Source organism: Chrysemys picta, chromosome 1, assembly GCF_011386835.1.
Source record: "Chrysemys picta bellii isolate R12L10 chromosome 1, ASM1138683v2, whole genome shotgun sequence".
Taxonomy (NCBI): domain Eukaryota; kingdom Metazoa; phylum Chordata; order Testudines; family Emydidae; genus Chrysemys; species Chrysemys picta.
The window spans coordinates 206,490,218-206,562,306 of record NC_088791.1 but is presented as its reverse complement, the minus strand read 5'-3'; the positions used below and the strand labels follow the sequence as shown (position 1 = coordinate 206,562,306).

The window sequence follows — 72,089 nt, the reverse complement described above, 5'->3', positions numbered from 1 at the left end:
GTGGATCTAATTTACCTTGATTTCAGTAAGGCATTTGATACGATTCCATGTGGTGAATTATTAGTTAAATTGGAAAAGATGGGGATCAATATGAAAATTGAAAGGTGGATAAGGAACTGGTTAAAGGCAGGGCCGGCTCCAGGCACCAGCCCACCAAGCTTGTGCTTGGGGCGGCACCCGGAGGCTGGGCTCTCCGGCCTCCCCCCGGCACTCTGGCCACCGGGGAGAGCGGAGCCCCGGCTGGGCTCTCCGGCCTCCCCCTGGCGCTCTGGCCGCCGGGGAGAGCGGAGCTGCGGCGGGCTCTCCGCCCTCCACTCGGCGCTCTGGCCGCCACTCCGCCCTCCCCCCGGCACTCTGGCAACGGGGGAGAGCGGAGCCGCGGCGGGCTCTCCGCCCTCCTCCTGGCGCTCTGGCCGCCGGGGAGAGCGGAGCCGCGGCGGGCTCACCGCCCTCCCCCCGGCGCTCTGGCCGCCACTCTCCCCTCCCCCCGGCGCTCTGGTCACCGGGGAGAGCGGAGCCGCGGCGGGCTCTCCGCCCTCCCTCTGGCACTCTGGCCGCCGGGGAGAGCGGAGCCGCGGCGGGCTCACCACCCTCTTCCCGGCGCTCTGGCTGGTCGGGGAGAGCGGCCTGCGGCTGGGCTCGGTGCCCTCCCCTGCCGCACTGAGGGGGGGGGCAGCGGGAGGCTTTTTTGCCTGGGGCAGCAAAAAAGCCAGAGCCGGCCCTGGTTAAAGGGAAGACTGCAACAGGTTATACTGAAAGGTGAACAGTCAGGCTGGAGGGAGGTTACTAGTGGAGTTCCTCAGGGATCGGTTTTGGGACCAATCTTATTTAATCTCTTAATTACTGACCTTGGCACAAAAAGTGGGAGTGTGTTAATAAAGTTTGAGGATGACACAAAGCTGGGACGTATCGCAAATACAGAGAAGGACTGGGATATCATACAGGAAGATCTGGATAACCTTGTAAACTGGAGTAATAGCAATAGGATGAAACTTAATAGTGAAACGTGCAAGGTCATGCATTTAGGGATGAATAACAAGAATTTTTGCTATAAGCTGGGGACTCATCAGTTAGAAGTAACAGAGGAGGAGAAGGACCTCAGAGTATTGGTTGATCACAGGATGATTATGAGCCGCCAATGTGATATGGCCGTGAAAAAATCTAATGCGGTCTTGGGATGCATTAGGCGAGGTATTTCCAGTAGAGATAAGGAGTTATTAGTACCGTTATACAAGGCACTGGTGAGACCTCATCTGGAATATTGTGTGCAGTTCTGGTCTCCCATGTTTAAGAAGGATGAATTCAAACTGGAACAAGTACAGAGAAGGGCTACTACGATGATCTGAGGAATGGAAAACTTGTCTTATGAAAGGAGACTCAAAGAGCTCGGCTTGTTTAGCCAACCAAAAGAAGGCTGAAGGGAGATATGCTTGCTCTTTATAAATATATCAGAGGGATAAATACCAGGGAGGGAGAGGAATTATTTAAACCCAGTACCAATGTGGACACAAGAACAAATGGATATAAACTGGCCATCAGGAAGTTTAGACTTGAAATTAGATGAAGGTTTCTAACCATCAGAGGAGTGAAATTCTGGAACAGCCTTCCAAGGGGAGCAATGCGGGTAAAAGACATATCTGGCTTCAAGACTAAGCTTGATATATTTATGGAGGGGATGGTATGATGGGATAGCCTAATTTCGGCAATTAATTGATCTTGGACTATTAGTGGTAAATATGCCCAATGGCCTGTGATTGTATGTTAGATGGGGTGGGAATCTGACTTACTACAGAGAATTCTTTCCTGGGTGTTTGGCTGGTGAGTCTTGCCCACATGCTCAGGGTTTATCTGATTGCCATATTTGGGGTTGGGAAGGAATTTTCCTCCAGGGCAGATTGGCAAAGGCCCTGGGGGTTTTTCGCCTTCCTCTGCAGTGTGGGGCATGGGTCACTTGCCCGAGGATTCTCTGCACCTTGAAGTCTTTAAAGCATGATTTGAGGACTTCAACGGCTCAGACATAGGTTAGGAGTTTGTTGCAGGAGTGGGTGGGTGAGATTCTGCGGCCTGCGTTTTGCAGAAGGTCAGACTAGACCAGGGGTTGGCAACATTCGGCAAGCAGCTCCCAGGGTAAGCACCCTAGCGGGCCGAGCCAGTTTATTTACCTGCTGACACGGCAGGTTCGGCCGATTGCGGCCCCCACTCGCTGCGGTTTGCCGTCCCGGGCCAATGGGGGCGGCAGGAAGCGGCGCGGGCCGAGGGATGTGCTGGTCGCGGCTTCCCGCCGCCTCCATTGGCCCGGGATGGTGAACCATGGCAGGTGGGGGCCGCGATCGGCCGAACCTGCCGTGTCAGCAGGTAAATAAACTGGCCCGGCGATCTGCGTGCCGAACGTTGCTGACCCCTGGACTAGATGATCATATTGGTCCCTTCTGACCTTAAAGTCTATGACTCTAATTATCCAGACTTCTTTTAAAAATCTTCCTTATTTATATGGATAACAGAAGACTGCATATGCTTAATAGTGAACACTAACAAAAATAATATTGGAAGACAGTGTTTATGTTTCAGGGTTTAAGCCAATCTGTAACTATGAGGGATAGGTTAAAGCTATATAGGGTGACCAGACGTCCCGATAAAATCGGGACCATCCCGATTTTTAGCTGTTTGTCCCGCGTTCCAACTGATGCAATTTGTCCCAATATTTGGGTGGCGGTACTCTGCTTTTTTTTTTTTTGTCCTCCCCCCGGTGTCCCGATATTTTCTTCATCTCATCTGGTCACCCTAGGTAAAGCCTTCATGATAGGCAGGCAGATGTGAGATAATCTATTGTGGGGTTTTTAGAACCTTCCTCTGTAGCAACTGGAGCTGGCCTCTATTGGAAACAGAAGACTGGACTATATGGACCATAGGTCTGATCAAATGTGGCAATTCTTATTTTCCTGGATATTTGGAAGTGAAGAAGTCACTTTTGAGTTTGTTCTTGAAGTGAGTGGGGATGTCACCAAAGGTATCTGGGCATAGGGTCATGTGGATGTACTCAGTATGTGTAAGAAGACAGGAAGCAATACTTTGTGAAAGCTAGAATCTAGAGACATGAGATTTGAATAGCAAAAAGGGGGATTTGTGTCAGTCCAAATAAATGATAAGGTACTCCGGAAGCAGAATGGAGGCAGGGGCAACAGTGTTGCACAGATGGTGATAGATACATTTATAGACCTAGGAGATGTGGCAGGAGAAGGTCAGTTCAGAGTCATGGATGGAAATACAACCATCAAAGGAGACTAAGTCTTTTAAATAATAATTTGTCTTCATTTGTATACTGCAAACTGTATTTATTTTATTCTCTCCCCTCCCCCCGTCATTTGTACCATGATTCCCCCACCTCCCTGAGCTTTATCTCATACAATTTTCCCATGATGACAGTAAGCATTGATGGTACTTCAGTCTGAGAGCAAATGAGGCACAAAACTCTATTTTAACTTTGACCCTGGCCTCCCCCTCTGCCCACGATTCTCACATTTCAGTTTTAGGAACCTAGGGAAGATGTTTTAAGCTTATGCAGAAAGTGTCAGAACTGCCCCAGGCAAGCAAGTGAAAATTTCCTACCATTAATCTAAACAGCAAAGAAAATTATTTTGCCAGTTTAATTTTAAGTATAAAATCTTTCATATACCTCCAGAGAGGCTTTCTAATGGCACTACAGTAATATGGAGATGTTAATGTGTCAAATCAAAATGTCAATTCCCTCCTCCTCTCTTTATAAACAGTTTCATTGTTCTCCCTCTCTCCAGCTGCCTCCCTCTGCGTTGTCTAACTTTTATCTATAGTTGGACTTCAGATATAATAATTCACAAGCTCTAGGCACGTGCTTAAAGCACTGTGTATAATTGTTATTCTGGAAAGATTCATACCTTACATTGATCTCCTATTTTTCCACTCTAGCTCAGCAGCATGTATTATTTTTTTTAAGACAGGGAAAATGATTTGTTTCCTGTGCAGTCTTGATTTACTGTCTATGTGTGCAGCTGTTAGAACTCATGTCTTCCACTACCAACACAGTGGTAGTGCATGTAGAGTAAATATATGTATAGATTGATTGGTTAGAGTTGACAGCATATGGAACAGAGTGAGGTTGAGAATGCAAGTCTGCTGCAATGTAGACTGGTTTGAAAAGCTAGGTTTTATCTATGAAAAATAACTCTGTGCACACAAAATGTAGGTCCTGGTGCAATAGTTGTAATGATGGGACCACCCATTGTGTCACAGAATAGATCAGCATTTCCCATGCAAAACACCTATTTTTTACAAGATTTATAATTTGTTATAGCAAATTTGGACTAGGCAGATATTTGCTATACAAATATCATATGGAACTGATTTATTTGTTGGTTTTCTAGAGCTGTTCTTAAAATGCATTGGCTAGAAATGCAAAAATAAAAAGTTTGTAGCTCCTTAAGATTATGCCCCTGTTACTCAAAAACCAATTTACTTTTAAAAAAAAGTCAAAATAAAATAGCACCTTTTAATATTTATTTACTGGTATTTTGTCTAAATCTGAAAGGACAATGGAGTTGCACCAGGGTTGAATGTAGCCCAGTGAGTTTATTTTTAATTATTGTCCCAATTCTGAGAAATTCTCAATTCTTCAGCTTCCATTGATTTAACTGGGAATTGAAGATGCTCAGTTTCCTTGTAGGATTTGACTTCTATTTCTTTTTCATCTACGTAGAAAGTAGTTAATTGGTTAATAGTAAATAGCCCAGCAGTTCTAAAGATTTTCATGGAATTTAGCCATGAATCTTATTGTCTGTGGAAGTTGTAAATCTTACAAAAACCTAAAAAATTAGGGAAACATTTTTAAAGACAAACTTTCATTAGTGTGGCATACACTCAAAAGTCTGACATTTGATTGAGAGCTTGACAAATCTACTTCACTAACAAATGTAATCCTGCAAATAAAAAATGGCCACCATTTACAGTAGTATCTCAAAACTTTCCAATATGTTGAGAGGAAATACCATTCTACTTGAAATTACATCTCAAAATGATTCTGTAAACAAAGATTGAACTTTCAGATCTCAAGGAATGTAAAATTAAAGTGTCTGTTCCATCCTTACCTTTCTGTAATTAGGGATAAAATGCACCTGTGAAGCTTTAACCCCAGGAATAACATCAAACCCCGGAATCTGTGCCACTTTAATGTAAGTTTGTGTCTTTAAAAATAACGGGTTACAGCAGCTCATGCGTCTGACGAAGTGGGCATTCACCCACGAAAGCTTATGCTCCAATACATCTGTTAGTCTTAAAGGTGCCTCAGGACCTCTGTTGCTTTTAGCAGCTCATAATTTATGCTACTGAACATGACTTTATATTCATCTCATAGCCAGTATCCGTGCTCAATTGTGCAAGTTTAAGGCCCTGTCTACACTACGAGCTAGGGGTACGATCCCCTTGCTTGTGTACTTGTGCTAGCTCTCATTGAGCTGCTATTTAGACTCATGGTAGTGTAGCCATGGTAGCAGGGGGAGTGGCTGTGGCTACAAGCTATTTTGACTCATGCTAGCTCAGTAACACCTATTTCAAGAAGGAAAAGCAACTTTAAAGATACCAGCTTTTATAATTTTTAAGCAAGAAGCTTAATGTTTTCCCGTTAACACGACTTCTGCATTAATATAAAAACATACATACTGCTGACCATCAAATATTTTCTCATGTTAACTGGGAAATTGTAAGGCCACAGTAAACTAAATGAAAATAATGGAGATTCTATAACTAAACAAAACCTTTGTGATTTTAACCATGTTTGCATTGCATTTGAGCTTTACAGAAGTGAGATTGGATATATACCGGTAATAGGTAACACATGATTACTGCTATTATCCAGAATTATTCTAAAGTTTAAGGATGATTATACTATATAGGCACTTTGAAAGTTTCCTGCCAATTATCTAGGGAACATGTCAAAGAAATGTACTTTCAATTTATTAACTGATTTACTGTGATGAGAAAACACAGGTTGACCCAAAGGTTCATATTTAATGTAGTGTTTTGTTACCAAAACACAATGGCTTTGGGAAAGAACTAATACAAGTTTTGTTGTAATCCTAGTACTGCAAACTTAAATGACATAAAAATGGAGAACGTCTGAAGCTTTCCAATGCAAATATGAATCAAGGGATGTTTTGTATATGACAGGTGCCAGTTTCTACTATTAAAGTAAGAGGGAGATGGAGAAGGCTTGAAACATTAAACTAAGTTTTTTCCAAAATTTCCAACATCAGTACATGAAGCATTTAAACATTAAAGCACTGCAACTCATTTTAACTGATGTTCATACAACATCAGTGTCCATACAACATCAGTGTCCATATTTACAAAAGATTAATGCATGAAAGGTCTCAAAAAATCTTTTTTTTTCATGTAATCTGGTACAAGGTTATATGATCCAAGAGGCTAAATTTCACAGTTGATATAACAGTGACCAGCTCAGATGAAAAATCTTTTTTCTTTGTTCACAAACAGTACTGGCATCCAGCATGACACTCTCGGAGATTTGTTCTACTGTGAGATTTGACCAGTTAGTCTATAGATACAAAAGACATCCATTATTATTGCTTTATTAGAGCTCATTGTCTCTAGTCTCCTTCAGCATTGTGCACTTAAAATCCTTTTCCTGATCATGCCATCAATGGCATAATTCTATAAATTATTGTGTAACTTGGCATTTGTATTCACACAGATTCTACTGTATGGACCTCTGAACCCAGAAATGTTATCTCATTAAATTCTACAGATTTTCTAGGTATATTGCTAATCCTCTACCTCCATGACTTAATTGCCCTTTTCCCTGTTTCCATGACTTAAATCAGTCCTTCCTGCATGGTTTATAGGCAGATACTATAGCAACAGCTTGAGTCTTGTCATTCCATCATGTTTCTGTAATTGCTGTCATGTCAAGAACCTATTCCATTGCCAGGCATTTTAGTTGTACCTGTTTGTTTATTTTTTTATTTTAAGTTTCTCGGAATGCCACACAAACATCTATAGTTCATTTCTGGCCAGGTGCCTACTTTATTTAACTCCTTTGTGAGACACTTTCTTACATTTCCAGAATTTATTCTGAGAACCACATTAGGAAGGAAATTACAGAAACACAAAATAACCTTTCACACATTATTGTCCAAACCAGTTTGAGAAACAAATTTCAAAGCCCTGCCTTTATTTTTCAGCTTTTGAGAGCTTTGATTCTTTTCAAGTAATTGGGAGAAATGAAGCAGAAAAAACTCCATAAGCCAGAAGCACCCCGTGGCGTGAACATTGACTTTCCTAGAATCCATCAAAATAATTAAAAGAAAGAATCCTAATGTGATGAGGAAGTATCATTGAACTACAGTGCAAGTCTCAGAAAGTGAGATGACCATGCAGATTCACTAAAAATAATTAACAAAACTGAGGTGCATTAGCAGAACCATGTACAGAAGCTGGAACACCAACTGCCTGCATTAGACCTGACTCAACTCAGATGTTCTTCCATCCACACTTTAAGGACTCAATTCACTTACTATTATTCTTTAAAAATTAATTAAAAACGCTAAGAAAGTTGCATTTATAAAAGCAATACAATTTGCACAATAACAAATAGTTTACAGGCAGTATGGCATCCACAGGCAGTGCTTGTAAAGATATGTTTGTAGATCAGGAGTCGGTAACCTTTGGCACGCAGCTCGCCAGGGTAAGTACCCTGGTGGGCCGGGCCGGTTTGTTTACCTGCCGTGTCCGCAGGTTCGGCCGATTGTGGCTCCCACTGGCCGCGGTTCACCGCTTCAGCCCAATGGGGGCTGCGGGAAGCGACGCGGGCCGAGGGATGTGCTGGTTGCCGCTTCCCGCCACCCCCATTGGCCTGGGACGGCGAAATGCGGCCAGTGGGAGCCGTGATCGGCCGAACCTGTGGACGTGGCAGGTAAACAAACTGGCCCAGCCCACCAAGGTGCTTACCCTGGCGAGCTGCGTGTCAAAGGTTGCCGACCTCTGTTGTAGACAATTATAATTAGAGACGTTCCTTCATAAGGGAAAGTATTATGAACATAGGAATTTGGAGATGTGCCCTGGAGGTTGGGGTCGGAGCACCACATGGCTGTGTGCAGCAATTCACCACAACATCCTTCTAGTGTGTTTTAATAAAAAGTTTATTCCTTTCTCATTAATTTGGTTTGCTGTTTAATGATCCTTAAGATCATTACAGTGTGGCCTGCTAGATAGTGCATGGGCTTGGACTCAGAAGACCTGGGTTCTACTTCCAGTTGTGTTCCTGAGCTCCTGAGTGACCTTAGGTCCCCCACTTCCCCCCTTCTGTACCTCAATTTTCACTTCTCTAAAATGGAGATAATGATACTGCTTCTTTTGTAAAGCCCTTTGAGAGCTAGAGATGAAAAGCACTACGTAAGAGCTAGATATTAATGGGTATATTATTAAAATGCCTAAACTGGCTCCTCATGGCCATGGGATAGTACAAATACAGTTTCACTTCCCCAAACATGGGGAAAAACACAAGCCAGGTTCTGTTGCAAAGTCCTCCAATTAAAAAAAAACAGGTTTGCTGGAAAAATGCAAGAGTTACTATAATATATACACACACACGTATCAGAGGGGTAGCCCTGTAAGTCTGGATCTGTAAAAAGCAACAGAGAGTCCTGTGGCACCTTTAAGACTAACATAGGTATTGGGTAGTGGGTATTCACCCATGAAAGCTTATGCTCCAATGCATCTGTTAGCCTTAAAGGTGCCACAGGACTCTCTGTTGCTTATTATATATACATATAATACATTGTGCATAAATGTATTGCACATGCTTAAGAAATATTTAACAGTATTGGGAATATATTTAAAACACCGTATAACACATCTGGAGAATTTTCCTAATCTTTAAATGAGTAAGCTAATCATACCTTATATATTGTGAATGCCACAGGTCTCTATTTAGAAACCATCTTTTATTAATAAGGCCTCTAATTTACTTGTCATATTTTCATCAGCACATAGAAGTTGCACCTTTATCACATACCTTTTACTAGGCAAGCTGCAGGTGAGAGTAGAACTTAGTATAGACATCACTCTCAGTTCAAACTAGGGTGACCAGATGTCCCGATTTTATAAAGACAGTCCCGATTTTTTAGTCTTTTTCTTATGTAAGCAGAGTCAGGATGAGCTCTACCCTGACATCTGGTGGTGAATTATGGCAAGTGTGGAAAAGAACTCCAGGGGCTGATCTTGTTTGCATAGGCACACCCACTCGCCTGGCATGAAACAACAGCAACTCAAAGTGGTTACTTTGGCTGGTGTGGGATCCCCAGTTTCTTTGTTATTGGGGCAGGAAGAATAAAGTTTTGTTACCCTGATTCTGTGAATCAAGGGCAGTGAACCTGTTGTATGACAGAAGGACTGAGTGAGTCCATCACCATTACCTAAATAGCACTTGCTTGACAAGGGGCATGGGTTACAAAACCCAGTGAAGGGAGAGAGGATGGGGACAGGTATTTGTACCTGATGGCATGGCCCCCTCCCCGAGGGGTTGAAACACCAATTGCACTACCTCCTCTCTCCACTGTTGAATGTCAGAGCTAACTTTGATTCCATTAGAAGTCTAATTACAGACTGCTGAGCTGAATTCACTTTGGGCGAATGGTGCACTAGCACTGGGGCTCCCCTACTATGAGCTGAAATCACAAAAGAGCTGAGATCACTGAGGCTGTGTTAACTAGTGGGGGAGCCTGAAGCTATATTGCTAAGCGACTGGCAAAGCAGCTAGCAGAGTGGAGCCTCACGGGGACGGTTGGAGCGGAGCTGAGCGACTCACAGGTCGGTGAGCAGGGCGGAGCGGCTGGAGCAGCAGTGAGCAGAGCGGAGCCTTGTGGGAGCGGCCCAAGGGACGGCTAAAGTGGAGCAGAGCTGAGTGGCTCACAGGTCGGTGAGCAGAGCGGAGCGGCTGCCAGAGCAGTTCGTGGGACAGCTGGTGGAGTGGAGCGGCTCGTGGAGAAGGCTGCGGCGGAACCCCACGGAGAGGCAGCCGGTCGGCCTTGGATCACGTAAGGTGCCCCTTAACACCCTGCGTGCCTTCCCCCCCCCCCCCCCCCCGCTTGAACTCTGGGGCTGCACTGACCAGGGACAGAGACTTTGGGGGGTTGTTGGACTTTGGGGACTTTGGTGATCCTTGGGTTGCAGGACCCAAGAGACTTTGGGGGGTTGTTGGACTTTTGGGACTTTGGCGATCCTTGGGTTGCTGGTTTCAAGAACCAAAGGGAAAGGACACAGCCCAATTTGCTGGGGTGAGTTTTTGCTCATGAAGCCTGTTTGTGGTGTTTTTCCAATTTAACGCTGATGTCGTTTACCTCATGTTATTAAACATTTTCTGTTACACTCAGACTCTGTGCTTGCGAGAGGGGAAGTATTGCCTCTTAGAGGCGCCCAGGGGGTGGTATATAATTGTCCCAGGTCACTGGGTGGGGGCTCGAGCCGGTTTTGCACTGTGTTATTGAAACGGAACCCCTAGATACAGAACCCGGCCCTTGTTGTTGCCAACTTAGATGGGCAGAAGGGTTACACTTATATAGGCTCCTATTACCCCCATCCCGTCCTGATTTTTCACATTTCCTGTCTGGTCACCTAGTTCAAACCATCCATGTTTTCAATGTGTAGGGGGATACATTGAAACTTAATAGAAGCTGCAGTAATATATATACTAAATTTTGCTCTGAGGACAACCTGCAATCAAATTGATAATCTGATTTCTTAATCAACCTCTTTAATGTATCCTCAAGTTTTCTAGTACACTTTTGTTTAGGACTTTACAGACCAGTTCTACTAAGCAACTGACTTTTGCTGGTGTGGTAAGATATTAACATATTTCTCGCAATATATTTCCACATGCTGTTCTATTCTATGCTTTACAGGTTCTTTTACCTTCATAGTCAGTGTCTGTCACTGAAGTATCACAGTATCTATAAAATATAAGCTAGTTACAAATACATAGTCACTAAGATAAATACAATGAAAAGGTATTATTCTTTGCTGAAGTTATGCAAGGCTCTCGCTATATAGTCACAGTGATCTATGGACTTTAGCAACTACTTAACTCTAAACACATTCAGCATGAAAGTTAGAAGACCTTGAACATCTGATCTACTCTGTCAAACAAAAGAAAAAGTACAGTCTGTTTGCTGCCTTGCTGAATCTGAAGTTTTACAAGTTCAATACCCATGGGCAAAACAAAAATGTAAAAGCTAGCTGCATCCTTAGTATGCTTAGTGAAGCTGAGATACTCTGTTAGTTTTCCACAAAGACAGGCATTTTGTCTGGATTCATGTACAAGTAGGAGTGTGCATTAAAGTGGGTAGAAGTAAAGCATGCATGTCATTAGATAGGCTAGACCACATTCTCTCATCGTTACAACAATTGAAGCTACAAGTCAGTTAAAAGAAACAAAAAATAAAACTCTGACAAGTAGGAAAGTGTTCCTAAAGCACAGGTTCTATGGAATGTGACCTCAGCAGCCAGGAATACTACTCTCAGTGGCTGAACACTAAGTGCCATATTAGATGTTGGCTGATGAGATGTGCCAAGCTGGGGGTCAGTTGTTTGTTTTAGGGAGTGGAGGCTGGCAAGCACAGCTGAAAGTAGCACAACTGAAGGAGGATGAAGCAATTCAAACACTTTTGTGAATTCAGCTTGTGAGGTTATTTATAGGCAGTTACAGGTCGGGACTGTTTGCTTTTCCATTGTCTTAAATCAAACAACATACATCTTTGGCCTCAAGGTAAGAAAAATAAGTCCTTGGCAATTCTCGCTTGTAACAATAGCTTTATCTGAAGAGCTCTGTTTTGTTGTTAAAGATAGGAGGCTTTGGGCTCATTTCTACCTGCCAGAAAAAACACAAACCACAAATGCAGCTCTTCCTAAGGGTATGTCTTCACTGCACAGTTAACCCAGGCTCTTCAGTTTTGGCCAACAGCCTCCCTCCCTCCCACAGACAAACCTTTAACCTAGGTTTGAAGATGCTTGAAGCCCTAGCTAGCTTACCCAGCTGCAGGGTACATGTTAGATCCTGGGTTCTGCTTTCATTTGGGCTGGAACCCACTCACTCATCCTACTGAGAGGACACAGGCACATTCCTCCCCTCCCCCAAGGACAGACATGTTATCCTGCAATTGGTACAATTGACTAGTAAAGAATCCTAAGGCATCTCAGCACCGAGTACCATGGGATATGCCCCCAGACACACGCAGGTCAGGTAAGAGAGTGAGGATCCAGTAATGCAGGTAGGGATTTGCTGTGGAGAAGCTCAAAGCCATGTTAAGCTACTCCAGGTGTTGATCACCTGGGTTAACTATGCAGTGAAAACATATACTACAAGGGGACAAAATATAAAGCAGTACATGTAAGCTAATGAGCACAACATCAACAAAACACTGCAAAAGGCAAAAAGAGGGTCCCGGCTCCAAGTCTAGAGCTCCTAGACACTACAGTACCCTAGTAATACAATAATAAATAACACACAATCACAAATGTCTCTATTGTAATAATTTCTGTTACTAAATGCAGCCTCACTCTATTCGTTCAAAAGACTAAATAGCCTTATAGTTATGTGCAATAAACACACCAACAGATTTCCTCAGTCAGTGCCAATGGATCTGGGATATTTGGTCTGTGGCTTTAAAAGCACCTACAGCTCTTCAGGGTTCTGCATGCAGCCCTCGTGGAGTCTGTTGTATGTCTGATCCAAGGTTCTCTGACTACATCTGGGACTAAAATAGAGGCACTAGAGAAGCTAGCATTGAAGCATACATTGTGCAGGCAGGCATTCTCGGGACTTGTGCGAGGACAATGATGAGCAATCAGATGAATTGCTGGAATTCCTCCAAACAGAAAGTGGAGGATGGCAAGGGAGAGAGAAGAAAACCTTGATTTCCCCAGCTGCTACGAAGAAAAAAAAAAAAGGATGGAAACAGAAGAAAAACCTGCCTCCCTGTTTGTGCATGCCAAGGAAGAGTTAAGAAGAGGATTGATATTGTATTGAATAGTGTCACGATGTGTGACAATCTGACATTATTTCGCAATGGTTTTCATTTCACTTTCAGTCAGGCCCTTAGGAGTCTGTGGCCAAGTCTATACTGCACGGTTAAGTCACTGCAAGGCAGGTTATGTCGACGTGGCTGTTTATGCATCTACACTTAAATTTCACTTCCACTGACGTAACTGCTCCATTATGCCAACGTAATAACACCACCTCCCCCCAGCAGCATAGAGTCAAAGTCAATGCAGTTAGGTCAACGCAGTGTCAGTGTAGACACTGTGTTACTTCTATGGACTGTTAGTGGCCTCCAGGAGGTGTCCCACAGTACCTCATCCTGACCACTCGGATTAGCATTGTGAACTCTGCTGCCTAGTGCCACCCACTCTCCTTCCTCTTTAAAGCCCTGTGAAATTTTGAAATTCCATTTCTTGGCTGCCCAGCGTGGAGAGCTCACCTAGCCACTACCCATCTGACTATGTTGGTTGCACATGGCAGATGTGCTTATACCTGGAGTAGACAGGAGTGCAGGGGTTCTGGAACAATTTTATATAGTGGGGGTGCTGAGATCCAAACCAAACTGTAAATCCTGTGTATAATGGAAACTACGTCAAGCCAGGGGGTGCTGCAACACCCCCCACATCCCTAGTTCCAGCACCTATGCAGGAGTATGTCTGTAGGAGGTGGTGGATATCCTGGGTCTCTGGAGAGAAGAGGCTGTGCAGGCATAACTCTGATCCAGCCAGAGCAACATCAGTTTGTACGAGTAGATCATGCAGCAGGAGATGCTAGTGCTTCTCAGACAGCAAACAGACATGCTGCTGACTCTGGTGGACTGGCAGGTTCAACAATCCCAAGTTCGCCTCCCTCTGCAGCCCCAGAGATCTGCACTTTAGGACCTCCCTACACCCCCCTCAACATTGGGTGTGGCATCAGGAGACTCTGCACTACCCCTACCACTCCACTCCGGGGGACATTACAGTCAATCACAGCCACACATACACCAACCGTGTCTTTCATAGCTCAGTGTATGTGTATCTGAAATGGAAATTACTGTTCTTTCCCCCAAGTTTATTAAGTTTGATGTTTAAAATGGTTTTCTATTTGCACTGCTATAGAATAAAAATCTGTTTTTGGAACAATAATTCATCTTTATTAGTTCACAACGTATGCTGGGTAGTGCTGACATTCACAGACAGTATTAATAGGTGCATTGGCAATGTGATATTACTGCACTCACAGCACACAAAAAGTTCATGGAAGGCTGAAAAAGAGGAGGGCCAGGTACAGCACACTACAAGAACACACAGTGCTCTGGCTCTCTAATAAAATGGTCTTTCAAAGCCTCCCTGAGCCATATAACTCTACACTGAGCTCTTCTTATAGTCCTGATATCCAGCTATCAAATCAGCAGACAGCCCCTCCACCTCCATCCACTACCCTGGTGGAAACTTTCCCCCCTTTGTTTCATGGATATTATGCAGGATGCAGCAGGCAGCTATAACCATTGGGATATTTTTTTCCCTGAGGTCCAGCCTAGTGAGTAGACAATGCCAGCAGCCTTTCAAACGGCCAAAGGCACATTCAGCTGTCATTCTGCATCTACTCAGCCTGTAGCTGAAGTGCTAGTGGGTGCTGTTGTGGTGGCTGGTGTATGGCTTCATGAGCCCTGGGAGTAAGGGGTAGGCTGGGTCTCCCAGGATCACTATTGGCATTTCAACACCCACGATGGTAATCTGCCATTTGAGAAAGAAAGTCCCTGCCTGAAGCTTTCTGAATACTCCAGTGTTCTTAAATGTGTGTGTCACACACCTCCCCTGAGCAGCCCACAATGATGTCAATAAAATGTCTGTGGTGATCCACCAGCACTTGCATTACCATAGAAAATTACCCTTTCTGTTGATGTACCCTGTAGCAAGGTGGTCTGGTGCCAAAATGGGGATATTCGTGTCATTTATTGCCCCACCACATTTTGGGAACCCCATTGCTGCAGAATCATCCACTATGTCCTGCACATTGCCCAGAGTCACAGTCCTTTGTAGCCGGAGGCAATTAATGGCCTTGTACACTTGTATCACATCAGCCCTCATGGTGGATTTCCCAACCCAAAATTGATTCCTGACTGACCAGTAGCAATCTGGCATTGCAAGTTTCCACAGTGCGATCGCCACTCGCTTCTCCACTATCAGTGCAGATCTCATTTTGGTGTCCCCGGCTGGAGAGCTGGGGCGAGCTCTGCACACAGATCCAGGAACGTGGTCTTGTACATTCAAAAGTTCTGCAGCCATGGCTCGTCATCCCAAACCTGCATGAGAACGCGATCCCATCATTCAGTGCTTGTTTTTTGGGCCCAGAACTGGTGCTCCGCCCTTTGAAGCTGCTCCATGAGTGCCAAAAACTTGAATTGTTTCTTTCTATGTCCCACAGCAATCTAACCTCCAAGGAATCGCCATGTTCCCCAAGCTCCTCTGGTAGCTCTGCAAATATTGCAGGATCAGGTGGGTCATGCTCGCAGTGTTCATCACAATAGTGTAGAGCTGCACATGTTCTATGCTTCTGTCACAGATGACGCACAGTGAGAAGGGACATCTGGGTTTGGATGTGTGATTTTGAAAAGAGGCACAAAACATTATGGGATGCAGATGAAATTATGGGATGGAGAACACTGCAGTATGGGAAGTTGAGATCATGCTCCCAGTCACCCCTGCACAACTCGTTTCGGCCCCATGAGGCACTGCAAACCCTTCTCAAAACACCCTGTGCTAGATGGTGGCAAATTGCACAGTGGGGTAGCTACCCACATTACACTGTTTTCTGCATCTCTTAGGATGTGCGCTGCCCCCGACACAAGGAGTAATAACTGTGGTGGCTGTATGCGAACAAACTTAGGATGACATAATTTTGTAGTGTAGATATGGCCTGAGTCATTTTTGAAAATGGGACTTAGGCATTCTTGAAAATTTTACTGCTAGAGTGTTGCCTGTCTATAAAGCACCATGGTGCTACAGAAATAACAAATAATAATATAATACAACAAAAGACCTAAAATAATTTTAACAACATCTAAAAATATCTGTTGGTTATTTAATCACAATGCTTGTACCAGTTTAGCAATGTGTGTCCTTTCCAGTTAGGTGAATCACTGAAGGTTCAAAATTGGTTTGCACCACAAACAGGTTCCTTGGCCTAGATCATGTCCAAAGACTGCTTAGAATTCTTGGCACTCTCAAGTGTATGGGAGAAATTCCCACACTGAAGCATCAGCAATCACTTATGTGGGGAGCTGGAATTTTATTTTGAATGGAGCCAGCTACATACTCAAGCTGGCAGGAACAGCTGCAGAAGCAGTTTAGACAGTGACCTTCAACACTGATGATAGAACATTCTTTATTCCTGCTACTTGATTGCTTGCTCTAACCTTTCCCTCTGTTCTTTCATGTCAGCCACTCCAATCCCCTCCATTCCATCCCTTCATCCCCTTTCCTCCCTTCCTGTATTTTTCCTTTCAGCTAATTATTTTCTGTCTTCTCATCTCCTCTACTCTTGACCAATTATAAAAAAATTAAATACACAAAACCACACTCAACTAGTATAGCACTTGCACTCCATAACTCTCTTTATGATATACTCCTTCCACCCCCCACCCCACCCCCATCCTTTGTCTGTCTTATCTAGTTAGAATGTACGCTCTTTCAGGCCAGGACCATCTTGTACTCTAACACAATAAGGCCCTAATCTCAGTTGGAGTCTCGATCGGCTACAATAATACAAATAAACAATATATCTCAGAGCCTTTCCAAAAGTCAAGAAGACAGAACCAGTGAAAATAGTTTTGTTAAAGTAAGTTGAAATTAAACACAGTAAATTAAGTCATACATTCAGGGCTAGTGAGTGGAAAAAGGAGTCTAATGATGCCCTCTTTCGACAATGCAGATATTTTCTCTGACTGTATCCCTACTCTATGGGGAATTGGCATAGGAACTATTTCATCCACCAAATCCTTATATACAAGCCACTGGCCCTAACCCACCCAAAACAGCCTGTGTTGTGGAGCACATTGCTTTTCTCTGAAAATTTTCTTCTATTCACCTTGATACATTTAGGGAGCTAGCTATCATTTGCTAATTAAACCATCTCCTGGCCAGCCATTGGTTCTGACTGCCTTTTAGCGTCAACGTAAGACCCCAAGCCTTTGGCACTCCAAAACAGAAAACTACATAAAACCCAAAACCAATTTATAAGGCTGCTTGGGCCAAATTCTTGTTCATCTGAAGTCAATAACAGTCAATGACTTTGATGAGACCAACATTTTGCCTTATGTGCAGTGCAGAAGCTCCAGAAAAACAGACTTCAGGCCAATGGTAAAGCCAGCCATGACAAATGCAGCCATCAAGAGAAAGGAAAAGAATTGGTGCAGGAGCCTTTTTTTACTGAGGCAGATACATAAGACTCACTCTTCCTTTTGAAATGTTTAAAGAATTTAAGAATGCAGACACTTTAGAATTCACTATTCTTCCCAAAGTACATCCCTTGTTGTGTGCATCCCTTGTTGTGGTTTGCCTCGTGTTGCAAAAACTGTGGAGTTGTGCTAATCTAGGATATTACAGCAGGCAGTAGACCAACTGGTCATATTTGGTACATAGTGAATAAGGTATAGCAGCTATTGCTTAACTTCTTAACTTTCAGTTTTTCCTAACAGTTTCTGACATGCCTGATCAATCCTTGCGATAGTGTAACTATGAAAAGCAAAAAACTCAGCTTGTGCTGTAAATTAGATATTTAAGACACTATGGTACTTGGTACAGAATGCGCGAATAAATGAGAGCTAGTGAACTGAAAACAGTCTCACCAGCCCTGGCAAATACCTTGTGCCATTATATATGCTGTTATAGGCCAGCTGCACCTAGATTAGAGGCTCAGCATTGTACGTACCTTCTTTTAACAACATTTGCCAGCTGATCCTTCAGGGTACAGTTCAAAGTACTCCTCAATACTATCCTCTAGAGTACAGTAAGGAGAGTCTGATTTACTGTAATGCTAGGAGATGGCACAATTATTGATCAAACTCCATTTCATATAGAAATTTCTGATACTGACTAGCAGAAAGAGATACAGGGAGATCATGGCCATGCATACATTTTCCAAACAGACTGCAAGCAAATGTAGGGTGGTCAACTCATCCAGACTTGGAGGGAGACATGACACCTACCTGCTCACTCTCCTAAGCACACATCTGCATTTGCACAGTGTGCAGTGCTCTCCTTCCCCACCCCCTATCTCAAAGAGGCTGCTAGGAGGAAAGGGCTGAAAAGGAAAATGGACTGAGAGGGTAAGAGAATGCAGTGAGAGGACCATTAGTGGTGGATAGAAACAAACACTGGAATGGGGGAGGGGGAAAAAAGGAGATAGAGGGAGAAAGTTAAAATAGGTTTGAGGTTACTGTTTTGCATTGCTTGGGGTGAGCATGTTGACAGAATTTAGTGCTGTTTATCAGCAGTAGCACATGCTTACTGTGAATACCTAGAAATCCAATATGGTGTCCATATTACCATGTGTAGTTACCATTTCTCAGTTTATTAGCACCAAAAAATGCAGCATGTAACCAGAATCAGAGGCTTAGGGGTATTTGAGTTGATTACCTGTCCACTGATCACAAAAGAAAAAAAAAAAAAACTTATCTGACCATAGACCAATTACAGGAAAATGCTTGTATCTTTGCTACCAGCCTCCCCAGCCATTACTCTCTAGTAGCAATTTAGAAATTTATTATGTCATTATTATTACAACAGTTCATTCTGCATACTCCAGTAACCCACAACACATTATGGTCGTTATAAATACACTTCTGTCTCTATGTATGCACAAACATATCCTGCAAATTCCATTACAAATTGCACACATTCAGAGGTGCTTAAACTTCTGTAACACCCATAAGTTTACTAGAACTACATTATAATTAAAAAAAAAGAATGTTAGAAACCAGAAAGTGAAGACAATAAGCATTCTTCTCCTTTTATTTACATATAACCCTCCGTGCAACAATTTTCTTTTTAATCTATTGCCTTCCCTCCCCCAAAATCAGGACATTCTATAGTTGGAAAATATAATATGTATTGTTGAAAACAGAAATTCTGACAACCACAAATCCAGCAGTCAACGTACTATCTTGTAGATATGGAATATTTAAATCCTCTCAGAGAGAAGCACTGAGGTATTGACTGTTCTCATGTAGGTTCTATTCTGCCATTTTTCCTGTTCGTTGTATGCATGAAACCCCTAGCAGCACTATAGTATTTAGACTGGTCTGTAGTGCCAGCAGGAATCTGATGTCACTCAAATCTACATTAGTGCTGTCAGTCCCATGACATAGTTCTCATGTGCCCACATCTGGTGGAGAGTGGCACTTGTAATCAAATATTCTTAGCCAGACATTAGGAAGAAAATAGGAGCTTCTCTGTGAGATGGATGAAACTGGTGTAGTGCTGAGTGACTGCTGATTATGCCTAATCCAAATACAAGAGTACTGGTGGTTGGAAAGAGTGACCAGAACAGATATCTGTCCCTTTCATTCAGGGAATGTGCCTCTCACTTGTTATCAGACTTTAAAAGCTAGTAATCCTTTTGCTCCCTTCCAAGAAGAATATTGTTTCTCTGAATAGTTTTGTTCTAACAACAAACATTGGCTTAAAGTGATTAGTTTAATCCAGCAGAGACATATTTATTTCAGACTTCACTGTATTTGAAGATGTACCTAACCAACACTATCAGGTAAAATGAAAATATGCATTTTTATTAAGCTCCTGTAAAATAGGACTAATGAAACCCAAAATGTGCCCTATCCCATTCAGTTTAGGACATTTCCATCAATCAAATCAACCTGCTCAATCCATTTCCCCTGAAAAAGCCTGTGGTGGGGGGGAAAAAAAAGATGATTTGCAGGGTGAACTGTAGGCCAACTCATCTGGGCTCTAGTGGACCAGCAGCAAGAAAGCAAATTTCAGAATGTATCACCCTTCCCCCAAAAGAGGATGTCTCAGCTGGACTAGGAAGCTGTTACCTGAGTGCCTCAGCTGCCTGTAATTGTTATGGTACCACCCCAGGTGAGTGCTGATTTCTTACATCTCCAGGATTTAAAACAATTTAGGTTGTTCCAGACCACCACACATCCTAGATACGACCATTGGAGGGGCTGGAGTGTCATCAACATTGGTTGTTAACTGTTCTGTTGATTAATATCTAGTCAAGGGAAATTTGATTTACTCCACCACATTCTACTCTATGATTCTACCATACCACAGCACAGAAGTTAGCATCCATAGCCATACTTAAGGCATCATTTGAATTAGTAGAAAATGGTGGCCCAACTGCAAGAACAATTTCTCTCAGCAATGACCTCCATCTCTCTGACTCATAAATGGGGCTTACGGTGACTGCTTCCAGGCTTTTCTGAAAGGTGAACTGATTTGCCTGCATACTTTATTCTCCTCAGCAGATATATGTCTGAGACTACTAAATAGGGGAAAAGAAGTTTGTGCTATACAAAAATCAAAACTATACGGTGACAGGGGGAGGAGATGTAGGGAATCTACCAGATGTGCTATAAGAATGGTAACTACGGGACAAACACTGATCGCCCTCCTCTGCCCCTCCCACCAACCCCAGTCACCACAGGCCTAGAGAACCTGCCCCAAAGTTAACAGGTGCTATTTACTCTGTAGGGAATAGGCAGGATTTGAGGACCCCATGCAAAGGGAGCTTATCATGTATACCACAGAACCCAGTTCTCTGCAAGATCGGCATACCTCTTTGTGGGGAGGATTCTGCATGCCTCTGCTCTGTGTGTGTGTGTGTGTGGGGAGGGTGGAGGTGAGGGTATACTGCAGAAGATATGGGGTACAGAGACAGATTAACTGGCCATTGCCTCTGTTTAGGGTGTTGGGGAGTGCCAGGGCTATGGAAGCAATGCAATATAGAGGCTTCAGGTTGGAAAGGATTCCTTCACCCCCCAGGACTCTCCATTTATGCTCTGGGCAAAGATTTGGGCCTATCAACAGGTTGCACACACAAAAAATGAGCATCAGGCAGCATGTGTACACGAAGATTCTCAATTATAATTTATTCTCTTAAGATCAACACACCAAACATACTTTAATACTAAACAAATACATTCATACAAATTATTACAGATGTAATAACTCTGCATCCCAAAGTAATTCTAAAATAATCACAGTAAAACATACATCATTAAAAAAAACATGATGCAAGTCAGGACAAAATACTAATAAATAGATAGCTATCACTGATATATGCATTGGTCAATCAAGTTCCAATGACAGAGATTAAGCGCCTCATTAAACTTTAAGAGGCATCATACATAATTCTGATTCTAAACAATATTAAATCTGTGGTGTAGTTACCTCTGCCCACAAACAGGCACTGACATACTAAAAAAATTCAAACAGAGTATATTTGCAATTTAATAACTTGTTTTCTTTAAACACCCTGATGTACATCTCTTAATTAATAAAAACATATTAGGTAATCCTTTAGCACACTCTATCTACCTTTCCAGGAAGAAACTACAAAATGTTTTTTTCTTTACCTAGTATGTTTCTGGTTACTGTGATAGGCATCCGGAAACAGCTAAATGGAATGATCTGCTGCTAGACTGACAAACTGACAAACAAGCGTCTTACTGTCAAGTTTTGCTTTCTTTTTATATCTTCCCCTTCAAATGAGATCTGGATTCTATTTATTAAGAACGTGGTTTAAGTGAAACCAAAATTACTCGTGTCCATTTTCAGTCAAGTAGAAAGTGCTTGGTTTGGAAGTACTAGTCGATACATTCTTCGAAAGTTTTCCTTTTATGCGGGTGTGTAAAATTCAGTATAAATTGTAGCTGTTATAAGTTTCACACAGTGTACCCTGTATTGTTTTGGATGGGTTGGTGTAATATTCTTTTCTTTATAGTAGTAATCCCAAATTTCAAAATACATTCAAAGGGCAAGCTGAGCAGAAAACAGAGGTTCATAAACTGCATTTCTTGCAGTAGCATCACTATTACTCACCCCTGTTCATATAGAATCTATATTATGCCATGCTCAGCGTGATGTATAGGAGATGGTTGGTTAACTCCAATAACTCAGTATACTCCAATCTTGTCAGTCTTCCCAAATCTTCACTTAGAAGAGGGCCACAAGCCTCATCTCTTGCTTAGAGGTCAGTAACTCAACTACTTCCCCAGAAAGCTGTAGGGTGTATTTATAATATAGTTGCTTCTCACATTGGTACAATCCATGCTAAATCATTTTAAAGTACATTATATGTGGAAGGCCCCATTAAAAGCCCAATACTTGACACTTTGTGAGGATTGTAATACCACAATCTCTTAGTCTAAGTGCAGGAAGCAATCACAGTTATTTAGCTGTTGGGGGTGAATATTGAGTTTGTAATACCGCCAACTCTATTTACATTTACTGGAGATTCATTACAATATGAAAAAAGTTGATAGTAGTTTGCATATGCATGTTGGCAAAGTGCTAACTGTAAAGTTATAGTTTGCTTTGTCCACTGCTCATTTCATAATGTCCACTTCACTATATGATTAGTAAACAGAATTCAGAATTATTGATTAAAACAAAAATCAACCCTCTCCCAAAAATCAAATCCCACCTGGCTTAGGTAAAATGGAAAACTTGGGGTCACCTGGGAGTGCAGCTTACCACCACTCTATTGTCACTAGAGCAAATTTTGAATGTAGTTTTAGCCTATTTTACCCCTCCTTCCAAAGACTTTTCTGCAGAAGATACAAAACAGGCACTTTCCAGGATGGCATTTTATTTTTATATATGCTCCCAAGAGGAGTGACCTATCAGCTTCCTTGAAATAAATGCTAGATTGACTATTGCATGAGTGTGAAAGAAAGCATAATTTGGCCCTCTGTGTATTGTCATTTTCCACAGCATTTTTCACATCTCCAGTCACCTTTATAACACATTGTTAAGTGCAAAGGTTTTTATTCACCAAATAGTTTTTCTTTTCACTTTAAAACTGGAAATGTTCATTTCAATTGTAACATAATTCTATCATCATTACATCTGGCTTGCTGACAAAACCCCATTTCTACTAACCCAGAGAGGTTTGAAGTCCTCATCTCCTATTTTAAATCTGACACAGAAGACAGAGAAACAGTTTGCAGATTATGAAAGCGAGTGTCATACACTTTTCTCCTTCCAATTTATCAGAAAAATATACTAGATGTTATGATTCATATAGTGAAATGCAATTTATTTAAGCTCAAATGGAAAAATACAGCAACGCCTAACTTCCAGCAGAGCAGAACTAATGTAGACTTTGCATTTCTTCTTTCTATAGACATTGCCTTGATTGAGGCTACCCACCCATTTTTCTTGTTCATAAGAGTCTCAAAGATAGATAAATGATACATAATGGGCTGCCTTGAAATGTGATGTTTAAGCCCTAGAGCAAATGAGGGCCAAAAACTCCACAAGTACAAAAAAATTAAGAGTTGATTTATACCCATTATAAACCTCTTCATAACTCTGAGGAGGAAATACAGCTCTTGCATTGTAAAGCATTTAAATTAGGATTAGAGTTATGGTGGATTCTAAACTATGCATGAATGGGTGAAATAAAAGTTTTCTTAGACAACCACTATATTATTACCGATTTCTGCATAGTCTCTTTGACAGATCAGAAGAGAAAGCTTTACTGTTTCCAATTCAGGATTATAATATGTTTACAAATGTTATAGTTTAATATAGATATTAAATACCCAAAGATTGCTTGGCATTTAAAAGAATCATTAATTTCACTGGTTCCAAAAAATGCTAAATTACTAGCTGGACGGGCAAGTCCTCTCCAAGTCTTATACAACATGGACATTTAACACCACAGATGTGCATGGAGCTTTACCAAAGATATGAAGATGGATTTCTTGCCCTGAAAAGCTTCATTAAAGTTAAACTATTTGTCAAGTTGGTTCCTCCCAGGCATGCTGGAGACAATTCTGGATTAAGAAGATGGAGAATAAACTATGTCCATTCTGACTTTTGCCACTTTACTGAGATTGCCAACATAATTAGCTATCTGTTTCATAAGTGGCAGTGGTTTTCAATTGTGGAACCTGGTCTGTTAGGCAACAGTTTAGGAACAGTCATTAAATCTAATATATGCCAAACCCCAAATGATAACTACTTCAGGCTCCAACTCACTGTCAGTTTGGACTGTACTTCAACAGACAAAAGGCTCCATATCCTGTTACTGATCCTGAGTCAGTCAGCCAGTCTTTCCAAATATTTTAATTTGGCTGCTTTATCTACATTATACAGTTTTGCACTTCCAGTTTACAATGCTTTCCTTTGTTGGCTTATCAGGAGTTGTAGAAGTATAGTTTAGACAGCATATCCTTCACAGGTCGTATAAATATTTATCCAATATTTTCATGCAAATTGAAAATGATATGGTAAATAATGTTATTTTGAAACACAGCTGTCAAGGTTCATTTCATGTTAGGACTCTTACCATAGAAAGAATAGCATGGGTGAACACTCTTTAAACATGTAGCTTGGATACAAGTGATAGTGATTTGATCACATTTGTAATGTGCAAACAGAATAAACCAATAATATATAAACTTGATGCTTTAAAAGGACCAATTTCACAAAGCTGAAAACAATTATGAGCCAAATTAGCTTGGATGAAGAATTTAAACAAAAACAATGTGAAGAATAATAATAGAAATTATTTAAGATCACTTTACTCAGTGCCCAAAATCCACAGTCAAGCAAGAAAGTTGTACTGGTTAAAAAGTCAACCTGGCTGAGAGGAAAAACTGTAACAAAACAAATCTCTAACAAATGAAACAAAGTTGATAATAATGAATATAAATCAGAAACTAGGAATTGTAGAAAATTGATAAGGTCAACAATGGGACACAAGGATAATGTAGTGGCCAGCAGAGCTAAGGATGATGAGAAAAGATTCTTTTTGTTCCCAACTTAAAAAAAAAAAATCTAACAATAGTATTGGTCCATTACTAGATGGAAGTGGTAGAATTATCAATAATGGGGGGGAGTGGGAAATGCCTCAAATAAATATTTGTATTCTGTATTTGGAATAAAAGGATGGTGTAGTCACACCACATAATGACAACAACTCTTTCCTATCCCTACTGAAGTTAGACATTTTAAAATCAGCAGATCTGGATAACTTTCTGTTTTAAGAAAGCCATTGGAAAAGTTCACTGGCTTATTAATGTTGATTTTTAGTAGGTCTTGGAACACCACGGAAATTCTAGAAGGCTAGAAGAAAGCTAATGTTGTGCTGATATTTTTCAAAATGGGTAAATGGGATGACCAAGGTAATTATAGGCCTATTAGTCTGACATAGATCCCGGGCAAGACAATGGAGCAGATGATATGGTGACATGATTAGTAAAGAATTAAAGGAGAGTAATGTAATTAAGGCAAATCAACATGGGTTTATGGAAAACAGATCTTCTCAAATTAACTTGATATCTTCTTTTGAGGAGATTAAAAGTTTGGCTGATAAAGGTAATATTGATGTACTACATTTAGACTTCTATAAGGTGTTTGACTTGATACCATACAACATTTTTATTAAAAAAAAAATAGAATGATACAAAATTATCCTGACACACATTAAATGGATTAAAACTGAACTAACTGATAAGTTTCAAAATGTCATTGTAAAATGGGGAATCATCATTAAGCAGGTGTGTTTCTAGTGAGATCACCCAGGGCTCGATTCTTGGCCCTATGCTATTTAACATTTTGATCAATGACCTGGAAAAAAAACTCTACTCCATCCCACCTTCAACAGCTGAGCTAGCACAGAGGGGAAAACAGTTACTGAGTTGTGACCCTGCCCTGTTCCTAGGGCACTGCAAGTATACACTTCTCCTTCCTCAGGGTAGATTGTAAGACTGCAGTCTAGCCTGAAGTGGTGCTGGTTTTGCATCTCACTGGTAAAATAGTATAGGAGGTAGGAATGTGCCTAAGACCAGGCAGTGACTTCGTAATGATGACCACCTATGGAATCACTGTCATTTCCTAAGGTGTTCCTTAGAAGTCTCCCTTCAAGTCATACGAATGCCAACTTTTCTTAGTTTGAGAGGCCTGGTGGGGTGGTAGCACAATGTCATAGAATTGCAGATGCGGCTAGTAAACTAAAACTTATTTGAGAGACAAGGTGGATGTGGTAATATTCTTTCATTGGACCACCCTCTGTTGGTGAGAGACAAGCTTTTGAACCACACTTCCTCACATCTGGGAAACTAACTCAGAGTCTCACTGCTAAATACAAAGTGGGAGAGATTTTTTTTAGTGTAAGTAGGTAACATTGCAAGAGACCATTCAAGATGAAGCGGTCTATTAACACCCTTCCAATCATAGGGAGGAAAGGAAGGGGGAGTGGAAGTTTGAGGGGGTTTGTTAATGGGTTCCAAAGTCTTGTAAAAAGTCAAATTCAGTGCGTATGTTTAGTCAGTGTCTAGTCAAATTAGGAATTTGAGGTCCCAGGCTTGTCCTTGGAAAGTGTTGTGCAGGTTTCCTTTCAGAGCGAGGACGGATAAGTCAGATTAGAGAAATCACTTTGTGAAAAAAGTGCTCACTCACAGGTGATGTGATGTTTTGTCACTCATGTTTGTTCAGGATGTGATGCTGGTAAACCAGGTGCCAACTCCCTTGCCAAGTCTGTAGCCGTCAGCTAAGCACTGACAAACTCATAGCTGGAAACCAAACCAGCTCACCTGTATGTTAGAAGACTAATACCTATTTTGAACAAAACTAAGAACCTATTTAGTGTTTAGACTTTATGAAATGCTTGTAAGTTGCTGCACATGAATTAATTTCACTTGTAGCATCTGTATTCCATGCCATAAAGAAATATATTAAGTTTTGCTTTATATAGTTATAAACTTTGAAAATGTTTGCTCTGAACTTGTGGACCCAAGCACAAAAATTGCCCATTCAGGAGGCCTATCAAGATTAAAGAGGCCATTAAGGAATGTCACGATACAAAGGTGAATGGCCCTATCAGACCTTGGAAGTTGTCAAGGCTCCTTCCCCACTCTGAACTTTAGGGTAAAGGTGTGGGGGGCCTGCATGAAAACTTCTAAGCTTAACTACCAGATTAGATCTGGTCCGCCGCCACCACTCCCAATGTGCTAATTCCCTTCCCTGGGTAGCCTTGAGAGACTCTTCACCAATTCCCTGGTGAATACAGATCCAAACCCCTTGGATCTTAAAACAAGGAGAAATTAACCACCCCCCCTCCTCTCTCCCACCAACTCCTGGTGGATCAAGATCCAACTCCCTTGGATCTAAAAAACAGGGAAAATCAATCAGGTTCTTAAAAAGAAGGCTTTTAATTAAAGAAAAAGGTAAAAGTCATCTCTGTAAAATCAGGATGGAAAATAACTTTACAGGGTAATCAAACTTAAAGATTTGTGAAAAAAGTGTTCACTCACAGGTGATGTGATGTTTTGTCACTCATGTTTGTTCAGGGTGTGATGCTGGTAAACCAGGTGCCAACTCCCTTGCCAAATCTGTAGCCATCAGCTAAGCACTGACAAACTCATAGCTGGAAACCAAACCAGCTCACTTGTATGTTAGTTTTGTTCAAAATAGGTATTAGTCTTCTAAGAACCTATTTAGTGTTTAGACTTTATGAAATGCTTGTAAGTTGCTGCACATGAATCCCCCTCTAGCCTTAGGTTCAAAGTTACAGCAAACAGAGGTAAACACCTTAGTAAAAGGTACATTTACAAGTTGAGAAAACAAAGATAAAACTACCACGCCTTGCCTGGCTGTACTTACAAGTTTTAAATATGAGAGCCTTGTTCAGAAAGATTTGGAGAGCCTGGGTTGATGTCTGTCCCTCTTAATCCCAAGAGCAAACTCCCCCAAAACAAAGAGCACCAAAAAAACCAAAACAAAAAAAAACCTTCCCCCCACCAAGATTTGAAAGTATCTTGTCCCCTTATTGGTCCTTTGGGTCAGGTGTCAGCCAGGTTACCTGAGCTTCTTAACCCTTTACAGGTAAAAGGATTTTGGAGTCTCTGGCCAGGAGGGATTTTATAGTATTGTACACAGGAGGGCTGTTACCCTTCCCTTTATAGCTATGACAGAAGTGCTACATGCAACGGAGCTAACCTCATGGATTCGAAGGCTCAACGTAAAAAGATAAAACAGGGTGACACAAAATGTTTTCATCTCTTCGCTATTTGAACTCTCACAGTGCTAGAGACACTACACTAAATGGATCCACACTGAAAGACAGTCTTAATTGACAGATTACTATGTATTGGTCTGTTTAAAAATCACAGATGGTAATTCGTGTGTGTGTATATATGGTTGCTTACTTTAACCTGTAAGTAACTCATTTCTTTTTCCTAGTCAAACCTTTAGTTAATTACAGGATTGGCTACAAGCTTTGCCTTTGGTGTGAGATCTAAGATACAAATAGATAAGTGACTTGTCTCTTGGGACTGGCAACCTGAAAATTTTGTTATTTTAGGTATAAGTGACCATCACTAAGTCCAGCTTGCCTGGTTGGTGAGATAGTCCCTCTAGGCACTCCAGTCTGTCTGTGATTCCACAGTAAGACTATTAAATGTGAACTCCTGGATCATTATGTTACTGGCTTGGTGAAATCTATAGAACTCACCACCAGTTTGGGGTGTTAGCCTTGTTTTTGACCATCTTCCCTGAGCTAGGCGCCCACCATCATGAGGCACTGCAGACAGCACGGCACAGGGTATTCAGTGTCCCCTGAGAAACCAAATCATGGTTAAGGTACCTTAATCATGATGCTGAGTGTTTGAGAATTAATGGTTAACCTATTCATGCCATTTTACAAAGGGGTGTGTGTGTGGCACAGCATCCTAACTTCACCTGAAATTCCTGGGCACTGACAGTATAGAAGAAACAGAAGTTAAAAAATATTAATTGAAACTTACTTGAACCAGCATTCAAAAGGTAATGCTTTCCTTATTGATTTCCATGCAGTAGTTTATTTGCTGTCTTGATTTCTATTACTTCCCTGTCTTGTAATCAGGAAACTGGGAACCTCCACTGAGAAAGCTGTAAATGCTTTAGGTTTCTGTTGTGCACTGAGTGCTGGTGGAACTTGTATGGGAGGGGGATACCGAAGAAGAAAAGGAAGGCATTATGGAAATATCCCTCTCCCAGGGAGCCCTTAGACAGGGAGAGGTGATGATTACTGATTGAAATGGTATTAGAGGGCAGGGCAGGAGGAGGATTTTGCATTTTCACCCTCCTTGAGGCAGTGAACATTGCTTCAGATATTCAGGTCTACATTAAGGCCTTCTCCAGTAGCATTAACTCAGCCTTCATGTCTCTCAAGAAGGTGAGATAGGATGTTCTATCCTAGCACAAGGTTGCTGCCAAAAAGCAGCATGTCTTCAGCAGGGGTAGGGCTGCCAGGAGGGAAATGGCCAAAGGAATAGTCTGGAAAAACTGATCATCCATCTTGCCATAGATCCTATAGGATTTGCAGCACCCCATCTTGTCTCCAAGCACTTCAAAGCCCCCCCCCCCTCAATGCACTGAGGAGCCAGTTTGAATAAAATTCTACATGGTTCCACTGGCCCCTCTTAGCAGCATCTCTCAGATATCTGTGCAGGAGGGTATGACTCAGCCTCACATTATGGCCTCCTGCTATGCTTCATATAAAGTCTACAAGTCTTGCTGGACCACTGGGGTTTTCTTTTACAGCAAAGTAGCTACAAACAGAGATGTTGTGAAACAGAAAAACAAAGAGCACTGTTAAAATATCCACCCATGGGAGAAATTTATGGTAGGAGAGCTTTTTTTTGTTTTTTTAAATTAAACCTGTTCTATGTCTAGAGATATTTCCAGATAGTCTTCATCCCCTGGAATCCCTTCATAGGGGTGGGTGTGCAGCAAAAGGCAGAGCGAGAAGAGGCCAGATGTATTTCTACTCCCAACCCTGCTGTAGACTCTGGAGAGAAGAGCCCCAGGCCCATGGTCATTAGGAGTTTGATGGGAGGGGAGCCCTCTTTGTAAGCTACTCCTAATCTCTGGAGTCCATTTCCTGAGGACCTATAGAAGTTAACAGGAATGATACTCTCTTTTTGCAGACTTTAGGAGCGCTGCAGTATAAAAGGACAACAGAATTGTGGTTGGAGACTGGTTAGAACAAGAATCTGAGGCCAGGGGATCAAGGTGGACATCGCAAAGACTATTCAATTACACCATCCTTCTTGTGAGCCTTCCAGGGTTTTCTGAACCAGGGTTCCTCTCCGGCATAATTTAGTATTATTAACACACACAAAAAAGACATTTTCAAACAAAATATGTTACGATGAGGTTTAGGCTGCAGGCATATATCGCTGCTGGGGTGTACATTGCTTTTTCAAGAAGGTTTGAATTAAAAACCTCAGATGTTAGAAACCTGAGAAATGCAGAGTTAGTCTACTTCTCAAACAAGGCATTGGCTCACATTCAAACTGCCATCACAATCCTAAATCTGCCCTTGTAGAGACAAGGTCTCAAATGCTGACTTGATTATCATTCCAATACGCTAAATAGTCATCAGCATTTGCTAGCAGAGTGCTTGCAATGAAATAGTAGAAACAGGATAGTGACAACATACTTCACAATGCATTCAATTGCAATTTCACCTTCCTAACTCAAGTCCAAAATACCAACTTACATTCTGTCATGTGGATACAGTGAAAACTATTTTCAAAGCAGAAGTTTTATCTGTTGCTTTTTCCAAGAGATATAAAACTGGAAGGCAGAAGCATTATGGAGCCTTAATTGAGAAAGTACGTTGCCTTAATAATGATCTAAATAGCAGGAAAGCACATTTTTAAGCACACCTGTCATATTTAAAGCCTTATGCTATCACAAAGTTTTTGTTTATAAATGTGTGGCTTAGTTATGCAAATAAACAATGGATTATGGTGACAGGCATTTCAAAATTAAAGATACCCACCTGCAATTACTTTAGGCTTGAAATCACTAAAAAGTCATCAAGACTGAATGCTTATAAGGAAGATGTGCACAGTAAATCCAGTCAATGATAGCAGATACCACCTCTCTTTTATTAATGTACTTCTCACATTTTTAGTTATCCAAATGAGCAAATACACTTCCTTAAAGATACTCAGTGTACAATATTTTCTGTTGTATTCTGAGAATATCACATGGTTGCAACTCTGCTTGAGCAGAGTTAAGGCTGGGATTGTTATGAGTGCAAGTTAGTGCATTGTTTGAGAAGTTCAGCATTAACACTAAATGTCAGATTTTTTAAAGCTATACTATGCTGGAAAAGTAATATATGCTCAAGCCTCTGACATTTCTGCAACTTTATCTTCACATTAACTAAGCTGTTGTTCAGGGGCCTGGAAGAGAAGTGGACATTTACTAAGTTGTGTGTAATTTCAGTGTAAAAAATCCCTGGGGATTCAGCCTTGACAAAGGTGAAGCTGCCCTCCTCCCCCCTTCTTCTCTATTCTGAATGACAGTTCTGAGAAAACGTGCATCTTTGATTCACATGCAGAGTTTGCTCCCATTTTGAGCAGCAGAAGTCACTGTGATCCTAACAGCATCCCAAGGCCAGAGGGGAAGGGAGTCCCAATCCAAACATTTTTGGGAGCACAGAAAGATGGGTCGTTCAACCAAGAAGGCTGAAGTCTCTGGAAACTGGTTATAAGCGAGATCCTGCTTAGGCAAAGATTGTAATCAAGTTTTTAATCTTAGAAGTGAATGCCTACCTTTGTTTGTAATCCTTTCTAACCTTTATTCCTTCTTCTTGGTATCACAAGATATGACTTTTGTTTAACCACCTTGTTTTTTCTGTTTATTATAAACCAGCCCAGTGCTTTGATTAAAATAGAGTGTTTGTTCACTGCAGTAAGGTGGTAAGCTGCGCTACACTATTTCTTTAAAGCATTGGTTCCCAAACTTGTTCCGCCGCTTGTGCAGGGAAAGCCCCTGGTGGGCTGGGCTGGTTTGTTTACCTGTCGCAGCTGCAGGTTTGACCGATCGAGGCTCCCAGTGGCCGCGGTTCGCTGCTCCAGGCCAATGGGAACTGCTGGAAGCAGCGGCCTGTATGTCCCTTGCCTGAGTCGCTTCCAGCAGCTCCCATTGGACTGGAGCAGCGAACCGCAGCCACTGGGAACCACGATCGGCCAAACCTGCAGACATGGCCGGTAAACAAGCTGGCCAGGCCTGCCAGGGGCTTTCCCTGCACAAGCGGCGGAACAAGTTTGGGAACCACTGCTTTAAAGGGAACAGCAAACAACTTCTTAAAGCATACCAGGAGAGGGCTGGACACTTCAGGGCAGATGGTTTTGGAGAAATTTAGGACTGGGACTATGTTTGGGGGTCACCCCTGCATTATGTAACTGGGTGAGAGAGACTAGAGGTGGTTGTCATATTGTAACTGGCTGCAGGGGGTCAGAGTGTTGAACCAGGATTGTACAGCATACAGACACTCAGCATACTGCATTCTTGTCTGCTGGAGTCCAGGCTGTGAGCCAGAGCAAAAGCACAGCTAGACACCCAGGGCTGTGCTGACAACCCCTTACGGGTCTGGATTGCATGTCACAGTGGCACACAGATTAGTGGCAGTAGATGTCCTTATCTAGCTCTTGGAATAATTTAATAACTGGACAATTCTTGACTGCACGCAGAATGCCACCCTCCTCCATCATCCCTGTTTACTAGAACTCTTGGCCTTATTTAATTTTTTTCCTTATGAAAGTGTCAGTATCACTCTGCACTACCATATGCAAGGCTATGGGAGACTACTGAACTCTAGGGTTGAGAAATACACATTGCTAGACTGCCTACTTAATTACTACAGCGAGGGATACAATCTAAAAAACTCAATCTATGTATGTACACTGGGAAGAGATAAACATGTTCCTATTTCTTTGCCATCACATGCACCATCCATCTCTCTACAGACATGCAGGGGAGAATTAATCCCCGATGGATATCTTGGAACCTCAGTCTTTACAAATTAAATTGTAAATAGTGGAGAATTCAAGCTTTCCCATAATAGCTGCAGAATTGTGTAAATGGGAGGAGGGGGGCATGAGGGGAGAAGACTGGCTGAACGGAAATGGAATAAGAATGGTTTCTGTGCTGTTTTCCTCCAAATGGGGGTACAGCCCTTTTCTGAGGTCTTAAGAACAAATCATATCTTTATGAGGTGGGAAAAAACAAAGCTAATGGAAGAGCACAGCTATTGCTGACACACAAAAGTAGTTTTATTAAAATCAAATTGAAATAACTCAGATGTTCATATCAGATCTTCAGAGACACTATAGCTTCCAATTTTGAAATGGATTTCAAGGGAGCTTAATATGATTTTAATATGCTAAAGGAATGAGTGTCTTTTGAACGCAACCTAACTATGGGCTGAGAGTAAGCTATAAACTAGCCACCAGCTTGGTATGGCAAGTGTCATACTTAATAGGAAAACACTCATGCTAAAATTATTTAGTAACTTTTATTTGCCAACATCCTTATGGATGTAACTAAGTGCACTGCAAGCTATTTTTGCACAATTAATCCAAACCAAGTTTTAGATTGCACAGTAGAACAAAGCAGAATTTGTCCCATGTTATCAATTTAAAGCAATTGAGCTATTCATAAAATGTCAAAGTTATTCTTCCCATTATCTTTAAAGAGAATTATCTATCAAGTGTATTTCTAAAGTGCTTGTCATCTTGGTATCTGTGTGTTGAACAAAATGATGCTGTTGAACATTCATGTAGCAATAAGATTAAAATAAATCATTTAAAACCTCTCCTTGTTATTTGCTCTTATATTAATTAGTCTAGTAATGTTTACTATGCTGCTGCATACATGAGGTTCTACTTGTTAACTCTGAAAAGAAAAAAGAAAAAATAGTATGGTTATTTTATTCTATATGGAATGTGTCTTTCAAATGAGAAAAAGGAATGTGATGAACCAATAGAGGCTTATTTACTATATGATGGTACAGATTAGATACCTTTTACCAATTACACTATACTTAAGCAAATAGAAAATGCTATTATGTGACCGATTCACTTTTCTACTGTTTCCTAATTTACAAATTTTCTGGCAGATAATCAATGATTCTCAAAGTCATCAGTTCACCACCTAAACCACAGAATGCACTGTGATGTGAATATGTGATTCTCCATCTTACATTTTGGGTAGACTGGATGTTCCTACTTTTGAGTAGATAAATAGTAAATTTTCCAGAAAAGAAGAAACCTAGTTTATTTCCCCTGCTGCACCATGGGCCAGATCCTGAAGTCCTTAGAGAAAATTCCTCAGTATCTTCAGGAAGATTTTTGCTTGAGTAAGGACTGCAGAAGCTAGTGCAATCTTAATGCATAATTTCAAAAGTAGGGAGGTATACAACACAAATTGATTGGGGATTCTGTTGAATGCTGAGGGAGCACTTAAGTGTAGTTTGTGTCTCAAAAAGCAAAGAAAGTGTTTAAAAAGCAAAATAAAGCACCAACACATCACTCTACCTTGTCTTTCTGAAACCAGAGAACCAATGCTCTTGTCCTCACCCAGGGTGAAATCCTTGCCCTAGTACACTTGCATTGCCTTTAATGGGGCCAAGATTCAACCTCTATTCTTTTAAGCAATGTTGTGGTGCTATCTTCCAGCAAAGAGGGTGTCAACATTGGTGGTAGGCTGCAACATTCAAGGTTGCTTCAGAACCAACCTTCTCTGTTGCATCCCTATTTTAGGGCACGGTTGTCTGTCCATCAGCCTCAAGGTTGTCAAGATATTCACTTTTAAATTGAAAAGTTTATAGTATCTTCTCATTCTTTAGGCAAAAAGCAGTGTCTCTGAACCAAACTAAAAGCATAGAGTAAAATACTACAATTCATATTGTATGTAGCACTGCTCAAATGTCTGTCAGCACTCTAAAATAAAGTTAAAGGGGGAATGGGGGGGAGGCAGAGAACAATCAACCAGTCACTAATCCATATGTAGAAGCAGGAAAAGGATCAGAATGGGAGATCAGAAGATAATTAATTCCACAAACAAGATACACAAATGGAAAAAAACCAGCACACTGTTGGTCTAATTTAATCAGTCACATATAAACACTGTTCAAAGGAACTACAAGGGAAGGAGATAGGAACACCATATGCAATGAGAAAAAATTAAACATATGGAAATAAAGAGTAAGCCTACACTAATAAGCACATATTCTAGAATTTATTTAAAAATTGAGAGGGGGTCAAAAACAAAACAAAAAACAAAACAAAAAAACCACAGTACCAAGGCTACTTCCAATCCATTTAAAATTACTGAGCATGAGGGCTCATGAGATGCAGTTCTTAGACCACAGGCTATCTTTTGAGATTTCTCCTTATCATTCCAGCAATCCAGCTAGCATTGTTGAAGGGGAAAAAAAAAGTAATTTAACTAAATGTAGAAAAAACTCTGCTCTGTTTGGCTCTAATGTAGAAATGAAGTGCCAGGAATTTGGTATATAGCCTATTATGTGCAGGTGATGCACATTTGAAGCTAGCTAGGAATATACAATTAGCTGTTGTGTTAATGAAAACCATTAGTAGCATCAGGACCCTTTTTCAAATTCACCATCATTAATAACAGTAGCATTTTTGTTACAAAACGTACGCTGGCGTTTTCCAGCCACATAAAGGTTCAGTCAACACACCAAGAGCGTGGCCAGATGTTCAGCACCTAGAATTTAGCAAATTAGGAGATAATTAGTACATTAAATGCTTGTGATTAGCACTTTGCAATAATTAAATAATTGTTAATGATATCATAGCCCTGTAATTAACATCAGCAGGTTTATAGAATGTTTGCTACTCTTCTTTAGATAATTTAATTGAATTCCAAGAAGGCGTTTTAGACAACTTGCTAATTTCCTAATCAAAACACTGAAAATAGAGTGCTGAATTTTCACTTAAATTCTGGCTGTTTCTTAGTACATTAAGCCACAAAGAGTATATTGGTTTTGGCTTGAGCTGCTCTGCAGTGCCACATGTGTTGCACATCCCTTGTAGGGGCCCTTTAGCTACTAGTGCATTCTGAAAAGATCTGTGTCCCAGTAAATTGGCCTGGGAACTGTTTCCTGTGCACCAGTTTCCAACTAAGGAAGTTAAAAGAGCAACAGTTAGAAAGGCACATTTCTGATGTAGTTAGTGCCCTTGAAAGATGCTGCTATTGAATCAATTTCTGAGCATTGCATATTATAACTGGAGGACTGTCAGCCAGAAAAGTATAGCTGCCTTTTAGTTGGAGTCCAAACTAAAAGGAATAAGTGGGGACTGCTTGTATAGGTTTTGTTTTTGTAGTCCCTTTTGTTGCAAAAATATGGCTAGTGCAATATTTGTACATATTTGATTGTTCGCTGCAAAAAGGCTTAGGAAAAAAAAGACTGTAGGCTCCCTACAGAAAAGTTTTCACAATGGGTAGGGGTGATAGTGGGATTTTTTTTTTTTTTTTTTTTTTTAAAAGACATTAAATTAAACATAGGATTTTTTGTTGTGGATGCAATCTTTGTTCCCTAACATCTATCTTGCATGCCAGTTGCAAAGGAGTTTGAACAGGAGTGTACCAGACATTAACTTGTTTTTCTGGGTTAGTGTTCTCACTTGTTTATATAAAGGAAAAATACTACTGAAACTGTGGAACTGTGTTAATGGGTCATGCTTATTCCAGAAAGCAGCAATATAGGCCTCTCCAGAATGCTCTACTATTGCCTCTGCATCCCAAATTAGGTTCTAATTTTGACTGCATATAGCTTGTTTGCTGTAGCTTTACTGAACAGCAGCCAACTGCTGAACTAAAATAGATTTAATGACATTGTTTCTATAACTCTAGAATTCAAATTTTGCAGTAAATCACTGTGGACTCTAAACTGATCTAAGACCACCCAACTTCTCTACAAATATTTGATCCACATGTGAAATAGTACATCTTTTCACTCAGCAATAAGCTGTTTTTCCAACTTCAAAGGAAGTTTTAATGTATCAGCACATACTGTAAAAATGATTCCTACAAATAATTACAATACTAAAGTTTAGATCTTAAGAAATTTTCCAGAAAGATATTCAAATCTTAAACGGAGGAAGATTAAGAATGTTGACAAACAGGCCAAAGTCTGACTGGACAGCATTACAAATAAATCAGAATCTGGGACTTACATACTGGAAAAACAAAATTGAAAATTAAAAAAAAAAAACTTGTCTGTTTTCCTCTAGCAAGCTTTTGATTTGAAATTCCACATGTTCAAGCCAAGACCAGAAGTGATTCAAGAAATATGCTTTCCAAATAATGTTTTCCAAACTAGTAACATCTTCAGTTTCATCATTATATGGGCAACATGGAAAATGAGTCAATCTTTCAAGCCATGCTCTTTTAGATGTCTTTAGAAACGGCACCAAATGGATTAATTATTTTCTTCACATGATTGTCAGCACCCATACAAAGCCTATTCTGATTTTTAAGAGAACCTTCACCTTAAAACCAGTTAGAAATTTAGCTAATTTTAAGATGGATGTTGATAAACTTATGAATGGGATTATACAGTGGGATTGCTGGTGATAACAAGGGATCTAGACTCAGTGACCTAGGAAGCCCTTCTAGTCCTATGTGTTTGTTATTATAACAAGATAAAGAAAGCATTGCCGATCTGACAGAATTAAATCTAAAATTTGTGAAGTAAAAACATATTGGTTTCAGTCTTATGAAAATTGATCAGAAAAGGTTTCGCCCAACTATAAGAAGTTCTTATTACATATTGCTTACATACATTATTGGTAGGAAAATACAAAACAGGTCAACTAGGTTAAGCGTGCAGTTGTCCTTTAGACTTGGGTCTGAAATTTTCTGAGGCAAAACCTATTCCATATAGATACTCTTATTAGAAACTAAGAAAATGCTGCAAAAGAAAGAGTCACCTACTCAGTTCACTTTTTGTCATCTGTGGTATCCAGTGCTGAACATCCAAGAAATAGTTTTTTAAAGCAAGACGTTTTTAGAACTGGTAAGTTTCAGGCCTTTATGAGGCATATGTATGCGTGCCCCTGATTTGTTTAGGGTGTGTTTTGGCAGACTAATGGGAGGAGAGGAAGAGGTAGGGACAAATTTAAAGATTTTTTTTTTTTAGAAAGAGCAGAAAATTGGTGTAAGGTCCCATGAAAACCATATTTGATTTCAGAGAGTGTAAGTTTGACCAAAGCTTTTCTTTTGGAAGTTTGAGCAAAATCATTTCATCAGTGTTTAAGTCATGATAATTGGGGAGGGGGGGGCGGGAAGAAGAGAAGAGGAGAAAGGGGGAGGGAAGAAGAACCACCAGTTCTTCCATGGGGGGTGGGGAGGGGGGGGGAGAGAAAATCTAGCCTTCCTTTTAAAGGCAAGATAGTTGCAATTTGGAACTTAAAACTGTCTGCACTAAGTCCTTAACATGGAAAGAAAATGGGTTTTGTGTAAAAGGTCTGGCCATTTGAAAGTTACATATTTAGCATGTGTGGTAGAAAATGTTCTTAAGTCTATAGCTATGCATTTAAAAGTAGATGTGTTGCACTTGCATTTGCTGCTAGTTAAATATACAATGGCAGGTTCAGAAACTTCAAAACTCCTCAGGTCAAGAGCTATTGAAAGAGGTGCTTGCAATCTCTAGAAGCCAAACAACTGTGGAGCAAGGGGCTTAGATGCACCATTGGCAAGCCAGGGAAGCTTGTTAGATCCGCAAGCCTAACAATAGGGCTGGCTGGAAGTAATATTTATTTCATGAAATATTTTGTGGTTACAGAATTTGTTTTCATCCAATACAGAATGTAATGTTTCAAAAATTGTCATGAAGACACTCAGCCACTGGGCTATTGGCTATTCCACTCTCTAGAACGCTATTGTATACCCAAGGGGGCCTTCCTGGTTAATATTTTGTCACATGGGATACATGTAGGGAAAAAAGATCTGTTTCAGCAAATTGGTATTTTCAGAAAAAAGTTTCATTGCAAAATTCCTGACCAGATCTACTCAACAGTACTGTGGGGTTTTGTTTTTTTTTTTGGGGGGGGGTGTTGTGTTTTGTTTTGTTTTGTTTTTATAAACAAAAACTAAGAAATCCCTAGGCTCTAATCCTGCAGTCAAACCCACACAGAAGAAAGTCTTTAATCCTGAAGACTACAAAATTAGGCTGACTTTTGCAAGGGGCCTATGGGAGTTAGGCACTGACTCCCATTCAAGGTCAATAGGATAACTCCCTCAGGTGTCATTGAAAAATCCCAGCATTAAATTTGAAAACTTGAATTAGGAAAGGACTGGGCCCCTGTTTGCTCCTATATAAATAGTAACAGTGGTGCTCTTTTTCTAACTGAGCTTGAGTCAATTCATTACCATAACACAACTATTCCGGAAGACGATCCACAAGGTGAGGGGAACACACACACAAAACCAGTACCATCACCATTTTTCAAGTCTTTTTAATATAGTGTACAGATTACTACATGAACTTAAATCCCTGTTTCACAACTGGAATCCTCACTGCCCGTAAAATCCCATTTTTCATCAACAACAACTGCGGACATGGATTTTAATGAAGTCACAGTAAACTCCCCCCACCACACACATAAACACACCCTACTGTTTCAGATTACAAAAACATTTAGCAGGGACACTCCATTAACTGATCATTGAGAGAACAGCATAATGTTTAAAGGCCTGATATTTTCTCAATACCCTTAAGCAAAAAACAAAAGCTACCTAATCCAGTAAATGTATACTGTAATAGATACGCGATTGGAGCAAGTTTCTTTCTTTCACTGTTTTAAAGTACATTCCCAGTCAGGTTTATTTACAACCTTCTATCCTCTCAGCCTCCAGCTGTGAAAAGCAGAAGAAAGCAGTTAAAACAACCCCCCCCACCACCTCCCAAAAGCCAAAACATTCTGGCCAAAACTTGTCAGAGACAGGAATTTTAGGGACGTATTTGAAATATTTTTTTTATTTAAACAAATCAAAAATTCCTTTTCTTCTATTCTTTCTGCAGTTCCACCTTCTTTAAAGCAGGGACTCCTAAATGTCACCTGATGAAGGCTACATTGGCAACTTGCAGAATCCAAAAGTCACAAATAAGATAAAATGACTCTCTGCTCTCCTAAAGCCAGACAGTGATCTTACGTCTCATGAAGGTGACCAATTGCTTATGGAGAACCTGCTTCTATAACCCATTTAAGTGTGCACTTAAAAGACAAAGATAGTTAAGCATCTTTGTCTTTTTATCTGTATCCAGAAAAAGAGACAAAGATGCTTAACTATCTTTGTCTTTTAGTTGAGCACATGCTTAAGCACTTTCCTGAATTAGGATTGCAATGGGACTTCATTGATACTATTCAATGGGTAATTGATCCTGATGGAAGTAATGGGTTTATAGTCTGGGTCAGAGTTAACATGGTTTGGGCATTTAATGGTCCATATTGAGCTGGTCACATGCTGACATTTATAGTCTGTGGTATGTACCACAATACTAAAGATGACAATGTGAGACACATATTGCCCAATGGGCTGCATTATCTTCTTCACTTTTAACATCTCCTGCGTGAACAGATTTTTCTATTCTCGTTTTATTTCTACTTAATTTTTATTCTACTCTGAAATTATTCCAGATTCACTTGGGTTGTAGCACTTTTACAGTCACATTTAGGAGTCAGCAGGAAATCTCTCTAAAATACTTAAAATATTCTTGGAGGTTTTTGTGTTCTATCGACTTTCTTCAATCATCTAAGGAAAAGAACCTTTCAGTGCTTATTTCAAAGGAGAGGTATTATTGAAGACTAATATGAAACCAAATACAAGAATTGTTTGTTTAAAGGTCATTTTCATCTGGTTTTCCCAATGGCTATCAGGAAACAGAGCACTTTACACCCCCAAAATCATTACAAAGGAAGACAAAGTGCACTTTAGTTTTGATGCTTTGCATGGCAGGGAACAATGCTGTGTTTGGAGAGACGCGTTATTATATTAATTCATAGATCTTTCTAGTCATTGGAACCAAATATAGTAGTTTGCAAAAAATATGGTGATACATTTAACTCTTGAAGACCTAGTTTTGTTGGTTTAAGAACTAATTACACTCTGATTTGGTTGCCCCATTAACATATTTGGTTACCAAACTTCAGTGCCCCACAGATGTTCACACATCTACAATATTAGCCTTAAGAGCATGACAAGGTGTTTGAATGTTTTCTTTCCCTCTTGCTCCTTGAATGCTCTAGTATTTATGTGGAGAAGGTCCCTCACATGAACATGCATATCAAATAGCAGCATTTTTCCCCTGTTTTATTTACAAGTGCCCAACTAACACTTTGGGTGCTTTCACAGTTTTTACAAAATTACAATAAGGAATTAATTCCCAGCTACCCTGAAAGACTGCTCAGAGTAGGAGCACAAGAATTGCTAGGCCACAACAGAGCAGTGGTCTAGCTACTCCGGTATCCTTTCTCCAACAGCAAGCAGTACTAGATCCATCACAGAAAGGCACAGACAACCCTTCCTCCAAGCACCTAGAGAGGTCCAGGAGTTACAGCATTTAGTCATGGACTTGTGAGACCTAGGTGTAAGTATGTACTGTGCCAGACTTCCTGTGTGAACTTGAGTAAGTCACTTACTCCGTGCCTCAGTTTCCCAACTGTATAATGGAACACGTCCCTACCTCACAAGGGTTTTATGAGGCTAAATGGATGGATGAATACAAATACTTGGGTAATGGGTGCTACAGAAGCTCCTAAAGTACAAGATAGAACCTTATTGAGGACCATTATATTCATAGGACAAGTTTATTTTGTAACATGTATCAGACAGAGGCTAGTTTATGTCCTGAAGCACAGTTATTTATAGCCCTTCCAAAAATATAATGTTTTATATCCCAGTGTAACTGTGGATGTTCTCATTATCTTGGAAGCATCCAACCCTATTCTGAATCCTGCAAAACTTTACCCACTCAACAGCATCCATTAAATTAAGAAGGGACATCAAAGTATCTTTTCTGTAAATGGAAGACTCCCAATCTTTTGGGTCTCCTCTTGTGGAAATCTTTTTTTCAGGCCTTCTATCTTTTTGTTACACATTACTAAAGCTCTTCTATTTCTGCTGTATCTTTATTGAGCTTGGCTAATCAGAACGGAACACACTATTCCAGCTGAAGACCTGAAGTTTATTTATATAGTGGTTGTATATTATTTTAGCATTGTTTATTTCTGTATTATTCCTCATGAATCCTAATATTGAGTTTGCTTTTGATTACCACAGCATACTGACTAGGAGAAACCCCTCGGAGCTGACTAGGAACAGATTTTTAAAGGTTGCTAAAATTACAGCGACACCAGATGCAAAGTCAGGTTATGTTAGCTAGCATGGTTATCCTAGTCTAGGAACTCCTAAATTGTTACATATAGTTCCTGGTGACAGCTGCCCTTGTTTAAAAGTCACAGGGAGAAGTAATTACATTTAAATAGTTGCCTCCACATCTTAATGAAGATATATAGTATGCTGATAAGATATTTAGAAATTAAAAACACTTTCTCAAACACAGTCCCTCTGAGATCTCCTCTTCAATGTCTATCTGACTATCACAGTTCTTTTCTGTACATGTGTAGTGGGATTCTCTCCTGTGCCTCTAGAAGGTGCAGTTCACAACATACATCCCCAGGTGAGGTGCAAAGCCACCTTTGCTCTTCTTATTCTGGGGTACTGCAAGTGACAAATAGCCCTCAACTTATACTAAAGCAGAACTACAGTAGCCCAGAATCACCCTAGCAGTACGCACTATGGGGATTTCCCTCCTAATACCAGCATGCTCTAACCACACCCCAACATGTCTCCCATGACAGGATTTACAAGGGGGTATAGAATTAATTAAGCGTAAGATAAAACCTGAAGGGCACCACATTAAGTTTGCCTTTCAGAGAAGTCATTAAAACTTGGAGGCCTAGTTTGCACTGTCTGCAAGTAGATTTCTTTCACAAAACTGTTTCCCTTCAGAGACCCTCAGAGCACTACACCTGGCATCTAGGAAATTTGAAGATGACTCCATATTTGGTCTATGACATGGAGGGCCAAAGCCAGAAATAGTCTGCTTTTTCCAATTTGCTTATTATCAGAATTCATATTGAGTGCATAAATACTTCTTACCTTAACCTCTCTTAGGAGCAGATGGCTTCCACTGAAACCAGGCTGCAACCATTTGGTACAATTTTATGTTCCCAGGAACAGCCATTGTAAATGTATGAAATTTAGGCCCTATCCATACCTTTCACAAAAACAGTGCTTTGTGAAGTTTCTTACCAAGAAGGAGATTTTCATGACTTTTTGTTTAAAACAAAAACAAAAACAAAAAACACCACACACACCAAAGTGATGGGGTGCATAACTCACCACTTGTCTGGTGCCTCCTCCTGGTCACTCAGGGGAACGGTTCTCAAGACTAACACCCCATTCCTGTGGTGGCATATCATCATACCATCTCTCTCTCTCAGGTCAGTAGCTCCTCTCTCATACCTGGAACCACAGTATCCTCTTTGTTACTCAGCTCTCTAGCTAGGTCATTCAGCATTTCCCCCGCTTCCAGAGTACAGTTCTCCAAATTCTCGGTCACGCCCAAAGCAACCAAAACAGTCTTGCAGTTGACTTCCCCAGTGACAGGTAAGGGAACCTGGACCTGCTCACTATTCCAGGTACCACTCTGGAGACCCTCAACTTGGCAGCTCTGGACTTTTTTTCCCTCCCAGCTTTCACTGCTTCCTCTCTAGACTGATTTCTACAATTCCTAGTTTCCTTCCTTGCCCTTGATTTACCAGCTCTAAATCCTTCTCCCTGAGAGTGACTGCTCTTCCCCAGCAGCAACCTGTCTGTTGCCAGCTTCCTGGCTTTATAGACCCCATCTGTTCTTGCACAGCTGAATCAGCTTACAATCAATTCCCCAGCTCTTCCTCCAGGTGCAGCCTGTGGAGTTAATAGGCCTACCTGGCCATCTTAATCCTTTCCAGTCCTGTGTGGAGTGAACACCCTCTCACAATCAAGGCTAGGGCAAAATTTCACCATTCTTAGCAATAAACATATTTTTGCTTCAAAAATTAGCCATTTTCCACCCTGGGAGAAGGCATAACCTTTCCTCAGACAAATATTCACTATTTTCATTGCAAAGTCAGTTTTTCTCCTGCCAAAAGCCTTCTTTTCATTCTTGTAAGAAACAGTGAAATTCTCCAATATTTATAAATAAAGAAGCCCAAATATAAAAGTTATTTATCTCTAATGATTTATATTTTACATATTTATGGAACTTTATTGAAGTTGAACAGCTAGTTTCAGCCACTCAAGAAATAAAACAATCACAGCCCTGAACAACTTAGCCTGATTCAAAGCCCATTGAAATCAAAAGATAGATTATACATGGGAGTCTATGTGAACATGGTTTGTCTAACAGGCTAAAATCCATCTGTGACATGCAGGACTGAACTTAAGTCTTTTCCAGACTTACGTTCAAATCCTGTACTCTTTTCTAAGGCAATAATCCCATATCACTCATTCCTAGAACACATCAGATGACCATGGGGGAGACAAAATGTGAAACACCTTCTTGGTTCATCTTTCCCCTGTAATGGGGTGGCCTATCCCTTTAAGGGCTGGAGGCCTGGAGCAGGTAAACCCCAGCCAACTAGTCCTACTCACCAGACCCAGGATAGGGCCTGGAGTTTAGCTAGTAGAACTAGCTGGGTACAAGGACTTGTTTACCCTACAAAGAGCAGCAGCAAGGTGCAGAGAGAGACAACTAGCATGAAGCTGGAGTGAGACTTCGGTAGAGGCCTGCCAAGACTGGGTATGGGTGCTGGGAGAGAGTAGGCTCTAGCAGGGAACCCTGAATAGTCAGGGAAAAGGCTCCAGGCAGGAAAGGCTTGGGAGTCCCCCCAGCAGGAAAGACTGGGAGTATGGACTTGAGGAAGTTTTGGGAACTTTACTTTGGGAGTTTGGGGTTTGCAAGCTCAATCCAGCCATAAAGCAGGGATTTGCCGATTCTTGGAAGGGTTTGTGTGGAGTTGAGGAATCTGGCAGAGGAGAAACTGAAGCAGGCTGCTTGCAGGGCTGCCCTGGAAGAGGCCACACTACCATACCCGTAATAACTACACACAAATATTTCTCTGAATCTGGAGGATGAAAAAGAGTAGAGTGAAATCCTAGCTATTTCCTTTCACATCTGTGAGTCACTCACATAGAAAAATATGGTAAAAACAAACTTTTCAAGGAAGAAAATTTAATAAGTTTTCAAGAGGGAACCCTCCTTACCCCCAGAAGTTCCCCCTGCTGCCTCTTCATCATCCCTACAGATTTCGTGTTGAATGCTATCATCCCACTCAAAGGAAACATCTGTGATTCTACAGACTTGATATAAGGGTGGATGATAGGGTACACCCAGTAAGTAGAGAAAAATATTCAAAGTTAAATCCTGGCCACATTGAAGTTAACTGGAGTTTTGTCATTGACTTCAGTGAGACCAGGATTAAAGCTTCAAAATCAACGAAGTGTTAATGCTGGGAAAGACAAATAACCTGCATGAAAAGAATGGGAGAAGTATATTTGAAAGGAAATACTAACATGAGAATGGCTTCAGCTAAAGAGTAGTGGGCCACAACTGTCCACATGTACCTTCATAAGAGACAACTATTTCAAACTTTTAGACCAGTGGCTTCTTGTTCTACTGAAACTAATAAATAAATACAGAAATCTGCATCATGGGAGGTGACTCACATTGGAGAGTATGTGGAAAACAGAGAGCTCTATTCCACATATAGCAAAATGAATAAATTATTCAGGAGTTCTCAGGTGAGATTTGTGAACAAGTGAGGCAGATAATAGAATTTAAGTTAATTAATTTCTTAATTTAATTTACTTTGATTTATACAAATAACACGTCTCTCTTGAGTCCTAAGTACTGTTACACAAATTTAACATAAACAATCACTATAAAATAGTTAAAACTGCAGACTCAATCCATATAAACAAGCATATAATCCCCAACTATATAAACAAGACAGTCAACAAGACAGACAAAACAATATTAAAGAGCAGTATAGTCTGTCCCTAATGACCCTCTAGCTCTGCTTTTGGATTCATTTCTATGGGGAAAAGGTTCATTTAAACTGCATAGTCTTATGAGGAAGCTAGATGCTTAAGTGCCAATTACTAGAAATAGAAACCTCTTCCAGACTAATGGCATCTTACATTAAAAAAACAAAAAAAACCAAAGCATGAGATAGCAGTGACTGAGTAATTGATAGATCAGCTTAAAACCAGAGAAAGCCAGAAAAAAATTGTTTGGAAATGTGGCTAGTTACTGAATTCTTGGATAAAGAACATTCGATAGTCATAAATCAAAAACTCATGTATTCCTCCTTTTAATATTAAGTTTGGCATGTTTGGGTATGTAACAGGGTCCGTTCACCAGAGGGGTGCTCTGGGGATTAGCGCCTTCTTGGTCTGATGTCCCCTTGAGTTGCTTGCTCATGCATTCCAGTCTCACTCTGCAACTCAGGACACTCTCTCTCTCTGGCTGGGGCCTTTGGCCAGGTCACTATGTGTTTCCCCACTTATGGAGCATCAAAGTCTCAGAGGCTGAACCATCCCAGTCAATCTTCAAATCTACTGCCCTGACAGTGGCACTTCCCCAGTGGCTGGTAGAGGAACCCAGACCCCCTACTACTCCAGGATCCAGTCCAAGGACCCTATGTCCAGCAAGTATGGCCTGCTTGCCCCTAGATACTTGTTGCTATTTCCCTGAACTCCTTCCTACTTCTCTGCTCTATCTTCTGGCTCCCTGCTCTGGGGTTTAAAGCCCAAATTCCCTCCTCCCAGGGAATAAGACTAACTCTGTAGCTCAAAACACAACTTTTGTCTCATAGGGAGGAAGTAACTGCAGACTACTTCCCCTGTCACCCTCTTCTGGTCTCAGCTTGCTGACTTTATACAAGCTCAACCATCCCCTGCCCCCCACTTCATCCTCAACTAGCCTTTTAAGACTTGGCTCTCCCCCAGGTGCAACCTATCAGGTTAATTGACCCAATTTAATCTGCTTTGCCTTCTGTGGGGTGTACACTCAATCATAGGGTATATAACAAAAGGTAAGAGCACTGCCTTCAGGATCCCCATGAGCATTAGTTCTAATTTTCTGACAGTCCCTCTATAGGAGTGGGTAACAGATAGGCTTGTTTATACTAGTACAATGGAGTTCTAGTCCTTCAGTGACACAAATTAAAAAAAAATGTGGTAGGACTCAGTGGGATGGCTTTGTCCTGTTTGTCCTAAATGTCCAGATGGATCTGTGTTTAACCACATTGGCTTTGTATTTTCAGATGCACTTTTATCTAAATAAAACCATATTAAAACAGAACCAACTGAAATTCTCCAGATTCTTGCATGTATTCATGTCCTCATCAGCACTTCCTTTATCATACACAACAGCAGAATAGTAAAATCAGCATCCTGTTTTATTGCCATATAGTCATTTATTTACAGTTGAGACCATTTTAAAATATGGACATTTTTATTCTTTGTAAGCAAATTAAGTGATCAAAATATTGTACACGTATTACATTTTCCCTTTAAAAAGAGAGAAGGAAAGGGAACATTTCTCCCACAATCCTCTACCTTATTTACTCCCCAGAATCACTGGGCATCCCTTGGTACACATATAAACCCACTGAGGCAGGCAGGCAGGCAGCCCATAAAATAACTCTTAATCATGTTGAACAATTCAGGTCACACTATTTCAGCTAGAGTGTTGTCTTCAAGACCCAGCCAACATTGTGAAACTACTATATTTTTGAATTGCTTTCCTCTTTTTCTCTTTTAATAGACTGCCATTCCTGTGATAACTCCTCAGAGTCTGACAAACTCTTGCCATGGGCTAAAAGGTATGTTGTAAATAAACAGGCATCATCCTTACAACCCTGGCCCAGCTCTAGGTTGTTTTACTTCTTTCATAAACAGAATTTGGGCCAGATCCCGTGAGGTGTTCATCGCCTTGCAGAATCAGGCCAAAAGTTTCCAGGAAACTATTTAGGTTTCCCACACCACCTCAGGCTGGAGAGGTGTGGATTTAAGGATTGCTGGAAACAAGAACATACTCTTTCTTCTAACTCTGCTTGATCCCTGTTAATCCCTTCTTTTTATGATGTCCTCAGCTACCAGATTCTGAGTGGGGTAGAATTTATAAAATCCATACACAACAGCACAGGCACTTCCCCAAACTTACCTTTGGGAGACCAAATGGGACAAACTCCTATGACTCTTCCTTTGGGTCAGGTTAGAGGTGAAGAAGACATGTCACACCTTATAGTGACCTTTCTGGTCTAGCCTAGCTGGAAAGCACAGCTCCAGTGAGGGCAAGAGTTTTACCATGTGGTCACACATTTTATATTTACATTCTTTTTCTTTGACTTCTGCATTGAAAAAGAATGGTCTTATCTGGGATAAGATGCTGGCAGCTCAGCCTTCCCCCATAATATGGATACAGAGGTAGACAGACTTGGGTCACAGCCCAAAGCAGCTATGTCTCCTTCCCCATGCAGATTCATCTCCATCTCCTCCCTTGCATCCCCACCTCCACAAACCAACCTTCTCCCCAATAAAGATTCCAGCACTGATCTCCTTACCAGACTAGAAAATAGCCTTAATAGACGACAGATGGGGATGGTTTTGGCATCCCAGACAGACTGTTTAAAATGTTTAATCTGTTTAGGAGCACGGACTAGCACTACTTGTATGCTTGTTCTTTCATAAGAATGTGATATTTTTCTCATGTCTTGTGAATGGCTTTTTCATGAAGAGATATTTTGTACATACAAAATTACTTATGTTCTATATAGAATATGGTATTTAAATACATTAGTGATATCATCCAATTCAAAGGTGAAGTGCTGGCATCTACTATAATCTAGTAATATAAATTTTTAAAAAATCATTACAATTATTTCTTTTATAGACTTATTTTTAGGCCTGTTCACAATACCTCTAATTAGATCTTGGCAACATTTTTGAACCACAACTTTTTTGGCAAAAAAAAAAAAAAAATGCAGATTCAGTGATGCCTGAATATTTTCCAAGTTTGTGTTGATTTTGTCAAACCATGTTTGCTGGGGGGGGGGGGGGGGAGACTAAAAAAATTCAAAAGATAAAAAAAGATTTGTTTTAACATTTTCAAAACAAAACATTTCAATTTGAAATGATATTTTGTTTTGAAGTTTCCTTTAATTTTTATTTAAATGCCCATAATCTAAACATTAAAGTTCAGGTTAAACAAAACATTTCCTTGGATCCAAAACAATTCCCCCCCACCCCCCCACACACACACAATTTTTTGGAATTGCCAGCAAACCAAGAAATCCATTATTCACCCAGCTCTACTTCAATTATGAGATATTTTCATAATGATCTGTTGTTTTGTACTACTGCTTAACTTTTTGTTTCCTGCACAGCTCAAGATAGGAGAATAAAAATACCACATAGATTTGTTACATCTGTATCATTACACTTTGTAGTGGAACCGCTTTACTTGGTCTGGCTTCAGTTTAGCCACTATCTCCTGCTTACATTCTCCCAACCTTCCCAGGAAGGACTCACTGTCAGAGCCCTTCTTTTGGGGCACTATTTTATTAATTCAAACAAAACTTTCAATGTAGCAAACACAAAATCAAAGACCCAGAAGTTTTTCACTCAGCACCCCTGCTTCAAGATTAGATACAGGAACTAACCTGCAGTCCCTGTTCAACGAAACCCCCTCAGCCCTTTATATAAAAAACACCTGACCTCTTCCTCAGGTGGGTCTGATAAATTGAACAGGGCTGTCCCCAAGCCACCTGGCTCCCTACACTTCACTATAAACAGACTGCTGCCATTTTGAAGGCTAAAATGAGCATGAATGGACATCCATTTTATTCACTTAGAGGTGGGTAAGGGGAAGTGAGGCCCTTCCTTCCTTCCTTCCTCTGTGTAGTGTAATACTTGGCCCATACAGTTTTATGATACCTCCCTCAGAGTTTGAGCTCAGTTGACAGCTCAGACAGTATGTGGGATGAGAGATGGGAAAAGTCACTCCCCCAGGATCCACAGACAGATGGAAACAGCTGTAAGTATGTACCTATTGGGGTCCAGGAAGTGGGAGGGCGTAAGCATCCACTTCTTCCCCAGCCCGCCTCATATCTGGTTTATTATTATTATCATATTTAATTATTACACCCTCTCCTAGGATCTGGTTTAATCAAGTATAAAAAAATTCTTTGAGCAATTACCCAGGAAACCCCTCCCCTCCTAAAAGATCCCTCAGGGCTCCTCACCACAGCAGTCTGTTTGCAACTCACTCTCCCCTCATGGGGGACTCTCACCTGCCTTAAGACAGGTGGTTAAGGAACCAGCTATAGCAATGAGTCAGCATCTACTTAACCCATCTTTAGCCAGTTTCCATGCAAACATGATGGTCCATTAGGTAACACTGTCAGCTGCTTATAATATTTATCTTTCTTCCTGCATAGAAAGTAATCAGCATTCTCCATGGCACTTACCCATCCATTCCTAGGGAGATGTGCATAATCTCCTTTATCTGCCAGACACTAGCAGCAAGTCTAGGAGTTAGCATAGATTGAGGCTGCTGTTTTAACTTTTGGACTAGCCTTCTCCTTCATGGGGAAGTCATTTGAAGCAGTTCCCTGGGACACCCACTTGTAGAAGAAGATCTGACTGTGGGATGCTTACATTAATTTCACATTAGAGGAAGAGGGGGGAGACAGGAATGCTATAGCCTTTGTGGAGGTAAGTTCCACATAAATTCTCAGGTGATCTGTAAGATCTGGGGGCCAAATGTCCTGCTTATTCTGTGAGGAGAGGCAAAGTGTATGTATCTGATAGGTATTTTTTCACCAGATCATTCTGCAAGGTACTTCCCTGACTTTCCATTCCTGTAGGATTTTCAATGGAAGGGTGTGGAAATTCCACCCGCCCATTAAATATTTGTACTCTTGAGGGAGTGACTGTAGTAAGTTAAGAGTATCCAATGGACATTTTTCTAGTTTGACACCTGATTCTTCATTAGCCTAACTGCACTGGAAGGTGAATTGAAGCTGTATGAGATCTGGAATCGAACTGTAAGATGTGTCTTGACGTGTTGCAAATGTGCAATCAATGGAGGAGACATTGGCTAAGCATATTGGCTCAGCACAAGTTTAAGTGAAAATAGCTGTCTGCCTTTTTAGCATGCTTCAGTTCCAAAGGGAATTATTGGTTCTGTGAATTAGAAATTAGCTCTTCATTCACAGATCCCAAAATGAAGTTTAGATTGAAAAAGTTGTTTAAAATAGATGAATTTGTAGACACTACTTTGCACTATAGAATCATCCCATTTAATTAAAACCTCAGTTGTCACTCACTATTTGCTCAGTAACCCTTAGTTCTGGTTACAAGGATGAAATGACAGATGTCACTGCAACCTTTAATGTCTGACTCAACTAGACTTTTACCAGTGAAGACCAGATTCTTGGGAAGGAGTGTATAGTCCAGCTCAAAGTCATCATGGGGCATCTCAAAGATGGCCTCTGTGCTCCACAATCCTGGGCTGGATGTGAGTTGACCTGATCCCCCTGCATAATTTAGAACAGCCATAACACTGCAAATATGTGAGGCTGACTAGCTGTCTGTGCGAGGACTGTTGGAACCAACCTAACAACCCTTGCAGTTCTTCTTCCCCCACCCTCCGAGAATCTTTGTTAATTATGACTATCTATAGCTACAGAGACTCAATCTTTCTTTAAATCAGACCCAGAATTCATTGACAACAATGAACTCAAACCCCTTCCCTATCAAAGACCACCAATGTTTGGCCTTACTCTGTTGCTTGTGAATTGGCTACATGGATAGACTTCCCTAACACCTTTCCCTCATGCAGTGTTTCTGTTGAGGACTCTTACCCGTGTCCTCTCTCTACCTTCCTGAATTCAGTGTGGAGCTTTTCTGGAAAAACCAGTGCCCACCTTGCAGCAAGAATTAGGTGTCTTTCTAAGGCACAGAACTATATTCTGCCTTAAGAAACTCCTAAATCCTGGTGATTTTCAAAGTAGCCCTCTTGTCACAACTCTGAAAACTCCACATAATCAAAAGCCTCTTATTTTTATCCCCCCCTAAAGTTTTAGTACTTTCTACTAAAAACAAAAGGCTTGATAAATCCCTTACTACTAGCATGCAGGGTTTGCACATTTTCCTTTCACTCATAACTCTCTAGGCTGTTTTTATGTGCTTGCTTCTAACCTCTGGCTTCTGATATATATTGTTCCTTTATAAAGTTCATCTGGGAAAATCCTCACCTCTCAGGACCCAATCAGTTTTCACATTAATCAGACCAAATAGCAGTAGGTTTAATTCATTTCTTAATTATGACTGCTAGCACTTTGTTAGAACAAACTATAACCTTTTAAAAAAAACTTGTGATAATAGCCTTTTTTTAAAAAAACAACCTTGAAAGGTGAAATTGAAGAGAAGGAAAAGGGAATCCAACAATGGAAGACCAGTATGCATGAATTAACCTATACTTCTGGTAAGTGACATTATATATATATATATATATATACACACACACACACAGGCACACAAACTGGGGAGAGAGAGAGTCCTTCATCTCATAATCTGTTCCCTCTAATCTAATTCTCTATTTCATGCTCCTTGACTGTATCAAAATACAATCCTTGACCTTTGCTAAAACTGAACGTCCTTGTTAGCTTTATACATCATGCACATCTGATCTCAGTTATATTATGCCTGAATATTTAAAAAAAAGTCCATCCCAGCTAAGGACTGCATCCAAAGATTAATTTGATTTAATATTCATTTTTGTTGTGTTTTACTTGTTAACTGCCTGACTGCCAGCTGTAGCTGGTAAGTTCTCTGAGTAACCAACAATCCTATAACACTGCCAGCATTTAAAATGCTGACAGAAATTGTAGCAGTCTTTACAATAAAAATTACACCCACATTTTATAACTGTGCACATGCTCCATATGATTGAACACATATTATATGGGCACTTTTTACTCCTCTGGTGTTTGTGTATATAGTTACCCCTTCACTAGCATGACTGCTTATGCCTTCTACTCAGTGCTGCCATGAACTACCACACAGTGCCCATCCCTGTGATTCCAGTAATTGTTGGAGTCTCCATCAGACATTTTACCATTGGAAGACAGCTACTTTGGGCACAGTATCACCTACACCTCTGAATGCCACCTTCCTAGATGGTGCCAGAGGGCATCTGTTCTAAGGCAGTCTTCCCCTCTCCTTATTTGTCAGCCACACAGCTAGATGACCACATGCATTCTAGAACATGAAGTGTTGTTGGTCTAGGGCCCCTCTGCATCTGTTCCTAGTGGTAGCAGCAAGCAGCCACCACCAGCACCTACACCCACATTGCAGAGTGCAAATTACACAGCTATTTCTTCCATTCTCCTCTTATGCCTTCTTACCTCTGAGGAATAGTTCATTAATATTTCCATTAGCTGCAGAAGAAGCCAACAGTGCTTGTTGGTGCATGCCATCGTGGAACCATATGAATGTACCTAGGAGTAATGCTGATTTATAGGCTCACACAGCACTCCAAGATGGCAGGAATGCAGTATTGCAGCTTCCCATGGAAACGAATGGGGACACTGCAAGGTACTAAAGACTGGGAGTGGTTGGGTCATTACAAAACCTAAACCTAATTTCCCCAATACTAATTTCCCCCTACTGTTACTCACACCTTCTTGTCAACTGTCTGAAATGGACCACTCATTACCACTTCAAAAGTTATTTTTCCTCCCTTGGTATCCTGCTGTTAATTGAATTGTCTCGTTAGACTGACCTCACACTTGGTAAGGCAATTCCCATCCTTTCATGTATTCTGCTTCTGTATTTTCCACTCCATGCATCTGATGAAGTGGGTTCTAGTCCACGAAAACTTATGCCCAAATAAATCTGTTAGTCTCTAACGTGCCACAAGGACTCCTTGTTGTTTTTGCTGGTAGACTAACATGGCTACCACTCTGAAACCGAACTGAAGTTTGTCTTCTTTCTCTTAGATTTTTCATTTAAATTGTCATGGGCAGTTGTTGTTGGTAGCCCATACTTCCTGCCAGAGGAAACTAAGATGGTGGATTTGGTTTTAATGGTTAAAACCAGCTGTTAGATGGCTGACTGGCAGAAATGAAAAGGAGGTGGAGCCAACGGCCAATAAAGCTGGTCTTTAGGGGTTATGCAAAGCACTCTTGAGCAGAGCCCTTGTTAGGGCTAGAACTTAATGAAACTGGGCCCTCTTGGTGTAAGAAATGATTACCTGAACTTACATACAATATTTCAATCGTTTTGTGAGTTTTTAAGTAGAAATATATTATAGTTGAGATACAGTGGAATCCTAATGATCGTATTGTTCCATGAGGAGAGAAAGGAAAGAACTACTTCCCATGGTTTCTATGCTACAGTCAGTGTAACCCAATCTTGCCATAATACTATATCTACAATTTATATTTCTATTACAAAAGAAACAAAAGAAAGTTTCTTAAAAATATACTTTGGCTGTTCTGCAAGGAGAAGGGTTCACCTCTCATAAGCATTCATCTTCAGATGTTATAGCTGTCTAGGTTTATATATGGTGCCCACAACCCTGGCATCTGATGTCCCATTGGGGTCTGGACTCAAGTGAAAAGGAGGCATAGCAGACTCTGACTGTCTCATTAATATAGTGTTTTACATCCTCAAAGAAATGAACAAACATTAATAATCTTCACTGCACCACGTAAGATAGGGAAACCATTATTATTGTACAGAGGTGGGGAACTGGAGCACCACATTTAGTAGCAGCTATTCAAATATGGTGCCTCAGTTGAACATGGGGTACTAAGTCTTAAGAGACAGGAAAGTACCATTCTGAAAAGATGGATGTCATCTTCGGGTGCGTGGTAATGATTGAGAAGGAGTTAGTTTCAGAACCCTGAATCTAGAGAGACAGTAAAAGTTGCTATGAAACTTCAGCTGCATACAGCAGCCTGCAGGATCTGTAGGAAAAGTGTTTTTTTTTTTTTTTTTTTCCTTTCTGAAGGGCAAGGAATCCTGGAATGAGTTCATCCTGAGAGAGGAACTCAAAGTCTTGGAAATGTGTCAGTTCTTTCACTGCTCCAGAAGTCATTGTAAACCCTGGCAGGTGACTAGGACACACTTAAAAGAGACACAAGTGAGCAGAAGAACTGGAATTCAGAAGTTCCTAGCTCCTAATCCCATGCTGCTTCTCATGTTTCGTGTCTTTTTAATCATTTGTTTGTATTCATGGATTATTTTCACTCTTGCTAGATAAATACAATTAGAACACAGATTTCAGATATAAGATTACTTTGGCATTGCACTTCATGATAATAATTTATTTCAATTTTAGTGACAAAGAGTAATTTAATTTGCAGTCAGAGAGATCTGGAACTCTTCTCCAATTTGGCCTGCAGCCATGCCACCTGGGGTTGTGATCTCAAACTAAGAAGTCACAGGCTGGATTACTACTTGGGAAAACTGCATTTTTTTGGAAGCGGCATTAATGATATGCAAGTTACACTCTTCCTTACAAGTCACCACTGACCTAAAGCCTCAGGAAGGCATAGGGAGCTCTGTGCTATCAGAGGTGCCATAATTCAAATGGACCATTAAGCTGACCATTTGCTGTTGTTAAAGGTCCCTTGACATTTTTCACAATGTTCACTTTAGTGCCTGAGCAAAGGTTCCCATTTTCACAACTCATTTAGGCCTGATTCTTCAAGCTGCTCCATATGGCCAGGCCTCTGGAAGAGTTTGCAGGATCCGGGCCTTAGTTGCACTTGGAAAAGTTCTTCATTTCTCATGTTTAAAACTTTTTTGTGGCATTGCTACTGGTGCAGAATGTCTATCACTCAGAGGTGGCTGCATTAATCTATTTTTAATTATTTTTAAAATGTCTATGATACATTAAAATGTACATATCAAGATTTCTGGGTATTTCTGATGTACACTACAAACAGTTATTCTGGTACATGCAAAAATAACTTCAGTAGCCTCCTCAACACACTCTCACTCCATGCACTTTGGGATTTTTTTCAGAATGAGCAGCATTATCCAAGCACCTAATTCCTTACTACGTGTATCTGTGGAATCATTTTTTTTTTGACTCTTTCAGTCAATAGGGGTGTAGTTTGGAAATAAACAGGATGAGAAAGAAGAGAGGATTGGGAGAGAGGAGGAAGGTGACTGAGTGACTTCTGATGTCAAAATCTCCGTGGGTAATGTAGATGCTTAGAAGGGAGTTCTTCCACCACTGGAACAAATCTACCTTTCTGAGAGACAGGAACTAGGAATAGAGGAATTCTTTCATCGAGCTAGCGCTGTCTACACTGGGCTTAGGCTGGCTTAACTGCATCTCTCACAGATGAGAATTTTTCACAACTCTGAGTGACCTAGTGAGTCAGCCTAACTTTCTAGTGTAAACCAGTCTTATCTACTGAAGTATTTACACAGCTCTTATCACTGTAGTGCCCGAGGGCCATATTTTCAAAAGGTATTTAGGTGCCTACAGATGCAGACAGACATCTAGTGGGATTTCCAAAAGCATGCACCTAAGCATGTTAGGCACCTACCTACCTTGATTTCAATGAAGTGTGGTTGAATGATTATAAAACCCTGATTAAGGACTGAGGGAGTCAATGTGGTAACAGTGACCCTGTACTGCCTACATCAAAAGACAATCACTGCAAAAGCTCCCACATAAAAATGCTTCATGCATTTTCAGTTACATTTTTGTTAGAGAAGTGTATAATAAATTGTTTGTCAAATAGATACTGAATAGCATTAGACAAATGAATATTATATGCTGTATAAGAAAATAAAGGATTTTTTTGCTTTTTTGTACGTGTTTCTGCTAATCCAGCACTTCAGATTTTGCTGAGATTGTAAAGCAGAAAACTGGTATGAGTCTCTTATCTGTAAAATTCTTGGCTTGTGCAGATAACAAGGTAAAGCAGAGAGTCAAAAGGGAGCTGTTAGTTTTGCAGTAAATCAGGTGTACATACACCCCTCCCAACAAGACAAGCTAACAAGTAAAAATCCAAGGCCACAAAAACAGACCAGTAAGAACCACCGCGGTAAAATAAAACCAAGTGGATGGAGTCAGTGGGAGCGAGACCAGAGAATAGAAGTGTTAGGGACCAGACAGATAAAAGTAAGTATTAATAAGATAAGTAAAAATGTATTAATTTAGGTTAGTTTTTGTGACGCACTCATAAGAATGTTTTAATGAAGGGATTAGAGTTGAATGGATATAGATATGGACAGAGGAGGTAGATTGGTAAACTGAGTCTGTGCAAAGTTATGGAACAGGGGATAAAAGATAGATGATTGATAATAAGAGAGCGGAGAAGATACAGGGGAAGAATAGCTAAGCACAGCGGAGACCAGAGAATTTAAAAGAGTGGCCAATCCCCATGGAGGGTAATTTGATCATTTACTTTTCTTGCCTTCTCTGTTTTTGCAGATATATGTAATTCAGAGGGGATAATTGACTTGTCTTAAAGTGTATACAATAAAGGCTAAAAGAAACTGTTTATGCCTAACTTGTTGTGGATGTTTTTTCTCACCCAACATTTTGTTTGTGTGATTGATTATTTTATTTAATAAACAGATTTTTACTACCAAGATTTGCTCTCATAATGACATTTCAAAAAATGTAATTCAGTGTAAGGGTTCTGGCACAATCTCACTTAGAACTATCCCAGAGTGCGGGCTTGTCTACACCTAGAGTTATTCAGGAATAGCTATTGAGTTTTAAAACTCACACCCTACCTTAATCCAAGTAAACTTTAAAGTGTAGACCAGCCCTGAGGAGGACAAATAAAATGGATGATGGCACGGGGGGGGGGGGGAGGGGAGAAAGGGAGAGTGACAACCGTCTGATTTATTTCAAAACCCCAGTTGAGCAAACATCACAACACCACCCACCTATTCAAAGGGCAGCAGGAGAGGGCAGGACTCTCTTACTGACTATTTTCATTTGACAATCAGTGGTAGGATGAATTTTTTTCCTTAGCCAGGCCATTTTTCATAGTTTCTAGTACCAGCCACTTTAAATGCTGGGCCAACTCCTCAGCTGATGCACATAAATGTAGCTCCACTGATGTCAGAGCTGATTTACACCAGCTAGCGATCTGGCCCATGTCTTTGAACCCAATGGAATTACACCAGAGATGAAGATGGTCCCTTATTTTTTGGCTTTCTATGCAGTTCGGTTGGATGCATCTCTCCATATGTATGTGAGAAATGATGTCCCTACTGACATCCAGATTCTGCTATGCTTACTGACCCCATATAGTACTTGCCACAAAGTATCTTACGTCATGGCTAGGCCTACTGAAATCAGTGGGACTATTCATGGAATCATCTGCTACTGAATTAGTGTAGGGATATAAATAGATGGCCCTTAGTAGTTTGCCTTTTCAGCAGCTAAGATGCACAGCCTCATAAGACCATCTCAGAGAGGGTTTATGAGGGTTACCTCATTTATACAAGCAAAAGAATTCAGTCCCACAGGATAAGTGAGGTTCCTAAACTATAGCTGATTTAACCAGAAGTGCAGTACATATTCCAGCTCAGAACTTCGTAAAATAGAATTGCCACCTCAGCAGATATTCCCATGGCGAATATGATTGGCTCCGTTGTGCCATTTCTCAGAGCCCATTATTACAGGCTGTTCTGTACCCTTTTCCTCACTCTGGAAAAAGCCACACTGTTACAGTGAAAAATGCTATGCAAGCAGTAAATTATTTTGTTAAACAGATTTTCCATTTTAATGGCATTTTTTTAAAAAAATATTGGAAGCACCCTCACTTACTGCAAGATACAACTTCAAAATATACAAAAAAAGAGACTGAAGTATATGTGGGCCCCTATGAATTAAAAAACCTAGGAACACAATCTCCGTAAGGAAGAGTTAGAAAACCCATTGCCTTGGGCGTTTAAATTACACTAGCTTAAACCAGACATGCCAAACTCATGAAAAAAAAAATGCAGAAATTGGGCTTGTTTTATACTTAATTGGCTTGTGAATTGCTTGTTGGCTAGTTTTGGGCTTGTAGCTTGTTGCATCTTTTTTTTGATCAGCTCCCGGCAAGGGCGGGCAAGCAGGGGCAATGGGGGAGAGAGTAAGAGGTGCACAGTGGGCCCACTACAGTCTGATTGTACGCCGGGGGATCTAGTCACATAGAGTGTTGGGATTTTTAGGGATTGGCTTGTTTTGGCCTTGTTTTGAAATGGGATTAGCTTGTTTTTGGCTTATTTACTGCCTGAACGTTGGGAACTGTGGTTTAAACCCTTTCAAATGCTGAATAGGCCACAGTCCTGTGTTGGCAGAGACAAGAACCAGGTGACTTAAATAGTCCTTTTCTATTTGTAGAGTTTAGCAAAGTAAAACTGGCATATTCCCAAATTTTTTTTTAAACAGGCCTGATTTCACATACCTTGCATGCCCAAAACTTTCTCAGGAGTGAACAGGAGTTTTTGGTGTCCAAAGCATACAGTGGGACGAGGTGAGTGAGGTAATAGCTTTTATTGGACCAAGTTCTGTTGGTGAGAGAGACAAGCTTTTGAGCTACACAAAGCTCTTCTTCAGGTGTGGGAAAGTTACTTAGAGTGTCACAGCTAAATACAAGATCCAACAGATAGTTTAGCATAAGTAGTTAGCACACATTACTACTATTATATAACTACTTACCATATATATTCGTTCATTAGCCTGTTCGTTTATAAGCCGACCCCCCAAGTTGGTTAGGTAAAAATAGCAAAAACTGTATGACCCTTTCATAAGCCGACCCTATATTTCAGGGGTTTGCAAACTTTGGCTCCTGGCCCATTAGGATAAGCCTCCAGTGGGCCTGGATGTTTTGTTTACGTGGAGCGTTCACAGGCACGGAGCCCCTCAGCTCCCAGTGGCTGCGGTTTGCCGTTCCCAGCCAATGGGAGCTGCAGGAAGTGGTGGGAGTTCAAAATCATCAAATTTTGGTATAGACCCGTTTATAAGCTGACCCCCACTCTTTGATGTGTCACTTTTTTACCAAAAATATTCAGCTTCTGAATGAGTATATGCGGTATGTTAAACTATCTGTTTGATTTTGTATTTAGCTGTGACACGCTTCGAGGTTAAGAGCATAATGTCAAGGGAAATCAAAGCAGCAACTATATCTAATAAAACCTTAATGATAGACTTCAGCTAGGCACATGCAGACTGGTCAAAAGTCGCACTGGGACAAAGTTTAGATTAGCAAGATGACACTTCAAATGTCTGGGTTTGAAACACCTACATCACAGGCCCACAAGAAGAGAAGCCAGTCTCAATTTAGTTCTAAGTACAACACAAGAGTTGATTCAAGAAGTCACTATAATTGAGCCACCAAATCATAATGACCACAACATAATTAAGATCAACATCTTCTGACAAGAATCTTCTAACCTTATAAAAGAGGATTTAAAAAAAGAAAAAGAAAAAAAGCAGTTACTCACCTTCTCATAACTGTTGTTCTTTGAGATGTGTTGTTCATATCCATTCCAATCAGATGTGTGTGCGCTGCATGCACAGTCATTGGAAAGTTTTCCCTTAGCAGCTCCTGTCAGGTCTTCTGTGGAGCCCCCTGGAATGGTGCCTTCATGGCGCTCAATATATGACCCTGCTGACTTGGTCCCTCCTCAATTCCTTCTTGCTAGCTACTCCGACAGAGGGGTATGAGGATGGATATTGGAATGGACGTGAACAACACATCTTGAAGAACAACAGTTATGAGAAAGTGAGTAACCATTTTTTCTTCTTCGAGTGCTTGTTCATGTCAATTCCAATCAGGTGACTCTCAAGCTCCGTCCCAGAGGTGGGGTCAGAGTTAAGGAAACACTGATTGGAGTACCGCTCTGCCAAATGCTGAATCATCTCTGGCATGTCGGGTGACAGCATAGTGAGAGATAAATGTATGCACCGAGGACCACGTTGCTGCCCTGCAAATTTCTTGTACCAGGACTTGGGCCAGGAATGCTGCTGATGAGGCCTGTGTCTCATGGAATGTGCCCTAAGTGCTGGGGCTGGGCCCTTGGCCTGCTCGTAGCATGTGCAGATGCAGGACATGATCCAGGAAGATATTCTTTGATATGAGACCAGGAGTCCTTTCATCTGGTCTGCCACCGCTATGAAGCTGGTTCGACTTCCTGAATGGCTTAGTGTGCTCAATGTAGAATGGTAGCACTCGCTGAATGTCCAATCTAAGGGAAGCACTTGCTGAGCAAGCGACCACAGTTCCAACGACTGTCACTGGTAGTAAGAAGGAACTGAAGGGGGGGGCCTGGTCTGCAGGGTCATATATTGAGCGACAGGAAGGCGCCACTCCAGGGGGCTCCACAGCCGACCTAATGGGAACTGTTAAGGGAAAACTTTCCGACAATGGAACGCAGCATGCGCACACACAATTGGAATTGACATGAACAAGCACTTGAATAAGAACTATCAGTTATCCTGTATTTTCAAATATGTACTATATATTCCACAACTGCTGGGACAATGGCATTCTTAGCAGAATGCTTTGGAGTCTGGAATATACCTCTCTCTGGGTCTGACACAACATGGCTTTTCGTACACAACAGGGTGGGATTGTAATTAGAGTTGTAGTTTTGGTCAGATGTGACGGATTAGACACAAGAAGTATTTCAGAGATATTGAGTTTTTCTCTACATCATTTTTGAATTGTATATTGTCACAGTTCTTGGGTAGCTGATGGTGCCTCCTACTGGGAGGGGACTGAAAATTCCTTAGGGTTTCCCCCCGTCGGCCTAAGTAGGGGTCTCTATGATACAAATTGTGTTAGATAATACTTTTGGGTTGATGAGGATGGGGCTCCTAGCACCCAGTCCCCTAATTCCTTTTATCTGTTCTCAGATTCCCTAACCCCGAAAGGGGTAGCGGGTAGTGGCACCAACCACCTAACTGGCCTGCTGATCCTTATTTACCCAACCAGTATGCTAGAATCATTATCTCCTTGTAGGCACAGTGCGGCCTAGTAAATGGCCGGCCTGAGATCAGTTCCCCTGAAGGCCTTCAGGAGTCTCTTTTGGGAGCTATAGAGCCACCATCTCCCAGAGCTGCCAAGCAATCGCTGGGAACTTCCTGTTTTAAAGTCCTTATTCCACTTATTTGACAGGGCTGGAGAGATGGGGACAACCTTTGCTCGCAACAGCTCTCTAACCTTTCCATCACTAGTGCAGGGTTTATATGCCCCATCACATATATACATTGGCATATCTGAATAGGAGAACATTTTCATAAATGAAGATAAAGAAATAAGAAAGACAGATATATGCTAACTGATATAGAATTGTCAGTTATAGATTTTAAAATGTTTACTGGGATAAAAAGGTTAACTAATTGGAAATTAGTGATTGGCACACAGTGCATATAAACACTAGCAAAAGTTATAAAAGAAGTGTTAATGTGACAAACATCAACAACAAAGTCCTTAAGAGCCCTAAAGATTATTCTCTCTTTGAAGTGTTCAAAAAAAGATGGTTATGTGTATGGTTTCCAGTACAAATATACTCAGGCAATTATCATGCAGTATGAAACCCAGAGCCTTGACTCAACTGTGTAACAACCACCTTGAATAACAGTTACTCACGTTAGAAGCCCCACTGAATCCATGGACTTGAGAACCAGCTATGCGATGTAAATCAAGTCTGAAGAACCAGGCCATATACAGGAACAAAAAACATTAAAAATGCAAAATCATGTAAAATGGGCAGTTTGAAGGATTTAAAGGTCACTTTGCTTAAGGGAGACTACTTGGCAAAAATAGATTTTAAAAAATGTTCTTCCAAGTGCCCTAGTGAATCAACCTTACAGAAAATATACAAGGGTTCATTGGGGAAAACTAACTTCACCAATGGAAGGCCATGATTTTTGATCCTTTCATAATTCCAAGGACATTTACAATGTTAGAGAGACCATTAGTGTCTTTACTAAGAAGTTTAGGAGTAAGATTAATATACTTAGACAATATCTTAATAAGTGTGAAGCCACAAGAGAGTCTCTCTATTCATATTCAGTCTGTTCAGCATTTATTCTCTGCCCTCGGGATTAATGTGAATTTATAAAAGTCATTTCTGCCCCTGGTACAACATTAAGGTTTTAGCTTTTATTGTATATAAATTATATTAAATAAAATGGAAATGTGTTTCTTAGAAAAGAAACCAATATGGTTAAAATTGGACTTAACTTTGGAACAAAACAAAAGTGTAACAGGTACGATTAGTTGCAGGGGTATCCAAGGATCATTCTGTGATGAAGCATTGTATGTTTCGAGGTCACAGTGACCACAAGAATTTCTGATACAGGTTCTGCTTTCCAGGGCCGCACAGAGGATTCAGGGGACCTGGGGTCTTAAGCGGCAGGGGGCCCCCGCCGCCGAATTGCTGCCGAAGACCCGGCACTTTGGCGGCGGGTCCCAGCGTGGAAGGACCCCCCGCCGCTGAACTGCCGCCGAAGACCCGGAGTGGAAGAAGCTCCGGGGGCCCGGGCCCTGCGAGAGATTTCCAGGGCCCCCAGAGTGAGTGAAGGACCCCACTCCAGGGGCCCCGAAAAACTTTCATGGGGGCCTGAGGCAAATTGCCCCACTTGCCCTCCCCCCCCTCTGAGTGGCCCAGCTGCTATCTACCAAAAAAATGTTAAACAACTTAAGCTGTAGAACCCAAACCATTAAACAAAAATGAATATTTAACTATCAAAGCATGTGAGTTATCATCACTTATTATTTTATTGTGCCCTAAAGCAGGCTAGACACCTTACAAATAAAGCCTTCCCTCAACAGCTAAAATGAACAGTATAAGTATAAGATGAACAGTAAAATAAAGGTTTCAAAGAGCAGACTGGAGGACAGCATGATTGGGATCATGCAACTCAGCATTATGCACATCCTGAACAAGACAGTATTTCAACTCAGTGAATTCTGGTGATGGCAAAGGAAGTTTATTGGGCAAAGAGGTTGGGGATTATTTTTGCCTTCTCTATACCATTCATTATTTTATAGACATCTATATATCTTCATATTTATCTCCTCTCTTGCCATGGCTGGGTTGTGGGCAGCCAGAACTAGGAGTCAGAGCTATCGTCATGAGCAAGGAGTCAAGAGTCAGCTGAGTTAGGATCCTGGAAGGTCAGAAGCAGGAGATAAACTGGATGTCAGGAACCACAAGTCAAATAATAGAATATAAGGGTTGGAAGGGACCTGACATCTAGTCCAACCCCCTGCTCAAAGCAGGACCAATCCCCAACTAAATCATCCCAACCAGGGCTTTGTCAAGCCTGACCTTAAAAACCTCTAAGGGAGGAGATTCCATCACCTCCCTAGGTAACCCATTCCAGTGCTTCACCACCCTCCTAGTGAAAAAGTTTTTCCTAATATCCAAACTAAACCTCCCCCACTGCAACTTGAGACCATTACTCCTTGTTCTATCTTCTGCTACCACTGAGAACAGTCTAGATCCGTCCTCTTTGGAACCCCCATTCAAGTAGTTGAAAGCAGCTATCAAATCCCTCCTCATTCTTCTCTTCTACAGACTAAATAATCCCAGTTCCCTCAGCCTCTCCTCATAAATCATGTGCTCCAGCCCCCTAATCATTTTTGTTGCTCTCTGCTGGACTCTTTCCAATTTTTCCACATCCTTCTTGTAGTGTGGGGCCCAAAACTGACACAGTACTCCAGATGAGGCCTCACCAATGCCGAATAGAGGGGGATGATCACGTCCCTCGATCTGCTGGCAATGCTCCTTCTTATACAGCCCAAACTGCTGTTAGCCTTCTTGGCAACAAGGGCACACTGTTGACTCATATCCGGCTTCTCATCCACTGTAACCCCTAGGTCCTTTTCTGCAGAACTGATGCCTAGCAACTCGGTCCCTAGTCTGTAGCAGTGCATGGGATTCTTCCGTCTTAAGTGCAGGACTCTGCACTTGTCCTTGTTGAAGCTCATCAGGTTTCTTTTGGCCCAATCCTCTAATTTGTCTAGGTCCCTCTGTATCCTGTCCCTACCCTCCAGTGTATCTATCACTCCTCCCGGTTTAGTGTCATCTGCAAACTTGCTGAGGGTGCAATCCACACCATCCTCCAGATCATTAATGAAGATATTGAACAAAACAGGCCCCAGGACCAACCCTTGGGGCACTCTGCTTGATACCAGCTGCCAACTAGACATGGAGCCATTGATCACTATCCGTTGAGCCCAATGATCTAGCCAGATTTCCATCCACCTTGTAATCCATTCATCCAGCCCATACTTCTTTAACTTGCTGGCAAGAATACTGTGGGAAACCACATCAAAAGCATTGCTAAAGTCAAGGATTAACACGTCCACTGCTTTCCCCTCATCCACAGAACCAGTTATCTTGTCATAGAAGGCAATTAGGTTAGTCAGGCATGACTTGCCCTTGGTGAAACCATGCTGACTGTTCCTTATCACTTTCCTCTCCTCTAAGTGCTTCAAAATTGATTCCTTGAGGACCTACTCCATGATTTTTCCAGGGACTGAGTTGAGACTGATTGGCCTGTAGTTCCCCGGATCCTCCTTCTTCCCTTTTTTAATTTTCCCAGTCATCTGGGACCTCCCCCAATCACTATGAGTTTTCAAAGATAATGGCCAATGGCTCTGCAATCACATCTGCCAACTCATTTAGCATCCTAGGATGCAGTGCATCTGGCCCCAGGGATTTGTGCATGTCCAGCTTTTCTAAATGAACCACTTCTTTCTCCACAAAGGTCTGGTCACCTCCTCCCCATACTGTGCTGCCCAGTGCAGTAGTCTGGGAGCTGACCTTGTTCGTGAGGACAGAGGCAAAAAAAGCATTGAGTACATTAGCTTTTTACACATCCTCTGTCACTGGGTTGCCTCCCCCATTCAGTAAGGGGCCCACACTTTCCTTGACCTTCTTCTTGTTGCTAACATACCTGAAGAAACCCTCCTTGTTACTCTTAACATCCCTTGCTAGCTGCAACTCCAAGTGTGATTTGGCCTTCCTGATTTCACTCCTGCATGCCTGAGTAATATTTTTATACTCCTCCCTGGTAATTTGTCCAATCTTTCACTTCTTGTAAGCTTCTTTTTTGTGTTTAAGATCAGCAAGGATTTCACTGTTAAGACAAGCTGGTCGCCTGCCATATTTACTATTCTTTCTACACATCGGGATGGTTTGTTCCTGCAACCTCAATCCTTTAAAATACAGCCAGCTCTCCTGGACTCCTTTCCCCCTCATGTTATTCTCCCAGGGGATCCTGCCCATCAGTTCCCTGAGGGAGTCAAAGTCTGCTTTTCTGAAGTCCAGGGTCCGTATTCTGCTGCTCTCCTTTCTTCCTTGTGTCAGGATCCTGAACTCGACCGTCTCATAATCACTGCCTCCCAGGTTGCCATCGACTTTTGCTTCCCCTACTAATTCTTCCCTGTTTGTGAGCAGCAGGTCAAGAAGAGCTCTGCCCCTAGTTGGTTCCTCCAGCATTTGCACCAGGAAATTGTCCCCTACACTTTCCAAAAACTTCCTGGATTGTCTGTGCACTGCTGTATTGCTCTCCCAGCAGATATCAGGATGACTGAAGTCACCCATGAGAACCAGGGCCTGTGATCTAGTAACTTCTGTGGTTGCCTGGAGAAAGCCTCGTTGACCTCATCCCCCTAGTCTGGGTGTCTATAGCAGACTCCCACCATGATATCACCCTTGTTACTCACACTTCTAAACTTAATCCAGAGACTCTCAGGTTTTTCTTCAGTTTCATACTGGAGCTCTGAGCAGTCATACTGCTCTTACATACAATGCAACTCCCCCACCTTTTCTGCCCTGCCTGTCCTTCCTGAACAGTTTATATCCATCCATGCCAGAATGGCAGAAGACAAGCAGGGTCAGAATGTCAGAATGCCAGAGATTAAGCCAGGGAAGCAGGCATCAGGAGCAGGAAGCACAAGGAACACAGTCCAAAACAGAGTGGCACCTAGTTCAGACAGCTTCCCATTTCTGCTTCTGGCTTACGTAGGGCCCATCAGGCCAATCAGCTGCTTTGGGACTTCACCATTAGGAGCTCAGGGGAGAAGCTTCACATTGGGAGTTGGCTTCCTGGGTATCAGGGAAGGTATTACTAGCAGACTGCTAGGTGGAGGATTGACATGTGGCTGCTCCCATGAACCTTGCAGGCCCATTCTCAAGTCTCGCAGGTCATGACATCTCTAAATTATCAAGCTTCAATTTTTCCAATCTCTCTTCATATGGAAGTCCCCCACCCAATCATTTGTTGCTCCCACCTCTTCTATTTTTGCTCTATCTTTTTCTGCTAGAGTGACCAGAAGTGAACACAGAATACTTACCAGACAAGAAAGCACCAATGATTTATATGAATACATTATAATATGTTCAGTATGATTTTCCATTACATTCTTTATACTACCTAATATTTACCAGATACATACCACACTGAGCTCTCCTATACGACACTGCCCAAAGCTACAATAAAATAATAGTAAGCAGCTCAGCTAAGGAATAATCTAGCTTGAAGACATGAAGGTGAGGTTCAGTTTGCTCTCTGAGATGGTAACAAAGGAAATGAGGCAGTTGGGTTGGACTCTTTTATATAGACCAGGTATCAGGAACCTTTGGCACGTGGCTCGCCAGGGTAAGCACCCTGGCAGGCTGGGCCGGTTTGTTTACCTGCCGCATCCACAGGTTCGGCCGATTGCGGCTCCCACTGGCTGCGGTTCACCGCCCCAGGCCAATGGGGGCTGCGGGAAGTGGCATGGGCCAAGGGATGTGCTGGCTGCTGCTTCCCATCGCCCCCATTGGCCTGGAGCAGTGAACCGCGGCCAGTGGGAGCCGCAATCGGCCAAACCTGTGGACACGGCAGGTAAACAAACCGGCCCGGCCTGCCAGGGTGCTTACCCTGGTGAGTCGCATGCCAAGGGTTGCCGATCCCTGATATGACAATGGTGGTGATGACATCACCCTCACTCGAAATCTCTCTGTAATCAGGCGCAGACTCACCCCTGCGGCGCCTCCTGCTGGTTATCTCAGGAATTAGCTCACCAGTCATCAGAGCGCCCTCTGTGGTTCAGGTGTCCCACCTGTCATTGGCCCCTGTGTTCCTCCCAGACCCCGGTGGCCTTGTCTTGGGTGCAACCCTCCCCCCCCCCCCCAGCAGTACCCCACTCTCTCCAGGTCTCCTCACCCAGGGGAACCCCCACTCCCTATCCCCACGTCCCCTCAAGCGTGGCTACTGCCAGTCACCGTCTAGCCCCCGCGCCCTGGGGCGGACTGCCGTCTATCAGCCAATCATCACAGGCAACAAGGGGTTTGGACTGGCTGCCTTTACCCACCCTCAGGCTGCTCCTCTGCAACCCCAATACCTATGTGGGTCTAGGACCAGGGGAGTTGCTGGCCTAGGGCTTCCCAGCCCCGAAGGCCTTTCCTCAGCCCTGCCTCACTCTAAGTCCCCGGGTGAGTTCCCCAGCAGCCAGGTCTGTCTCTCTCTCCAGTCAGAGTGAGACTGCTGAGCTTCTGGCTGCCCTGGCCTTCTTATAAGGCCTAGTTGTTCAATTTGGGGTGTGACCCCAGCTGCAGCCACTTCTGCCAATCAGCTGGGGTTTTGCTCCCTTCCATAGCCCAAGCCCTCTGCAGGGCTCTTCCAACCCCTTCAGGGCTGGAGCGGGTGTTCACCCCACTACACTCTCCTACAGTCCCCAGTGGATGTGGCTTCTCAAGGCAGTTCTGCAACTTGACCCCTAGGGTACCCCATCCCATAAACAGGAATACAAAGAAGCCCTTGAGGAAGAAGAACTAGTTTTCTTTAGACTATTATTGGTAAATCACAGCAGTTTGAAAGAAGCCGATTGCTGAAAAGGTTTTGGACAAAGCAATTGTTGCCATTACAGACAAAGCATGGCTCCTTTCTGTTTGGGTTTTCAAATCCCTTTTGCTGAGCTCCAAAATTATGTGTTTGTTGGATATATATCTAAATGTTAATACTTTGTGAGAGGTCTAAAAGGAATTACTATTTATAGCTACATTTTCCAGGGGGTATATTGCTTTCTGATCCTTATAAAGATCATCCTACTAATCCAAAATCACAAGGTCAGACATAATTATGCTCTTGACCCTTTGCATCTATCAAAATTTGCCCAGGCACAACAGAATAAGTTCATACAATTTTCTATTGAGAATGACAAATTCAGACAGTAACTATACTATACGCCACCCACTCTACATTCATACTGCAAAGAAGTGGTAAGTCTAAATACAGCATTCATGTCTAGTACTGTGTGGGACTAAGTATGCAAATATGCTCTCATTCCCCAGATTTTAGTCATACATATTCGAGGGAAAGTATCCCACACTTTTGATATTAGTTTTATACATCTAAGACTTATTTATGTCAAAAATGAGTTGTTCTCTCCTTTGCCAAGCTTGTGCTCAGTGCAGCAACTGGGGGGTTGTGGGGGGGGGTCAGGCAGCTGGATACAGTTCTTGATTCTCAGGGTGGCTTTGCACTGGTCTGTGCCAGCTGTAAGTTAGAGCAATGTGGTGGCTGCTGTAGCTTATGCCACCTGGCTGTAGTTCTTAAGGGCCATACTCCCATCCTTCTCATCTTTGACATGCTAAGTACGCCAATTCTATGGAAACTGAGGGCTCTCCGACACTGTGGGAGTTCTCAGTTAGCCGCATTCAGCATCTTTAGAGCCCCTTTGAGCAAAAGAGTTGCAATGTGACAGAGAATTATATCCAATAATCGTTAATGTTATTCTGCTTTAAGGGCCTAATCGGTAGGTGTGTTGCATTGACTTTAATGGCAGTAGAGGATATTCAAAAGCTTGTGGTAGATACCAAGCATCTTGCAGGATCATGTTCTAAATATGCACACACATGCTAACTATTATTATCCTGGATTCTACTCCTGGTTCTGTCACTGTGTGACCTTTGACAAATCAGTTCACTGCTCTGTGGCTTGGTTTCCCCATCTGTCAAAGGGGATAATGATAGTCCCACATGACATTCTGATAAGTAAGCTGGAGAAATACGGGCTTAGTGGAACTACCATTAAGTGGATACATAATTGGTTAAACAACCACAAACTATTAGTGAGGGGTTCCCAAACTTGGTTCGTGGCTTGTTCAGGGTAAGCCCCGGCGGGCCACGAGATGCTTTGTTTACCTGAGTGTCTACAGGTACGGCCGCTCGCAGCTCCCAGTAGCCATGGTTCACCATTCCCGGTCAATGGGCACTGCAGGAAGGCGCCAGGCCACCGCTTTCTGCAGCTCCCATTGGCCGGGAACGGCGAACCATGGCCACTGGGAGCTGGGAGCGGCCGTACCTGTGGACGCTCAGGTAAACAAAGCATCTCGTGGCCCGCCAGGGGCTTACCCTGAACAAGCCGCGAACCAAGTTTGGGAACCCTTGTATTAGTGAAATGATGTTGGATTGAAGGGAGGTCTCAAGTGGGGTTCCAGAGGGATCTGTTCTGGGTCTGGTGTTGTTTATCATCTTTATTAGTGACCTTGGATGGGATAGACATATTAGTGTAATTTTAATCTAGCTAGCACCTTATACCCCATGCCACAAACACACCTTCACTTGCACTGTAGACATACCTTGAAAGTGTGATGGTAGTGTGCGTGGCAGGCATACCTGTGCCGGCTTTAATCCACCTAGAATGGATATAGATGTGGTGGCATGGGCGTCAGTGCAGGCTAGCAACCAGAGTACATACCCTGGAGGGCTTGAGTTTGGTTTGCTACCCTGTACTGAAGTCTGTGTCACCACTTTTACACAGCTAGCATTACCTGTGCTAGCTAGATTAACGTTAGCACAAGTATACGTATCATGCTACATTCACACCCTCATTTGCAGTATAGATATACCCTATAACTCTACAAAAACTAATGGCATTGTCCCCAATTATATCAAGCAGAATTTGGTCCATAGACCCAATTGTTAACTCAATCTATAAACAGTCTTTCCTCTCAATTTAGAATAAATTTCAGATGTCATTTGTGTTCCCCTGGGAAAAGTGACAGAATCATCTCTGGAGGATTTACTATATAATCACCTGTCTTATGTCAGAAAGTTTCTGCAAAGAGACTTTCTCTCTCTCTTCCTCTCCCTCTGTCTCTCATACATGCAATCCTCTTGAGGTGCTGTCAAATTCTCTCCAAACCTGCAAACAAAAATGATATGAGATAATTTATTGGGGATTTTTCTCTCAGGCTAGCAGGGAAACTAAAATTTTCCCTGAAGAAGGGAAATGATAATGATGAATGTTCATTAGAAAAATAAAATTGGCCTTTTTTGCATTCTTGATTAACTTTTATGGTTCTGCTCTTTCATCTGTTTTTTTCTCCTAATGTTAATTTACTAAGATTATAATCAGGCTTTAAAAAGAAGATTAATAAAAACCAGCATATCCAAAGTATGCTGTAATTTGCAATATTGACATTGTTGTAGATCACTTAATTTCTGTTAATGATGAATGCGTTTTGAGAATATTACCACAAAATACAGCTACTAAGATGGTTCTTAAATGGGTTTCAAGGGCTCCCAAGTTTAGACTCATTCAGATCAATGAACTGTAGAGAAAATAAAACTGCAGAGGATATGAAATCTTGTTATCAGCACAGACAAGACAAATTTCCTGGGAATACCTTTTATATTCTTTCCTTTATGATGCTTCTCAGGGACCTTCGTTTTGGTCTTTTATCTCATGCTTCTAACCATTTATTGCAAGGGCTCATGAATTCATGGATTAATATTCTGAAATATTCCAGCCTAGACATATTAACATCTAAATCACTTTCTTTGATCAGTAATACTAT

At 41.4% G+C, this 72,089-nt stretch overlaps 2 long non-coding RNA genes across 2 annotated transcripts; one reads left to right on the top strand and one right to left on the bottom strand.

Moving 5' to 3' along the window:
• Nucleotides 1–35,183: 35,183 nt before the first annotated feature.
• Nucleotides 35,184–44,073, bottom strand: LOC135978202 (uncharacterized). The gene is made up of 3 exons (XR_010595622.1): nucleotides 43,956–44,073; nucleotides 43,537–43,659; nucleotides 35,184–35,832 (listed from the first exon to the last, which is right to left on the bottom strand). It is a non-coding gene; the product is annotated as an uncharacterized LOC135978202 (long non-coding RNA).
• A 5,933-nt stretch (nucleotides 44,074–50,006) lies between these two features.
• Nucleotides 50,007–57,762, top strand: LOC135978196 (uncharacterized). The gene is made up of 3 exons (XR_010595610.1): nucleotides 50,007–50,278; nucleotides 52,661–52,732; nucleotides 55,265–57,762. It is a non-coding gene; the product is annotated as an uncharacterized LOC135978196 (long non-coding RNA).
• Nucleotides 57,763–72,089: the final 14,327 nt, after the last annotated feature.